This window comes from Camellia sinensis, chromosome 2 (genome assembly GCF_055761805.1).
Source record: "Camellia sinensis isolate YWXY chromosome 2, ASM5576180v1, whole genome shotgun sequence".
Classification (NCBI taxonomy): Eukaryota; Viridiplantae; Streptophyta; class Magnoliopsida; order Ericales; family Theaceae; genus Camellia; species Camellia sinensis.
The window spans coordinates 150860006-150932094 of NC_138962.1; positions in this window are offsets into that span (position 1 = coordinate 150860006).

The window sequence follows — 72089 nt, forward strand, 5'->3', positions numbered from 1 at the left end:
ACACTAGATAGCTAATCGGCCATCTCTTCCTGCTAGCTCCTTTTGCTGCAGCAGAGTACAAATAGAGGCATGGCAATACATTTGCAAGAAAATGTTGTACAACTACACCTCTTATCATGTCTGGAACTCAAAGGAGTGTAGTGCTCGGCTCTCAAGCCATCAATCACGCATTTCGATGCATATGGCCAAAGAGGCCAAGTTGCACAATTCAATGTGAATGAAATGCACAAAAACACATAAGAGACCTTAACCTCTATCATGCTTGATCAAGAGGCAAGGTGTGCACACACAATGCAATACGGCAAGCATGCAACCTCATGCAATGCAACAAGCATGCAACAACATGCAATGCACCAATCATGTATCAACAATGCAAGCAACAGGCATGCAAAACACAATGCAACCCAAGCATGTACACATAAGGAAATGCAACCTAAACATGCAAAAAATGGACTTAAACCAAAATAGACAGGCCTCAGCCACGCCCAAATCAGTGGCCAAAATGCTATGGAAATGAAGTACAAAAGCACATGCAAGCATGCATACACTTTGGTTCATAAACAACGCATGAAGATAACAACTCCCGTGCATGAGCAATGAGTGAAAAGCATGGATGTATGACAATACTATAGGCCCTGAAATCATGCATGGAATGATGCCAAACCACCCCAACAATGCAAGTATGGCATGCAAGAAAGCTCAAAGCTTGAAACTAGCAAAGGGACTTACACCATGACCATACAAAGCAAGCCCCACAGGGCCAAGGGCAACCAAAACAGTCCCAAGGCAGGTCAATACAAGACCAAAAACATGCTTGAACCTAGCCAATAAAAGCTAGAACAAAAGACCAAAAACATGAAGCATACATGGCTACAAAGGGGTATTACACTATACTTATTAAAACCAAACATGGCATTACTTGACCAATAAAAATTAGAGTTATGGAATGTCAAAATAAGCCCCAAAGCCCGCTGAGATGGCATCCCAAAATCCTAAGTATGATGGCATGCACAATGGCCCACTCTTAAGGAATAAAACACAAACCTCCCAATGCATGGAAAAGGTGACAAATGTGAGTGCAAAACCACATTATATGGACTGAAATCACATATGAAATGATGCCAAATCATGAGAATAGTCTAAGCAATGCATGCTAGTGACTTGGACACCCAAAGTTAACAAGCTAGATTGAACCATGGCTATACAAAGCAACGCATGCATGACCAAGACAATACAAAACAGAGCTAGAGCATGGTCAAACAAGGCTAAAAGCCCCTTTGAGTTAAGCTAAAACACGCAAGAATGATGGTCCAAAAACAAGATGCATGTTATGCTAGCATGCAAAATTGCTCTACAAGTGTATGGTGCATGCAAGAGGTCATCAAACCAATTTTAGATAAAGGTATAACATGGCAAAATAACACCAAATACTTACTGAAATGGAGCCAAAACAAGCTAAGCGATCATGCTACTATTACGAGCCATTTGTACTAGCATACGAAACACAAGGAGAGGCGATGACCCTCTCCTATTTGGGACCTCAAAACCACCTTTCTATCATTGAAAATCCTCTGGATTTTAGTGGTGTGAAGGCCCAAACAAGGTGGTCCCAATAGCTTAAAAGGATGGTTCAAAATAAGGCCAAATAAGGCCTAAGAGGGGGTAGACTACCCGCAACACAAAAGTGACCTTAAACAAACATCACAAGCATGAAAAAACAAAACTTTTTTCAGTAGAAAGTTAAGCTTAAATCAGCATGCAAGTAGGTCTAAAAGCTTAAGCCAAAATAAGGGATTAAAAGGTTAGTTTCTCACCCTTGAAGAACACCTTCAGGAACACAACTCCATCTCCTTCTCTGAGCTTAAACCACTCCAAAAACTCCAAACCAACTCCTGAGGACCTCAGCAACCAAAGGATGGTGTTCTAGGAGGTGTTTATGTGCAATAGTATGAAGATTTTACACTTTTGAGCACAAACAAGAACAAATGGAGAGAGAGAGAGAGGTAAAATATATATAGAGAGAGATATAGAACTTGTATATCAATTTTTCAGAACCTCTGGAAAAGGAGAGGGGCCTCCCTCCTTATAGAATTTCAATTCTCAAGCTTGTTGAACAAGCTTGAGCCATGATGGAATCCCTCCATAAACATGTATGGAGGATGAGAATTGTGCTCACCAGCTGTCACAGCTAGGACAAAAATATCTGCAAAAGTAGGGAGAAATGTCTCGGCCAAGAAATATGGCCAATCGACCAAAAAGAGTGTCAATCGGCCAACACTTATGGCCGATAGCAAGAAAACAAGGCTGATGGCAAAAGGCCTCAGCCGATGGGTTGTAGGGATGGCCAACAAGCCACCCCCTTCCCTCAGAAGTAAAAACACAAGTCCTTGGTCCACAACGAAGCACAAAACAGACAAGTTGAGAGATCTTAAGGCAAGGTGCACAGCCGAGACTTTCAGGAACTCAAAATGAACATGAGCATGGATGATCATCGAGTGTTCAAACGATGACATCCAAGTCTTGAGGATGGTCAAAAATGGGTGTCTACAGTTGCCCCTCTTTGACATAACTCAAAAGTCATAAGATGATGGGAGTGAATGTCAAAGCTCAAAGACGACCCATTTTTGACATGGCCGAAGACTTAGATAAGCAAACAAGATAACAAAGAGATGCGCCCGTAAGCAGGGGCAAGATGCAAGTGACATGCACAATGCTGAACATAACTTATGATCATGCAAAGAGAGCTGCAATGAAGCATTTATGCAAAATAAATACAACAATTTAAGGAAGCGAATAAGAAATAACAGTCCTACACATTTCGACAGAAAGGATGTAAGAAAATTAAGCAATTCTCACTGCGTCTCATGCGGAGAAGACTAAAAGCAACTACCGAGGACACCCGGAGTCTTAAACACAACATCTCTCAGTGTAGCACATGCAAGAGAGGACAGAGAGCATCTCTGAGCGTGGCACACGCATGAGAGGAAAGGACTGTGCAAGAAAGTGTAGTCATCTAAACGCGTGTCAAACGCGAGAGGAGAGAGATACGTCCAAACGCATGCCAAATGCCAGTGGAGAAGGGTTACGTAAGAAAGCGCGATGCACATAACAATGCGGGAACGTCCAAACGTGGCACGCGAGTGGAGAAAGGGTACAATCAAACTGAACCGGAACTTCTCTTGAATGAACCGTACACAATATCGTTTGGTTCCACCAACTTCAAATGAACTGTACATACAATATCGTGCTTGTAAAAGAAAGAAATTCAGCAGGTACGATATAGTAGAAACACCCGTTCAACGTTTGATCAAGAAATCAGTTCAATATGAGATAAACACATGTGTATACAATGCGAGTGGGAAGGTGCATAGCAACACGAGTGAAAAGATGCACGACAATGCAACTAGAATGAGCATAACAATGCATGTAGGGCATGCGCGACAATGCAAGCAAGGGGTGCATAACAATGAAATTGAAACACGCATGATAATGTGAGTAAACTATGCGTGACAACGCAAGTAAAGGGGGATGCATGACAGTGCAACCTAAGTGTGTGTGACAACGCGGATAAAAAGGTGCATAACGATGCAAGAATGGCATGCGTGACAACGTAAGCCATGGGGTGTATAAACACGTGTAAGTAAAACATGCGCGACGACGCAAGCAATGTGCATAACAATGCCAGGAAAGGGAGCATAAATACATGTAAGTAAAGCATGCGTGACAACGCACGCAATGTGCAACAATATGAGAAAAAGCATAAACACATGTAAGTAAAGCATGTGCGACAACACAAGCAATGTGCATAACAATGAGAGGAAAGTGAGCATAAACACATGTAAGTAAAGCATACGTGACAACACAAGCAATGTGTAACAACACGAGAGAGGGAGCATAAACACATGTAAGTAAAGCATGCGCAACAACGCATACAATGTGTATAACAATGCGAGGAAAAACATAAACACATGTAAGTAAAGCATGCGTGACAACGCATACAATGTATAACAACGCGAGAGAAAGCATAAACACATGTAAGTAAAGCATGCGCGACAATGCAGACAATGTGTATAACAACGCGAAAGAAAGCATAAACACATGTAAGTAAAGCATGCGCGACAATGCACACAATGTGTATAACAACGCGAAAGAAAGCATAAACACATGTAAGTAAAGCATATGGGACAACGCATACAATGTGTAACAATGTGAGAGAAAGCATAAACACATGTAAGTAAAGCATGCACGACAACGCATACAATGTGTATAACAACGCGAGAGAAAGCATAAACACATGTAAGTAAAGCATGCCCGACAACACATACAATGTGTATAACAATGCGAGGAAAAGCATAAACACATGTAAGTAAAGCATGCGTGACAACGCATACAATGTGTAACAACACGAGAGAAAGCACAAACACATGTAAGTAAAGCATGCGTGACAGCGCATACAATGTGTATAACAACGCGAGAGAAAGGATAAACACATGTAAGTAAAGCATGCGCGACAATGCATACAATGTGTATAACAACGCGAGAGAAAGCATAAACACATGTAAGTAAAGCATGCGCGGCAACGCATACAATGTGTATAACAATGCGAGGAAAGAGAGCATAAACATATGTATGTAAAGCATGCGCGACAACACATACAATGCGTAACAATGCGAGGAAAAGGATATATTCAACAGAAGCATGGTAAAGGCATGTTATTCGCGATGTTAAGATGCAACTTCAAAACAAGACGAGGCATGCTCAATGCAAGAGCGAAAAGACGTATAACAAGCGCGCTTATTACCAACACGACAAAACATTGTAATGCAACATATTCAAAGCAATTATTGGGAAATTCTTAAATCTTGCAATATACAAAAGGATATGAAAAAGGATACACCTCGTACGTATCGAGTGCCGCACACGAAAGACACGGTTCGAGGTCAACACGAAGGCCGGTTAAGCTTCAAAAGTGTATTTTCTTGCACTGTCTTGAGAGATAAGGGTACCAATCAACACAACTAACCCAAACAAGGGCATTGGAGGTGCATCGACCACAAGGGGAGGCCATCGGCCATCCATCGGCCACAAAACGAGATCATCGGCCAATAATTTAGCCGATCGGCTAACAATTTGGCCGATCGGCCAAAAATGGCAGATTCGGGGTAGTTTTGACATTTTGCCTCGGGTCTTTAAATATAGGACCTCAAACCTTATTTCCTCACATTACCTTGGTCGAAAATCCTTGCTCTCTCTCTCTAGGCCATTTTCTGCCCACAGATCCAAGCTTTTCTTTTGTTTTCGAGCCTCCCGCAACTTCCGATTCGCGAAAACCTCTTCGTTCCAAACACTTTGAGCAGAACAAAATGCGATTTCGGTGCCACATTCTTGATTTCCTTCACTTGGGGTTTGTTTCCCCCAAGTTTACCTCGATCTTCGTGCCTTTTTCCACACTCTGACTGTAACGCCCTCAAAATAATACATAAAACCCATCACTATAGACATGCATTGATATAAAACAAACCAACCATTTCTATTCATCAGAGTAACTCTTACAACAGTATTACATGTTAACAACAAAAGCAAATGCCCTATGGGCTTACAGCTTTTCAAGTCAACACCTGGTTACACAAAAGAAGAGTACTAACTCTATACAAAATAAGCCCTTGGCATGATATACATGTAATACAAACAAGATAAATAAAAAAAACGAGTCTTCAACTCTCATCATCATCCAAGCTATGTCCTTGGAGGTGGCATACTACCTGTACCTGAAAATAATGTCCCATATAGGGTGAGCCAATGCCCAGTACAAATAGGCTAAACACAGTTTGAGCAATAACTTAGACATTAGCAATTGATAAATGTTCAATTTCCATAAACCAATTCATAACCCATTTCCATTTCATGACCACTATGCTCATGTTTCATTTCAGTTTCCATTTCTTATCAATTTCACAATTTACATCAACGGCTTAGAACCTGGCCAACCACTTATATGAGATAGTGACTCAGATTAAACGTTTCCCATTTTACAATAGATAAACATACTAGTTGTATCAACATCTCAACAGATAAGCATACAAGTTGTATCCACATTTCAACAGATATGCATATTAGCTATATCAACACTTCCAAAGATAAGCATATGAGTTGTATCAACACTTCCATAGACAAGCATATAAGCTATATCGACACGTTAACTGACAAGCATATGAGCTGTATCAGTGGAGTCCATCCCCTATCTCCTCCCAAACAACATCCGGTTTAGAGGTCCATCCCCTATCTTTCCCTAAACCGTGGAGTACATCCCCTATCTCCTCCCACACACACAATGTATATACACATAAGTCATATACACAATCAATCAATACATAACGTTAATGTATTCTATCAACCGTCATACTCTATGACATATCCAATTGATTAGTTTTAATTTGCCCAATCATCATGCATTGTCTACAACAATCAAAACTACCCTTCACCGGTAGCCCAAGCAATTATTTCTAAATAGATAATAAAAGCTCCAACAGATAAAATATCAATGTTTTCAAAAGTGAGCGATTAATAAATCCAACTCCACTATTCTACTATATAATGAACCAATTTCATTATTTCCAACTCAATTCCATATAATCACAATTTTCCCAAATTAATCATACCAATTAATTATACTACCAATTAGGGTTTTCTACCCCATTTCTCAATATTGACCCAATGGTCTATATATGAACAACCAACAACGATATCATTATTTTGAAACCCACAATACACATTTTAGAATCAAAATAACAAAACCTTCTTTTAACATTTTGAAACCCTAAGTGCCAAAATTAACCAACTTCAACACTTTATCAAAATAACTAAAAATCTATGTTAAAGACCATAAGAGTGAGTAGGAATCCCTACCTCAAATTCGGAGCCCAAGAGAAGAGGATGAAGAAAACCAAAATGCTCCAAACTTTAAGATCCACGAATCAAAATGAAGCCCTCGACGATCAACACAACTTCTACAAAGGCCAAAGCGGAGGGAAGCACTCTAACTAGATGAAACCCTAGAGAGAAGGGAGTTTCTAGAGAGAGAGGCTCTCAAAAACGTTTTTAGGAAAGTAAGAGAGAGAGAGAGAGAGAGTAGAAAATGATTCAAAAATGCCCAGCTGCCCTCTGTTATACGATATTCCCGCTCGAGCGGAAAACAGAACGGTCGAGTGTCAAGAACAAAAAACTAGGTCCGCTCGAGCGCAAGAAATCCCGCCCGAGCGCCAAGACACAAGAATAAAGTACATCCGCTCAAGCGTGAAAACCAAACCGCTCGAGCGTAGATTTTCATCTCCCAGAACTTTTTAGAAAAAGAACTACCCGCTCGAGCTCCAACAAGCCCGCTCGAGTGTAGAAAACACACCTTCAGAAGTTTTTGCAGGGACATGAAATACTGGAAGGGTGTAGACCACGCTCGAGCGCCGACTGACCTGCTCGAGCGGACCATACAAAAACTGGACAACAACAATGGGAGCCAAAGCTCTACCAACCTGTAACAACCAAGCCCAACACAACCTATAACTCTAACAAATAGAATCAAAGGAAGACAACAAAATAGATACAACTACCAGCTCCACGGAACCAAAGTCCAGAATACAACAGATACAGAAATGGAAAATCGGGATCGTTATAACCTTTCCCCCTTAAAGAATTTCGTCCCCGAAATTAAATACAGGTTTTTCAAAAAAACAAGATTTTCTCAATTCGCAACATTATTACAATGCGAAATTTAACAACTCGACCCATTACCGGTCTTTCCATCTCTATTCAAGAGGCAATTCACCACATATCTCAATATGTATCAACAACATGCTTTTCCTGAAATTCAATAATTTCTACATACATGTTTCACAATTTCATATCATATTCAACATTCATGATATATCTCCATTTCTACAATACATTGAACATATGCAATGTTACAACAAATTTCCATTAACCGAAACATTCTCAATGTTTTACAACTTAAGACATATATAATGCTCTTAAAGTTCAACGATATTACAAAATTACCAATACATGGTTACACATCAACAAACAAGTCCGGATATTTCTCGCGGACTTCCAACTCATGTTCCCAAGTGGCTTCCTCCACTCCATGATGTTTCCACAAAACCTTTACCAAAGGAATGGTCTTGCCACGCAGGACTTGATCCCACCTATCCAAGACCCGAACCGGTCTCTCTTCATACGAGGCATCCTCATCTACCTCTAAGTCGGTCTAATCTAACACATGGGATGGATCCGGCTCATACTTCTGAAGATACTCACATGAAACACGTCATGCACTCCGGACAACTGCGGTGGCAAAGCTAAACGATAAGCAACCTCCCCAATCCTCTCAAGGATCTCAAAGGGGCTGATAAACCGAGGGGATAACTTTCCACTCTTTCCGAACCTCATCAAACCTTGCCTAGGTTATATTTTCAAGAAGACATGATCACCTACCACAAACGCCAAAGGCCACCTCCTACGGTCGGCATAACTCTTTTGGCGACTCTGGGCTGTAACAAGCCTCCTACGGATAAGCTCAACTTTCTCCGTCGTCTCCCTAACCAACTCTGGACCCGACAAAGGTGCATCACCCACCTCGACCCAACACACTGGAGACCAACACGGTCGGCCATACAAGGCCTCAAACGGTGCCATACCGATGCTAGACTGAAAACTATTATTGTAGGCAAACTCCACCAAGGGCAAGTGCCTCTCCCATGTCCCACTAAAGTCAAGGACATAACCTCGAAGCATATCCTTAAGGATTTGAATAGTACGCTCGGACTACCCATCAGTTTGAGGATGATAAGCCGTACTAAAGGTCAACTTAGTGCCCAAGGCACTCTGCAAACTCTGTCACAACCTAGCAGTAAAACGAGGATCTCTATCTGAGACGATCGTCACTGGGACTTCGTGCAATATCACTATGTCCCGATTATACAAGTCGGCGAGATGATCTACCGAATCTCTCACGCGCATAGGAACGAAGTGCACTGACTTAGTCAACCGGTCTACAACTACCCAAATAGCATCACTACCCCGCTGAGTCCTCAACAACTAAGTCCATAGTGACATGCTCCCACTTCCACTCGGCAATAGGCAAGGGTTGCAACAAACCCGCTGGCCTCTGATGCTCGACCTTCACTTGCTGACAAGTAAAGCACTTCGACACGAAAACAGCCACGTCTATCTTCATACCCCGCCACCAAAACTGGTGACCCAAATCCTGATACATCTTAGTGCCTCCCGGATGCACCGCAAGGTGTGAATGATGGAACTCTCAGAGTACTTCCTCTCGGCAAGAATCCGGCACAAACAAATGGTCTCGGTATCTCACACTCTGGTCAGGATACACCGTCAAACCCTTCTCAACCTTCCCACTAGAGATCTTCTCTCGGAGGGATTCTAGCTCAAGGTCACCTCTCTGTGCCTCTAACACTCGGGTCACAAGTGTAGGCTGAGCAACAACAGAAAACAAGGCTGCAGCCTCAACAGATTCGCCCAGAAGCAAATCAAACTCGCCAAGTGCACCCAACATCTCCCATTCCCGGATGGCTATAAAAGCTACATCACTAATGGATTTCCTACTAAGGGCATCGGCCACAACATTGGCCTTTCCCGGGTGATAGTGCAACTCAAAGTCATAGTCCTCAATGAACTCCATCCATCTCCTCTGCCTCTAATTCAAGTCTCTCTATGTAAACAGATATCTCAAACTCTTGTGGTCTGAGAACACCTCGAACCTCTCGCCATAAAGGTAGTGCCTCCAAATCTTTAAGGCGAAGATCACTGCTGCTAACTCTAGGTCGTGTGTAGGGTAATTCTTCTCATGTATTTTCAACTGATGTGAGCCATAAGCTACCACTTTCCCCTCTTGCATCAACACACAACCCAAAACCTCTCGTGAGGCATCACAATAAACCACATAACCCAACCCTCTCTCGGGAATAATCAAAATCGGAGCGGTGGTCAATCTAACTTTCAACTCCTGGAACGACTTTTCGCAAGTCTCACAACACACAAACTTGACCCCTTTCCGCGTCAATCTAGTCAACGGTGAAGTTAGCCTGGAGAAATCTTTCACAAACCGACGGTAATACCTAGCTAATTCCAGAAAACTGCGAATCGTAAGCACACTCTTAGGCTGTGCCCAATCTTGCACTGCTTCTACCTTGGATGTATCAATAGACACCTCTTTCCCGGATACCACATGGCCTAAGAATTTGACCTCTCCTAGCCAGAACTCACACTTTCCAAACTTGTCATACAGTCTATGGGCTCTAAGCAACTCAAGCACCACTCTCAAGTGTTCCTCGTGCTCTTCCTTAGAAGGCAAATAGATAAGAATGTCATCCACGAAAACGACCACAAATCGATCTAAAAATTCCCAGAAGATCCGGTTTATCAAGTCCATAAAGACTGCTGGTGCATTGGTAAGCCCGAATGGCATCACCAGAAACTCATAACGGCCATACCACGTACGGAATGCCGTCTTTGGAATATCCTCTTCCCTGACCCTCAACTGGTGGTAACCTGATCTCAAGTCTATCTTAGAGAAACATCAGGAACCGTTCAACTGGTAAAACAAATCATCTATATGGGGCATAGGGTACTTATTCTTAACTGTAGCCCGATTCAACTTTCGGTAGTCGATACACAATCTCAAGGCACCATCTTTCTTTTTAGCAAAGAGGGCCGGTGCTCCCCACGGCGAAACACTAGGGCGAACAAAGCCCTTATCTGGCAATTCCTGGAGCTGAATCTTCAACTCACTCAACTCGGCTGGGGCAAAACGATAAGGTGCCATAGAAATTGGCTCTGTGTTGGGCACTAAATCAATAGAGAACTCTATCTCTCGGTGAGGTGGCAAACTAACGAGATCCTCGAGAAAAACATCCGTATACTCGCAAACCACCCTCGACAATATAATTTGGGTCTCATCACACTCATCACTCATAAAGCTAGCAAGTAGACCACTAAGCTTATTCTGCCCTCGCGGATCATACATAGGTGGCAACACACTACCAACCCGATCCCCCAGGAAATGGAAACACACCCCGCTCAAGGTACATACAGTGACCCTCTGGCGGTAGCAATCAATAACAGCCCGGTATGATGATAGCCAGTCCATATCCAAAATAACATCAAAACCCTTCATGGGCATGACAACAAAAGCAAAAGGAAGCCTATGGTCGGCGACCTCTATATCACAACCTCTACATCCGTTTTTCAAAATCAATTCACCCCCAACAGGTGATGCAACACAAATAGGAGATGCTAACAGTGCCAACTCCAACTCCAACACAGATACGAATGTAACAGATACAAAAAGAATGAGACGCACCTGTATCAGTCAATACACCAATAACCGAGTTGCAAAACAGAAAGGTACCTCTCACTACTGATGGAGCCGGTACTAGGTTCTGCACGGTAACAGCATACACACGCCCTGTAGGCCCCTGATCCACCTACTCACCTCTAGGAGCAAAAGACTGCTGCACTGACTGGGATGATGAAGCTCCCGGATTGGCCCTCGAGGCCCGCACAGACTGAGCTGGCTGATAACTCTGCGTCTGCCTAGAACCAGACACTCCTAAGTGGCACTCAACTGTGGGCAATACCTCTTTAGGTGCCCAGGCTGACCACACTGATAGCAAGACAAAGGCTGGCCCCTGCCATGACTCTGGCCCTGAGGTCTAGCTGAAGAAGAAGCAGCTCGCTGACCCCCTCCCTTCTGCGGGAAAACCGAAGACTTGTGACCCAGCTGGCAACACGCAAAACAAGTCAAGCCTCCCTGACTACCTCTCCCAGGATCCGCACTCGGCACTGGAAAGGTCGATCTAGCCAAACCACCCTGAGTCTGCTGAGGGTTAGAACCCCTTTGTCTCCTGCAGTCACCCTGACCACCTTGGCTCCTCTTGGAGCCTCTCTGCCCTTCATCCTCCTTTTGCATCATAATCTCCATATGAGCTGCAGCATCAACCAAACGTCTGTACTCTCGGACAAAGGACCCTCCAACTCTTAGCTTGAGTCCACACCTCAACTTTCGCTCAAACTCAAAGCAACGGCGTTCTTCGGACGCCACAAGTTCATGTGCAAACCTGGATAGACTAGTAAAAGTAGCCTCAAACTCGGCCACTGACAAGCCCTGCTGTTTAAGCTGGCAAAACTGCTCCCTCAGCTTCTCCCTAGCAGCTGAAGATAAAAACTTCTCTTGGAAGGTATTCACAAAAGCCTCCCATGCACCCCCAACGCTGCCCTTCTCGTACTTCCACCATTGACCCACATCTCCCTTCAGTTGGAAGGATGCCAAGGTCACCTTTAGAGCCCCGTCCTCGATGCCAAGCATCTCGAACGTCTTCTCCATCTGTTCCAACCACTCGTTAACCTTAAGTGGCTCCTTCGGATCCCCAACAAACACGTCCAGATTGGATCGGAAGAATTCCCTCTTCAAGAAGGAAGGCCCTGCCTCAGCTGCGTGGGCCTGTTCCTGATTCCCAACTCTGAGAATACCCAAAGCTCCTACTATCTCTCGGGCCAAGGCACTCATAGCCTGCTGACCTGCTGGCTCGGCCACATTGGCCTAACCAACTCCCTCCTGCTGTGCTAGAATGTCATCCGGTAAAGGCATCTCTTGCCTACGACGCCAGCCACGCCTACCACGTCCTCGTCCTGACATCCTAATAAAGGTAACCAAGACCATTAGCACATTCACAAATGTGCCGAAGCTATAACACTCACGTCCTAATGCATGGACAACTGTAATTCACTCCACGTAAGCACATAATCACATAAGCAATTACGAATTTCATTTCTGGATAATGATAGTCCCGAGGCATTAATAGAGTTCCGGTTAGAAACAACATTGATCGAGTGCTTTTCCAACAAGACTCCAGAAACCCAAGGATCCAATCAACATCCTAGAAACTACATTCCATACCCATATAGTCACATAAACATGTTATCATATAAGCACATAACACTACATGTAAGTCTCTATCAAGCGAGACAAACCCATTGTGATCCTAATCACTTCCCACGTACCCAAAGTATTCAAACCCGGTACACTCTGACACCAAGTTGTAACGCCCTCAAAATAATACATAAAACCATCACTATAGACATGCATTGATATAAAAGAAACCAACCATTTCTATTCATCAGAGTAATTCTTACAATAGTATTACATGTTAACAACAAAAGCAAATGCCCTATGGGCTTACAACTTTCCAAGTCAACACCTGGTTACACAAAAGAAGAGTACTAACTCTATAAAAAATAAGCCCTTGGCTTGATATACATGTAAGACAAACAAAATAAAAAAAATAAAAAAAAAAAGAGTCTTCAACTCTCATTATCATCCAAGCTATGTCCTTGGAGGTGGCATACTACCTGTACCTGAAAATAATGTCCCATATAGGGTGAGCCAATGCCCAGTAGAAATATGCTAAACACAGTTTGAGCAATAACTTAGACATTAGCAATTGATAAATGTTCAATTTCCATAAACCAATTCATAACCCATTTCCATTTCATGACCACTATGCTCATGTTTCATTTCAGTTTCCATTTCTTATCAATTTCACAATTTACATCAACGGCTTAGAACCTGGCCAACCACTTATATGAGATAGTGACACAGATTAAACATTTCCTATTTTACAATAGATAAACATACTAGTTGTATCAACATCTCAACAGATAAGCATACAAGTTGTATCCACATTTCAACAGATATGCATATTAGCTATATCAACACTTCCAAAGATAAGCATATGAGTTGTATCAACACTTCCATAGACAAGCATATAAGCTATATCGACACGTTAACTGACAAGCATATGAGCTGTATCAGTGGAGTCCATCCCCTATCTCCTCCCAAACAACATCCGGTTTAGAGGTCCATCCCCTATCTTTCCCTAAACCGTGGAGTACATCCCCTATCTCCTCCCACACACACAATGTATATACACATAAGTCATATACACAATCAATCAATACATAACGTTAATGTATTCTATCAACCGTCATACTCTATGACATATCCAATTGATTAGTTTTAATTTGCCCAATCATCATGCATTGTCTACAACAATCAAAACTACCCTTCACCGGTAGCCCAAGCAATTATTTCTAAATAGATAATAAAAGCTCCAACAGATAAAATATCAATGTTTTCAAAAGTGAGCGATTAATAAATCCAACTCCACTATTCTACTATATAATGAACCAATTTCGTTAGGTCCAACTCAATTCCATATAATCACAATTTTCCCAAATTAATCATACCAATTAATTATACTACCAATTAGGGTTTTCTACCCCATTTCCCAATATTGACCCAATGGTCTATATATCAACAACCAACAACGATATCATTATTTTGAAGCCCACAATACACATTTTAGAATCAAAATAACAAAACCCACTTTTAACATTTTGAAACCCTAAGTCCCAAAATTACCCAACTTCAACACTTTATCAAAACAACTAAAAATCTATGTCAAAGACCATAAGTGTGAGTAGCAATCCCTGCCTCAAATTCGGAGCCCAAGAGAAGAGGATGAAGAAAACCAAAATGCTCCAAACTCCAAGATCCATGGATCAAAACGAAGCCCTCGACGATCAACACAACTTTTACAAAGGCCAAAGGGGAGGGAATCACTCTAACTAGATCAAACCCTAGAGAGAAGGGAGTTTCTAGAGAGAGAGGCTCTCAAAAACGTTTTTGGGAAAGTAAAAGAGAGAGAGAGAGAGTAGAAAATGATTCAAAAATGCCCAGCTACCCTCTGTTATACAACATTCCCGCTCGAGCGGAAAACACAACGCTCGAGCGTCAAGAACAAAAAACTAGGTCCGCTCGAGCGCAAGAAATCCTGCCTGAGCACCCAGACACAAGAATAAAGTGCATCCACTCGAGCGCGAAAACCAGTCCGCTCAAGTGTAGATTTTCATCTCCTAAAACTTTTCAGAAAAAGAACTAACCGCTCGAGCTCCAACAAGCCTGCTTGAGCGCGACCCGCTCTAGCGCAGTAAACTCGCTCGAGCGTAGAAAACACACCTGCAGAAGTTTTTGCAAGGAGACGAAATACTGGAAAGGCGTAGACCATGCTCGAGCGCAGAATGACCTGCTCGAGCAGACCATACAAAAACTGGGCAACAACAATGGGAGCCAAAGCTCTACCAACCTGCAACAACCAAGCCCAACACAACCTATAACTCAAACAAACAGAATCAAAGGACGACAACAAAGTAGATACAACTACCAGCTCCACGGAACCAAAGTCCAGAATACAATAGAGACAGAAAGGGAAAATCGGGATCGCTATAACCTTTCCCCCTTAAAGAATTTCGTCCCTGAAATTAAATACAGGTTTTTCAAAAAAACAAGATTTTCTCAATTCCCAACATTATTACAATGCGAAATTTAACAACTCAACCCATTACCGGTCTTTCTATCTCTATTCAAGAGGCAATCTACCACATATCTCAATATGTATCAACAACATGCTTTTCCCGAAATTTAATAATTTCTGCATACATGTTTCATAATTTTATATCATATTCAACATTAATGATATATCTCCATTTATACAATACATTGAACATATGCAATGTTATAACAAATTTTCATTAACCAAAACATTCGCAATGTTTTACAACTTAAGACATATATAATGCTCTTAAAGTTCAATGATATTACAAAATTACCAATGCATGGTTACGCATCAACAAACAAGTTTGGATATTTCTTGCGGACTTCCAACTCACGTTCCCAAGTGGCTTCCTCCACTCCATGATGTTTCCACAAAACTTTTACCAAGGGAATGGTCTTGCCACACAGGACTTGATCCCGCCTATCCAAGACCTGAACCGGTCTCTCTTCATACGAGGCATCCTCATCTACCTCTAAGTCGGTCTAATCTAATACATGGGACGGATCCGGCTCATACTTCCGAAGCATACTCACATGAAACACGTCATGCACTCCGGACAACTGCGGCGGCAAAGCTAAACGATAAGCAACCTCCCCAATCCTCTCAAGGAACTCAAAGGTGCCGATAAACCGAGGGGATGACTTCCCACTCTTCCCGAACCTTATCAAACCTCGCCTAGGTGATATTTTCAAGAAGACATGATCACCTACCTCAAACGCTAAAGGCCTCCTACTACGGTCGACATAACTCTTTTGGCAACTCTGGGCTGTAACAAGCCTCCTACGGATAAGCTCAACTTTCTCCGCCGTCTCCCTAACCAACACCGGACCCAACAAAGGTGCATCACCCACCTCGGCCCAACACACTGGAGACCTACACGGTCGGCCATACAAGGCCTCAAACGGTGCCATACCGATGCTAGACTGAAAACTGTTGTTATAGGCAAACTCCACCAAGGGCAAGTGCCTCTTCCACGTCCCACTAAAGTCAAAAACACAACCTCGAAGCATATCTTCAAGGATCTGAATAGTACGCTTGGACTGCCCGTCAGTCTGAGGATGATAAGCCGTACTATAGGTCAACTTAGTGCCCAAGGCACTCTGCAAACTCTGCCACAACCTAGCAGTAAAACGAGGATCTCTATCTGAGACGATTGTCATTGGCACCCCGTGCAATATCACTATATCCCGAATATACAAGTCGGTGAGATGATCTACCGAATCTCTCACACGCTAAGGAATGAAGTGCGCTGACTTAGTCAACCGGTCTACAACCACCCAAATAGCATCACTACCCCGTTGAGTCCTCGGAAGACTTACAACGAAGTCCATAGTGGCATGCTGCCACTTCCACTCGGCAATGGGCAAGGGTTGCAACAAACCCGCTGGCCTCTGATGCTCGGCCTACACTTGCTGACAAGCTGACAAGTAAGGCGCCTCGACACGAAAACAGCCACGTCTCTCTTCATACCCCGCCACCAAAACTAGCGACCCAAATCCCGATACATCTTAGTGCCTCCCGGATGCACCGCAAGGCGTGAATGATGGAACTCTCGGAGTACTTCCTCTTGGCAAGACTCCAGCACAAACAAACGGTCTCGGTATCTCACACTCTGGTCGGGATACACCGTCAATCCCTTCTCAACCTTCCCACTGGAGATCTTCTCTCAGAGGGATTCTACCTCAAGGTCACCTCTCTGTGCCTCTAACACTCGGGTCACAAGTGTAGGCTGCGCAACAACAGAAAACAAGGCCGCAGCCTCAACAGATTCGCCTAGAAGCAAATCAAACTCGGCAAGTGCACCCAACATCTCCCATTCCCGGATGGCTATACAAGCTATATCACTAATGGATTTCCTACTAAGGGCATCGGCCACAACATTGGCCTTTCCTGGGTGATAGTGCAACTCAAAGTCATAGTCCTCAATGAACTCCATCCATCTCCTCTGCCTCTAATTCAAGTCTCTCTATGTAAACAGATACCTCAAACTCTTGTGGTCCAAGAACACCTCGAACCTCTCGCCATAAAGGTAGTGCCTTCAAATCTTCAAGGCGAAGATCACTGCTGCTAACTCTAGGTCGTGTGTAGAGTAATTCTTCTCATGTATTTTCAATTGACGTGAGCCATAAGTTACTATTTTCCCCTCTTGCATCAACAGACAACCCAAACCCTCTCGTGAGGCATCACAATAAACCACATAACCCAACCCTCTCTCTGGAATAATCAAAATCGGAGCGGTGGTCAATCTAATTTTCAACTCCTGGAACGACTTTTCGCAAGTCTCACTCCACACAAACTTGACCCCTTTCTGCGTCAATCTAGTCAACGGCGAAGCTAGCCTTGAGAAATCTTTCACAAACCGATGGTAATACCCAGCTAATTCTAGAAAACTGCGGATCTCAAGCACACTCTTAGGCTGTGCCCAATCTTGCACTGCCTCTTCCTTGGATGTATCAACAGACACCCCTTCCCCGGATACCACATGGCCTAAGAATTTGACCTCTCCTAGCCAGAACTCACACTTCCTAAACTTGGCATACAGTCTATGGGCTCTAAGCAACTCAAGAACCACTCTTAAGTGTTCCTCGTGCTCTTCCTCAGAAGGCAAATAGATAAGAATGTCGTCCACGAAAACGACCACAAATCGATCTAAAAATTCTCGGAAGATCCGTTTCATCAAGTCCATAAACACTGCTAGTGCATTGGTAAGCCCGAATGGCATCACTAGAAACTCATAATGGCTATACCACGTACAGAATGCTGTCTTTGGAATATCCTCCTCCCTGACCCTCAACCGGTGGTAACCCGATCTCAAGTCTATCTTAGAGAAACAACGCGAACCCTTCAACTGGTCGAACAAATCATCTATACGGGGCATAGGGTACTTATTCTTAACCGTAGCCCGATTCAACTTCCGGTTGTCAATACACAATCTCAAGGCACCATCTTTCTTTTTAGCAAAGAGGGTCGGTGCTCTCCACGGCGAAACACTAGGGCGAACAAAGCCCTTATCTAGCAATTCCTGGAGCTGAATCTTTAACTCACTCAACTCCGCTAGGGCAAAACGATAAGGTGCCATAGAAATCGGCGCTGTGTTGGGCACTAAATCAATAGAGAACTCTATCTCTCGCTGAGGTGGCAAAGTAACGAGATCCTCGGGAAAAACATCCGAATACTCGCAAACCACCCTCGGCAATATAATCTGGGTCTCATCACACTCATCACTCATAAAGCTAGCAAGTAGACCACTAAGCTTATTCTGCCCTCGCGGATCATACATCGATGGCAACACACTACCAACCCGATCTCCCAAGAAATGGAAACACTCCCCGCTCAAGGTACATTCTGTGACCCACTGGCGGTAGCGATCAATAACAGCACGGTATGATGATAGCCAGTCCATATCCAAAATAACATCAAAACCCTTCATGGGCATGACAACAAAAGTAAAAGGAAGATTATGGTCGGCGACATCTATATCACAACCTCTACATCCGTGTTTCAAAATCAATTCACCCCTAACAGGTGATACAACACAAATAGGAGATGTTAACAGTGCCAACTCCAACTCCAACACAGATGCGAATGTAGCAGATACAAAAAGAATGAGATACACCCGTATCAATCAATACATTAGCAACCGAGTTACAAAATATAAAGGTACCTCTCACTACTGATGGAGGCGGTACTAGGTCCTGCGCGGTAACAGCATACATGCGCCTTGTAGGCCCCTGATCCACCTGCTCACCTCTAGGAGAAAAAGACTGCTGCACTGACTGGGATGACGAAGCTCCCGGATTGGCCCTCGAGGCCTGCACAGACTGAGCTAGCTAATAACTCTGCGTCTGCCTAGAACCAGACGCTCCTGAAGTGGCACTCAACTGTGGGCAATACCTCTTCAGGTGCCCAGGCTGACCACACTGATAGCAAGACAAAGGCTGGCCCCTACCGTGACTTTAGCCCTGAGGTCTAGCTGAAGAAGAGGCAGCTTGCTGACCCCCTCCCTTCTGTGGGAAAACCAAAGACTTGTGACCCAGCTGGCCATACGCAAAACAAGTCAAGCCTCCCTGACTACCTCTCCTAGGGCCCGCACTCGGCACTGGAAAGGTCGATCTAGCCAAACCACCCTGAGTCTGCTGAGGGTTAGAACCCCTCTGTCTCCTGCCGTCACCCTGACCATCTTGGCTCCTCTTGGAGCCTCTCCGCCCTTCATCCTCCTCCTGCATCATAATCTCCATATGAGCTGCAACATCAACCAAACGTCTGTACTGTCGGATAAAGGACCCTCCAACTCTTAGCTTGAGTCCACACCTCAACTTTCGCTCAAACTTAAAGCAATGGCGTTCCTCGGACGCCACAAGTTCCGGTGCAAACCTGGACAGACTAGTAAAAGTAGCCTCAAACTCGGCCACCGACAAGCCCTACTGTTTAAGCTAGCAAAACTGCTCCCTCAGCTTCTCCCTAGCAGCTGAAGATAAAAACTTCTCCTGGGAGGTATTCACAAAAGCCTCCCACGCACCCCCAACGCTGCCCTTCTCGTACTTCCACCATTGACCCACATCTCCCTTCAGTTGGAAGGAGGCCAAGGTCACCTTTAGAACCCCGTCCTCGATGCCAAGCATCTCAAACGTCTTTTCCATCTGTTCCAACCACTTGTCAGCCTTAAGTGGCTCATTCGGATCCCCAACAAACTCGTCCGGATTAGACCAGAAGAATTCCCTCTTCAAGAAGGAAGGCCCTGCCTCAACTGCGTGGGCCTGTTCCTGATTCCCAGCTCTGAGAATACCCAAAGCTCCTACTATCTCTTGGGCCAAGGCACTCATAGCCTGCTGACCCGCTGGCTCGGCCACATTGGCCTGACCAACTCCCTCCTTCTGTGCCGGAATGTCATCTGGTAAAGGCATCTCCTGCCTACCACGCCTACCACGTCCTCGTCCTGACATCCTAATAAAGGTAACCAAGACCATTAGCACATTCACAAATGTGCCAAAGCTATAACACTCACGTCCTAATGCATGGACAACTATAATTCACTCCACGTAAGCACATAATCACATAAGCAATTACGAATTTCATTTCCGGATGATGATAGTCCTGAGGCGTTAATAGAGTTCCAGTTGGAAATAGCATTGATCGAGTGCTTTTCCAACAAGACTCAAAAAACCCAAGGATCCAATCAACATCATAAAAACTACATTCCATGCCCACATAGTCACATAAACATGTTATCATATAAGCACATAACACTACATGTAAGTCTCTATTAAGCGAGACAAACCCATTGTGATCCTAATCACTTCCCACGTACCCAAAGTATTCGAACCCAGTACGCTCTGATACCAAGTTGTAACGCCCTCAAAATAATATATAATACCCATCACTATAGACATGCATTGATGTAAAAGAAACCAACTATTTCTATTCATCAGAGTAATTCTTACAACAGTATTACATGAGAACAACAAAAGCAAATGCCCTATGGGCTTATAACTTTCCAAGTCAACACCTGGTTACACAAAAGAAGAGTGCTAACTGTATACAAAATAAGCCCTTGGCTTGATATACATGTAATACAAACAAAATAAACAAAAAAAAAAAAGAAAAGAGTCTTCAACTCTCATCGTCATCCAAGCTATGTCCTTGGAGGTGGCATACTACCTGTACCTGAAAATAATATCCCATATAGGGTGAGCCAATGCCCAGTGGAAATATGCTAAACACAGTAATTAATAAATGCTCAATTTCCATAAACCAATTCATAACCCATTTCCATTTCATGACCACTATGTTCATGTTTCATTTCAGTTTCCATTTCTTATCAATTTCATAATTTACATCAACGGCTCAGAACCTGGCCAACCACTTATATGAGACAGTGACTCATATTATACGTTTTCCATTTTACAATAGATAAACATACTAGTTTGTAGACACCCCATTTTTGACCGACCTTAAGACTCAGACGTCACCGACTGAGCGCTTGGTGATGTTGCATATCGTGCTCGTTCAGAGGTTTCAGAGTCTCGGCTGCGAGCCTTGCCTCCAGACTTCTGGACTCTTTCATGCTTTGCCTCAGTTTGCGAACCAGGCTCGGTTTTCTCTATTTTCTCTTCCCGAAGGGAGGGAGAGGTCTTGTAGATCATCTCTTAGTGGCCGTAGGCTACGTTTCATGGTCGTAGGCCATTTTGCCCGTTTGGAGCCCGGTTTCCAGTTTTTCGGAAACGTTGGCCGTGTGCCTCGGTTCGGGACCGCTTAACCACCTCCGCTTGCCCCGGTTTTGGGCATACATCTTATTTGCTCCCTTTTGAGGGACACTGTGGCTCGAGAAACCAACTTCGTGGTCGAACAGCATCTCCGGTGCCTAACAGTCAGTTTTCGGGGCCTCGGGCTGCGCGTTTCGGCCCCCGAACCTTCATTTTGCATCGGTTTGGGTTCATTTTTGGCAGGGACCTCTGTTTCATTGTAAGAAAGGTCATAGAAGGATGGGAGGCCAGTAATTGTTCTATCAACTAGTTTTATTCCTCCATCGCCCTCCGTCGCCCAATTTTTCTCACTTCAAAGCCAATGTTGACCACCCTTGGGCCATTTTCTTGCACCCTAAACCCCATATTTGTGATTTACACATCTGGGTGGCCACCAATATTTGGTGGCCGGCCAGTAATTGCTTTTGAACCTTTTGAACCCCTTTGAAAAGTGGGATGTTCTCTCTCCTGGTTCACTATCTCCAGTTTTTGACCACAGGGTTGTGTTGTGCACACATGGGAGGCCATCCTTTTGGGGTGGCCGGCCATTAATCTTTCTTGACCCTTTTGACCATTGGCCGGCTGGCCATGGGGAGGGCCGGCCGGCCACCTGAAACCTCAATAACCAGCCGGCCTTGCTCCTTGCTGCAGGTACATTTCAAATATGCATCTCTTTTCCCCCCAGATTTTGCATCCAAGGGGCCAACTTTTTGGGGGGAAACTTGAATTGTTTCCCCCCCCCCAATTTTTCCCTCTTTTCTCCCCCTCTTTTGCCTATAAAACCAGCCTCCCAGCTCTATAATAAGGGTTACAAAATTTTCCTTTTGAGCTCCCATATTGTATCTCTCTCCCTCTACACTTCCAAGCTTAAAACCTCTCAAGTCCTACACTCATTTCTTCATCAACCCATACCCCCACCCTTCCATCCTCCATTCCAGCAGCTTGAGGTTGTTCTCCAGAGCCTAGGAGTGCTGCATTTTGGTCCAAAAGGCTGCTAAAGTTTGGTCTTCAAGGGTGAGCACCATTTTCTCTCTTTTAAGCTTGTTTTTGTATCCTTTCTAAGCCATACATGCTTGCATATTTGGGCTCCGACCCTAACTGAAAATAGTCTTTTTTTGATGTATTTTTCATGTTTGTTTTAGGGTCCTTCCATGTTTAAGGTTCCTATCTACCACTTGCTTCATTACCCCTCTTTTATGCCATCTCCTTGCATAGTATTTTAGGCCTATGTATAAACTGTTTTGAGCTCTGTCATAAACTGTAAAGTGGCTTATTTTGAGCCCTTCTTCAACATTATTGAAGGGCTCATCACTGTTTGAGGCTTCCATTTGCCACTTGCCTTTGTATCTCTCATTTGGCTCCATTTTTGCATGATTTGTTAGCCACTTATGCTTCTGTTTTTGGGCTCTGGTCCGAACTATAAATGACCTTATTTTGACCCCCTCTTTATTTTTTATTAAGGGTATTTTACTATTTGAGTCATCCTTTTTGTACTTTGTGTTATAGCTCTCTTTTTGGCCTTGTTTTGCATAGTATTTTGGGCATGCTTGTGCACTGTTTTGGGTTTGATCATAAACTGTAAAATGCCATGTTTTGGGTCCCTCTATAACATTGTTGAAGGGCCCTCTCTTGTTTAGGGTCAGCATCTGTGACTTGCTTCTTTATCTCACATTTAGGGCCATTTTCGCATGCTAGCTTAGTCCCATTTGTGTTCATTGTTTGGCCTTCCTTAAAACTGTAAACATGCTTGTTTTGGGGCTTCCTTGAATATTTATTAACACTTCATGATCAAATAGTGCATGTTTTGTATAGCTATAGGCCATTGCGCATGCTTAGTTTTGCATTTCGGGTTCATTCCGTGCATCGGGTGCCATGTTTCCATGATTCGGGGCTATTTTGGGTCATATTTTAGTGCTGAAATTTTCATGCTAATATTCCATATTCCATGTTTTACCATGTCTTACCATGTCTTGTTAGAGTGGCATCTGGTGCCTTAGGTTCGGTCCTCGATTTGCGTGCTTGTGTGCACGCATTCCGAGTTGTCTCATTTTCATCTCACGGCCTCTTATGTGAGTGTGGCTGAGGTCCACTCATGTTGGTGTAAGCCCATATTGCATTGTGTATGCCATTTCATTTCATAGCATTGTGTATGCTAGGTTGTATGTTAGCGCATTGTGTATGCCATGTTATTTCGTGCATCGTGTATGCCATTTCATAGCATGTTGCATGTTAGGTTGTATCTTAGTTACATTTCATGCATATCATGCATATTGCATTGTGCTTGGGATAGGAGTTAGCCCGAGCACGGGAAACGAGGGACGTTTCGTACTTCGAGTGACGGAACGTGTCTCAATTCCCAGTCAATGACACTCCGGATTATCCATGATGGAGTTGGGTTTTAGTTGGGTTTTCATGTGCACCCATCCTATATTGAGTAGTGCAATTCGACTCCTCGGCCATCATGCATCGAGATGCGTAATTGGTGGCATGAGGATCGAGGCATGCATACATTTGTAAAAATACATTGCTATGCCCCTTTCCTGCTCTCTGTTGCAGCAAATCAAGAATTAGCAACCTTCCGGAGCTTGGCGCGCTTTCCAAGAATAATTGTAAAACAAAGGCTAATTGGGGCATTCCAGTGGATTTCTGCGCAAGATAGCCCAAACATACATCATTCATCAGAGTCGAGGCAGTCCCTAGCTTGCATGCCAGTTTATTTTTTTTTTCTTAGTTAATTTGTAAATTAATTAGGGATTTGTACATATTTGGACTGTATTATTTGGACTGTACTATTTATTCAGACCCTCTGCGCGAGGGCAATGTTGTAATAAGTGTGCGTGTGTGTGATGTATGTCTTCCAACCCCACGTCTTTCTCCCTTTTATTTATCCGCTTATGATGGTTAGATTAGGGCATGTTTCGATTAGCATACAGTATGATAGCATGTTTGCATTCATTCATCTGTATTGCATGCACCGGGCTCGGCGCATCATACTAACTGCATTGTACTTTCAATTCCAAGTTGAATACTTGTTAGCTGTTGCATCTCATATGCCATGTTTTAGAATAGCCGAGCCTGCTATAGTTGCATTTTTGCATGTGTTGCATTAGGCATTTCTGTATAATTAGGATCATGCATAGATTTCTAATGAGCTTCTGTTTTGGCTTGGAGTACTCGGTAAGTTTTTATGCTTTAGCATCCTTGCATGTGTGTGAGTGACTGCCATGAATAGCATGCTTACCATGAGGCTAAATGCTTATGTGATATAACTGCCTGAATGCCTGTGGGTGAAGGTTGGGTTATTTGGATTGGAACAATTCATCAAATGTGTGTTTTAAGCCCACTAGATAGTGGCAAAATCATCTTTTCTAAGCCCACCCGAGGGTGGCAAATCCACGTCTTCGCCTACTTGCGGGTAGCACCATCAAACCATCTTTCAAAAAACAAACATGAAATGTTTCGTTCCAATTCAGGCGATCCAGTCTATACTTGTATGCTGTGCGCATCACATAGTAATCTAGGCTAATAACCGGAATAAAAACACGTAATGTTTTCAAAAATAGATATCATGGTTAGTAGAGGCCGATCTTTGATCGGGCGAGCGAGGGTGCTCACGAAGTGACCTTCCCCAATCGTACCCAAGTTCCCGAGCCGAGGCAACTTTGGTGATAACGGACACGTGGCCTTAGGCATCGAGTCAGGGTTTTCTAAATTTTCCAAAATAAAATATTTAGGTGGCGACTCTGTATCTGGCAAAGCAGTCCATGTTTGGCACTTATTTTCTAAAAATCTGTTTTCTCAAAAACGATTTGCCGGATTTGGACTCTTTGGTTCAGACTTAGAACCGTGACAAAATTGAGAGTCCTGAACTGTAGTGAGCCCAATATCGAACAGAACGGCGGGGACTCGTTCCTCCCCGGGGCGTTCGGGGGACGTCTACAGTTTCTGGCGACTCCGCTGGGGATTTAGAGAACATGACTCGAACTCATGATATCTTGTTTTGACTACACTTGTGTGTCTCTTTGCATTGCATTTGCATTGGTGCGCCTAGGACACCATGTTTGCCATCTGCTATTCCTGAACGGTTTGCCGGAGGCTTGTCTTGTCAAGGCATGACCATAAGGCTGACCGGTTGTGGGCTCTGCCAATATGGGAACACAAACCCCGGTTTTACCGGGGTACCCTTTTTGACCGTTCGACCTAGTGCATATTCGGATCCATGGTGACCATTCCAAACTAGGACGGGTTGCTTACCCGTTTATAGGTTGTTTGAAACCGCTGCATGCGTAGTGAAACCCTAGCTCCTGACAAAATAGAACAGGGAAAACCCTACCCCAACATAGGGGTGTTTTGGCTCTCAATTATCTGTTATGTGCTGTCAGAGTGTGTCTCTACAGGGAAATGCATGTATCAGTTTATGAGTTTAGGGCATCAGGCCTGCGGGCATCAGTCAGTATTTGAGAATCAGTTATCTGCGGGTATCAGAGATTCAGTTTTGGGGACAGTGATTCAGGGATAATAATCAGTGATTGAGGACAGTGTGTATTCAGCTTATCGACCGTGTGTTGTTATGCCCGGCTGTGTGTCATGCATTTACTTTAAGCTGTTATGCTGTCCGTTTATCTATTTATTTATTTCCTTATTGCTTTATTTATCTTTTTACTAGGGCAGTTTTAGCACAATTGCTTCTGATCTAGTAGATATTCCCCCAAGCACTTTGGACAAGAAGTCGTCGGCTCAATCGATCCGAGGATCTGGTTGACGGACAACCAGTGTTTCATTCTCTACCCCTAGTTATCAGACAGAGACCAAGGAAACGCAGTGTATCCGAGCAGAGGTTACCAGAACAGTGGACTACCTCGTCAGTGGATAGTCAGATTGAGATCCCAATTGTTGCTATAGAAATAGGCCTGCCAATAGTTCAGACAAATCAGGGCAGTATGGCAACACCGACAGGAGTCGAGGAAATGATGCGTCAGATGCAAGAAACCATGAGAGCCATGCAGCAGGACGCTATTCGCTGGGATGAGTTTGCCAAACAACAGGCCGAGATCATGGCCCAGCAGGCAGAATTGATTACCAGGCTGCAGCAACAAACCGGAGCATCTGCTTCACACCCGGTTCCTCCCCCACCAGGAGCCCCCCTACCCGAGCAGGCACCTACTGTCCAGAATGCCCTGCCAAACACCCAGAACACCTTACCCAATGTCCAGAACATCCAAGAGGACACGGACCTTCCAATGGGGCTAGCTCCGCCCCCGCTTCTGCCTCGGCTGTCCAAAACCCATACACCCAACCACCCGGACTCTCCCTTCAAGTTCGAAATAGACCATACAGCTCTGAAACTGAGCAAGCTCGAGAAGCTTTTCAAGAAATCACAAGGAGTAAAGGCTATTCCGGATATCGAGGACGGATATACCGATGTGGTCGTAACGTTGCCAGATAGATTCAAGATGCCGCAGATTGATCGTTTCGACGGATCCGGGGATCCCATGGTCCACCTCCGGTTATTCTCAGATATACTGCGGCCAATGGGCCTAACCCGACCACAAAAGCTTTCGCTGTTTGGTCAAACCCTGTCGGGTGTGGCCGCTATCTGGTACGCGAAGTTAGAAGATGAGGTAAAAAGAAGTTGGGATGAAATGGCCGAGGCCTTTGTCGCGCAGTACTCGTATAATACCCAGATCGAGATTACAACTCGTGATCTCGAAACGACAAGGCAGGAGCCCAAAGAAACTTTCTCAAATTTTGTAACTCGGTGGAGGGCGAAGGCGTCGATGATGACTTTGAGGCCCACTGATAAGGACCAAATCCGGATGATTGTGCGCAATCTCCAACCAAAATTGATGCAGAAAATGATTGTACTCCCCTTTTCCCACTTTTTCGGATCTACATGAGATGGGGCTACAAATCGAGGATGCGATGAAGCAAGGTCTGATTGACCAGGATAGGGAACAACCCCAGAGAACATTTAACTGCAACAATAATGCAGGCCTGAGTAGCGCTGCAACCGCAAGAGCTTCGGAGGTCAGCATGGTCACCACCATTCCCCCTCCCCTTCCAAGACCCATGGCTGCCACACCCTTCTCCGGTGCATCCGGAAGCAATACCCAAACCTCTAAATACCAGCCCATAGGCCAAAGAACCTTCACCCCACTATACATGCCTTTGTCTAAGGCTCTGGGGGTCTTGATCAGAACGGGGCATCTAAAACCCCTAGAGCCGAGGCCATTGCCGAATCCACTCCCCCCCTCTCACAACCCAGCCAAGTACTGTGCATATCACCAGCAGCACGGTCATGATACTGACCAATGTTTTAGGCTGCGTCACGAGATTCAAGACCTCATTGACAAAAATGTGATTTTGCTGCCAGAAAAACCTAACGTCACAACCAACCCCCTCCTTACACACAACCAAGCTCCACCTCCCAAAAGAGTCAATCTTATCCAGACTGGGGTCGTGTCTTATGATCCTAGCATCTATATTACTCCCACCCATCTACCCAAGCCGGAAGTGCTCCTTCCCGACTGCACTGACTTCTTGTGCGTGATGGACATCTCCACAACCCAACCCGAGCCAATGGTGGTGACCATTGAAGATGGAGCAGGGCAGACTTCAGGAAAGAATGGGATTGTTGAGCCTGGGATTGAACAGTCTAAGAGTTTTGCTGGGGAAGCCTACGATCCAAGTGAATACATCTTGTCAACAGGCCAGATTGGGCTGGGTATAGAATTGCTAGAAAAGGAAGAACTGTGTGTGATCCGGGGGGATGAATTTGGCCAAGGGGCAGATGATTTGACGGTTGTGGAAGAGGACTTTGCCAACCTACCGTTTTTCGATGACCAAGAATCAGGGGGCGCGGCAGTCAATTGGTTCGATTATGAGGAATCGGCAGAGGCCACTGGATGGCTGGATGATTAACCAGATGTGGTGGAAGAGTCCCAACTAGAAGAGAGCTCGGCAGGGGCGAGAGTATCAACTGTGGCCGGAAGGGCCGGAAGTCAGATTACATTGCCGGAGAGCGCCGGTACAAAGAATTTCGCTCAGGACAGAAGCATTGTGGATGCAGGGAAAGTTGAACAACAAACTGCACTAACGCAAGTAGAACAACAGGGTTCTGAGAGTACCGGGAAAGCCAAAATCCATGAGGGGATCGGAAGTGCTGCAGGCACAAGAACAGAGGATGCTGTGAGCATGAAGGCTGAAAGTGTTGTGAGTACAAACATGCCCGACCTAGATAGGTGTCTTCTGAATGCCAGTGGAATGTGGTGGGAAGACGATGACTTATGTCTTGCCCACACAGACGAAGACTGGGGAGGCAATCAGCCAGACGACACCTGGTACCTCGATGAGGTTGATCACATGACAAGAAGTGGGTGGTACTTCAAGCCCCCACACCTAGACCAACCCGAGGCATCTGGGAAGGATAAAGAAGCTGAGAAACAGAAGGAGGAGCAGATCGAAGAGGAAGCTGTACTAAAACAGCTGAAGAAGATATAAGCAGACATCTCCATCTGGGGACTGCTTATGGCGTCGCGAGTACATAGACAGGCTGTCTTATCTGCTGTGGACAAGTCCAAACTCTCTATAGATACTACACCAGAACAGCTGGTTGGGCTGGTTTTTCCGGGAGGAGGTTCCCCGGCATTAACCTTTTCAGACAAAGAACTACCGCCTGAGGGCACAAATCACAACAAACCCCTCTACATTTCCGTGGAATGTAGAGACAAGTGGATATCGGTGGTACTTGTTGATACCGGGTTCGCCATCAATGTCTGCCCAACCAGAACAACGTATGCAATCGGGTTGAAGCCCGCGGACTTCGTGCCAACTACTCAAGTGATCAGAGCATACGATAATACTAGCAGGGAAGTGATGGGGGCTGTCAAAATTCAAACCCAGGTTGGTCCCGGACAACACAACATTGAATTCCATGTCTTGGACGTTCCCGCAACCTTCAACCTACTTTTAGGGCGACCGTGGTTACACCAGGTCAAGGCAGTCTCTTCCACTTTACACCAGATGTTGAAGTACCCCCACGGGAAGGGGGTGGCTATTGTCTTCGGGAATTCATCAATCCATCCGCCGCCGGAAGTGTCCACACCAGTCTTGGAAATCGAGCATGGCACTGAGGATGTGTTCTTATCAGGGTTCACTTTGGCTGAGGCTTGAGTGGTGCAGAGAATTATGGCTGTGAATGAGGGGGTGTACATCAGTGCTCAATCCGTCTACCTTATGAACAAGTTACAACACATCCCCGGAATGGGATTGGGAAGGAGCCGCCGGAAGGGCGTCGCAGCATTGGCCGAAGTGCCATACAACCCTCACACCTTTGGCTTGGGTTATCTGCCCACCAAAGAGGACTGGGTGAGGAAGGGTAAAGAGATAGCTGGAAGAACCAGGGCAAAGAAGGCTGGGAAGCCTTTTGAATTAATGCATCGGCCCATTCGGGGTACCCTAAACGGACGCTTCGTCCGGGAGGGGGAAGACTTTCCATTTTGCGGCTTCCCAGAGCCATGGCTGAACGCAGAGAGGAAGCGCGTGCCTGGTTTCGAGATCTTCTTCGACTTGCAACTACCCGGGGATGACGTTGCCGAAGAGTAGACAGACCCATCAGCTGGGGTTGGGCAGTGTAAGGCAGTGGATTCCGAGAGCACCGAACTTGAGACGGGGGTAGCACTGGCATGTCTACTTTCAGATCCTTCGATCGACCAAAAGTGCTTGGGGGATAACTCCTCAGTTTCCATGATTGGGGATGAAACGGCTGCGGGCCTTCCAGCGATTATTTTGGATGCAACCATCGCTCCCTCTCTCACTTGGCAGTACGAGGAGGGATTTTTGTCCAGCAGCACCAGGTCAGGTAGTGAGCCGGAATCTGATTCCACTGAGTCTTGTGAGTTGGAATCAGGTTCCATCTCGACTGAGTCTGAGTCTAGTAATCCTGGGGATGATAACCCGGATGCCACAGTTATGTCCAGGTCGTCTTTTTCTTTCTCATTTGAGTATGTTGTAATCGAGAATTCGGACAATTTGGATGTGCTTAATGAGAATCAAGTAACTGTGGTTTCTGAGTAGTTTTCTGTGCCCTTAATTTATTGCATAAACTCAGACTTTCAAAATTTTGATGAAAACGACGAGGACGAAATTCCTCTGGTTTTGCAACGTTTAATTGAGCAAGAGCAGGAGAGATTTGTCAAACCCTTAACGGATGAAATCATTACCGTGAATATTGGTACTGAGGAGGACCCGCGGCTGGTCTAGATCGGGTCCACGTTGTCTTCGGAGGAACGTGAGCGCTTAGTCGCTTTACTAAAAGATTTCAAAGATGTTTTCGCGTGGTCCTACGAAGACATGCCTGTGTAGACGCGCCCGCGTGGGGCCCTCGCTACAATTCGGACTCGATTTGTGTCACGGTTATGCGCACAGCAAACAAGTATAGACCGAATCGCCCAAATTGGAATAAAAAATTTCAGGTTTTGCTTTGAAAGTGATTTGCTACTCGCGAGTAAGCTAAAATGCAGGTTTTGCCACCCTCGAGTGGGCTTTTATAAAAGACGGTTTTGCCACTATTTAGTGGGCTTAAAACTCACAGTTTTAATGCATTATTCCAAGTTAGGTAATTCAACCTCCATCCACAGGCATTTAACCAGTTATATCACATAAGCAGCTAGCCTCATGGTAATCATGCTGTTATGGCAACATTCACACGCATGCGATATGCTAAAACATAAAAGCTTACCTAGTACTCCGAGCCAAAACAGAAACTAGTTAGTAATCATATGCATGATCCTAGTTCATGTTAAAAATGGCTAATATAACACATGCAAAGATGCAATCTAAACAGGCTCGGCTATCCTAAAGATGGCATGTGAAATGCTGCAACTAACAAGTACTCAACTTGAAATTGAAATACCAGTGCAGTTAGCATGATGTGCCGAGCCCGATGCATGTAAGACAAATGTATGGATGCACGCATGCTATCATATTGTTATGCTAATTTAAATATGCCCTAGTCTACCATCATAAGCAGGAAAATAAAAGGGAAGAAAGACGTGGGGTTGGAAGACATGCACACACGCACCCACACTTATTACAAATTTGCCCTTGCTCGGAGGGACCGAAAGAATAATACAGTCCGAATAACAAATCAACTATCCTAGCTAATTAATTATTACAGACCCTTAATTAATTAACAAAATAAATGCAGACAGAAGGTGGTCGCAGCCGTCGCCTTGGGATGCGCGAATGATGCATGCTCGAACCTGTCTCGCCCGGAAAGTCCGCACCATACCATTGCTGCCTCTGTTTTTACTGCCTTGCTTCTCTGAAAAATGCCAAAGTTCCGGGGCAGGTCCCTTGCACACTGCAGAATATCATCGGCTGAAGGAAATGCCCACCGGCAATACATAATTTCAGCCGGCAGTTAATGAAGCCCTCGGCCTATGAAGGATTGCCGGCCGGCACTGAATGATGCCGATCGGCATAAACTTCCTGCAAAAGACAGTTTTGACAGCAACAGAGGGCAAGCAGTGTATGGCATGGAATTTTTAGGCAAATGTATGCATGGACACACTCCCTATCATGTAATGGACTCAAGGGAGCATGGCCCTCGACCCTTGGGCCACCAATCACGCATTTCGATGCATGATGGCCAAAGAGTCAAGTATGCATTTCAATGTCAAATGCAATGCACACAAAACATACAAGGGACCCAGCCTCAATCATGATTGGTCAAGAGGCGAGGCAATGCACAACAATGCACATGCGACCTAAGCATGCAAGCAAACATACAAACATGCAATACAACTACATGGCACACACAATGCTAACAACATAACATGCACAACGCATTGAAACATGGCATACACAATGCAAGAATGGGCTTACACCAACATGAGAGAGCCTCAGCCACACTCACATAGGAGGCCATCAGATGAAAACAAGACAACTCGAAATGCGTGCACGCGTGCACGCAAACCGAGGACCGACCCTCAGGCACCAAAATGCCACTCTAATGAGACATGGCAAAGACATGGAATATGATATGCAAACATGCAAAAATCAGTAGCAAAATGAGGGGCAAAACAGCCCCGAAACGAGGCGAAAAGACACCCGATGCATGGAATTTCTCCCGAAATGCAAAACTAGGTACATGAAATGGCTTACAGCTATACAAAGCATGCATAATTGGTACATGGAATGAAAATACAGAAGTAAGGCAGCCCAAAAATAAGCATTTTTACAGTTCAAAGCATGGCCAAACAGTAAGCACAAGTGGGAATAGATTATCATACAAAAATGGCTCCGCAAGGGAGGCAATGAAGCAAGTGGTAGATGCAAAGCCCAAACGGAAAAAGACTCTTCTACAACACTGAAGAGGGACCAAAAATATGACTACTTACAGTTGATGGCCAAGCCTAAATCAGTACAAAAGCATGCTCAAAATGCCATGCAAGATAGGGCCCAAAAGAGGTCAAAACACAAAGTATACAAAAAATTCATCAAACAGCCAAAGACCCTTAATAAAACATGAATATGAGGTCAAAATAAGACTGTTTTCAGTTCTGTAAAATGACCAAAAACAGAAGCATAATAGGCTAATAGATCATGCAAAAATGGGAACCAAAGAGGGGTATAATGACAAGTGGCACATGGAGGTCCCAAACAGTGACGAGCCCTTCTTCAATGTTGAAGAAGGGCTCAAAATAAGCCTATCTACAATTTACATCATGCTCCAAAACAGATCACACGTAGGCCAAAAATATTATGCAAAATTATGGCATAAAGAGGGCTAATGAAGGAAGTGCTAGCTACTATGCTCAAACAGCAAGAGGTCCTCAATGAAACATGAAGAGGACCTCAAAATATGATGATTTACAGTTTGGATAGGAGCCCCAAAATGCAAGCAACTATGGCTTAGATATGAAGCAAGAAAAGACTAGAAAAGGGAAGAGGAGGACTCACCCTTGAAGACCAGCAAACCAGCACCTCTTGGACCAAGTTTAGGTGCTCCTAAGCTCTAAAGAAAAGCCTCAAGTTTCTGCAATGGAGTAAGGATGCCTTGTTCTATGAGTTGATGAAGAAATGGGCCAAGAACAAGGGTGTTTGATGGTTGAATGGGAGAGATAGAGTGAGAGATGAAGGGATATATGTATGTATATATCAGATATATCTATATATCTCTGGTTTTTTATTCCAAACATCCAACCAAAACAATGGAGGAGGAGAGGCCCCTTATATAGGCAAGACTAAGCTTCTAAGACAAGCTACAAAGGGTCAAAGGGGTCTAAGGGGAGGTCAAGGCTTATTGGAGAAGCTAGGACAGCTGGTAAGCTTCTTGGGGAAGCCGAGACAAGGGGTCAAGGCTTCCTCAAGAAGCCTTGAGCAAAGGGTGCAAGAAAAGGGGTCAAAGGGTGTGCAAAGGGTGCAAAACAGCCACACACGTGCATGGGGAGCAGGGTCTGTGCATTCCAGCTGCCACAGCTGGCATCCATTCAATCTGTAGAATACTCCGGAAGGTCATCGGCTAGCAAACTTGGTCGGTCAGCCATCATTTCTGGCCGGTCGGCAATCTATTTGGCCGGTCGGCCATCTATTTGGTCGGTCGGCCATTTGTTTTGGCCGGTCGGCAGGAAAAATCTGCTGTGCAGGTCCAACTTCAAACGGGCATAACTTCTTCATATGAACTTCTTTTTAGGTCATTCTTGTGTCAAAATTGAAGCCCCGGAAGTAAGATTTCCAATGGCACCAGCCTTGCATCAAAATTCTAACTGTACAAAAAGTTATTCTTGTTTTAGTGAAGGCTGCTCAGTTTTGGTCCAACCGAGATGATGCCCAACTTCAACCAATCATATCTCCGCCCTCCGGTCTCGGATTTAAGAGATTATTGAATGCAAAATGAAGCCCCGGAAGTCTTCTTTCCAACGGTGGGGGCCTCATAGCTTAAGTCAAAGTGTATAGACAAAGAAGCTTGATTTACCGAGGACTGCTCGTCCCTCTCTTAGCAATTCTTGCCTATCTTCTTCTCTAACTTAGCTTCTCCCCTCTTCTCCTCTTTTATTCAACTTCAAACCCCTAAGCAAGGTGTTTTGAAAGATTTTTCAAAGATTTCATCTCTCTTTCATTCATTTCCACTTTGTCCTTGCTCGGTTTATTGAAAAGCGCATTTTTTTGACAAAATGTGAGCCTCGGAACATCGTAGAAACTTTATTTCAAAAATGTTTTGAAAGAGAGGGTTTTAAGGTCTAAAAAACCATTCAAAATAGCTTTGGTCCAAAATGGGGTGTGAAGTTGGGACTTGACCCTCTCATTGCCGAAGAAATTGAACCTTTGCCCTGCACACCTTTCATCATCGAGCAAACCATCGGTAGCGCCCAAGTCTTAAGGGCGGTCAAAAATGGGGTGTCTACAGCCTGGGATCGATCCTGAGATTGTGCAGCACCGGATCCCCCTTGACCCTGAGGCCCGACCTATCAAGCAGAAACTCAGAAGGATCCGCCCGGACTGGGCTCTCAAGATTAAGGAAGAGGTCACCAAGCAAATCGATGCAGGCTTCCTGCTAGTATCTGAATACCCGACTTGGTTGGCCAACATCGTTCCAGTGCCGAAGAAAGATGGCAGGTGTAGACACCCCATTTTTGACCGTCCTCAAGACTTGGACGTCACCATTGGAACACTTGGTGATTACCCTTGTTTGTGTTCGTTTGGAGTTCCCGGAAGTCTCGGCTACGCGCCTTGCCTCAGGATCTCCGAACTTGACTGTTTAGTGTCTGGTTTTGCACCAAACACTTGTGTTTTGCCTTGGAGGGGCAGGAAATGCCTTGTGAGGCATCCCCACACACCACCGACCATGGCCAGAGGCCACCGGCTGGTTTTTGCTGCCATCGGCAATGTATATTGCCGGTCGGCACTCTTTGTTGCCGGTCGGCAATCATTTTTGTCAATATGACATTCTTGGTCGGCCGACTACTGTTCATCTGCTTTTGCAGATATTTTGTCACAGCTGTCTTGCATTTGGCTCTCCTCTATACACATGTATGGAGGGATCCCTCTCTTTAGAAGCTTGTCTTGTAAGCTTTACAAGACAAAAAGGCTCTATAAGAGAGAGTCTTCTCTCTTGGCCTTAGGGGTTAGAGACTTTAGACAGTTTTAGACAGCCATTTTAGGGTTTGAGTTCTAGGGTTATGGTTTCATACATATCCTATCTCTATATCTCCCTCTTGTGTGTGTTAGTGTGTGTTAAATTGTGTTTGTGTCTTACTATTGCATACAAACACATAGTGCTTCACCTTCTCTTAGCTACTGAGGTTCTAAGAGGCTGGTTTTGAAGTTTTGGAGCTGTTTTAAACCTAAAAGGAGCTGTTGGAGCACCATTGTTGAAGGGGTCTTCAAGGGTAAGAAACTTGCCTTTATATTTCCCATTTTTGCATTGCTTTTCTACCTATCTTAGAGCTATTTTTGTGCTTGGTGTATAACACAAAAGAGTTCTGTTTTTAGGCCCTCTAAATAGTTTGTTTAGAGTGTTTTGTGGTTTGGAGGTGTTTGACCCCTCTTAGGCCTTGAAAGGCCCCATTTTGTGCTATTTTGTGTAAGTTTCGGGACTTTGGTGTTTGGGCCTCTTCACCACTGAAATCTTGAGGGATTTCAGTGGTGGAGATGGTGCCTTGAAGTCTCCAAAAGGAGAGGGCCACCCCCTCTCCTTGTTGTCCTTGAAAGGGACCCTTTTTGGCCTCTTGAGAGAGCATCATGTTAGAGTGTATATTGATCATGTCTTGGCTGTTTTCCATGCTTATTATGCCATGATATAACCTTGTTGTGTGTTGGTTTTGGTACACCATGCATACTTAGCGTACCTACCATGTAATGCCTTGTTATTGCCTTAATATGCCTTAGGTTGTTAGCCTTTGCTCTAGCATGTTTTAGGTTTAGCCTTGTGAAGGTTTTGTGCTTATTTTGCCATGTCTTAGGTCTGTCCATAGTTGTTTGGGTTGATCTTGGCATGCGTAGTATAGCTCCTTTGTATTTGAGCTTGTATGCTTCAAGTATGTGAATGTGTAGTATGTGTTGTTTGCATCATTTCGGTGGTTTGGAACCACCCTACATGTTATTTCAGTCCCTTTGATGTGCTCATATGTTTGCCTCGGATGCCTTCTTTGAAGCTTTTGAAGCTTGCCTTGTATGCTCCATGTTTTAGCATTTATGCATGCCTTTAAATTGAAACCATCTAGATGCTATCTAGTTGGTCTTTTGGGCTTAGTTTCATGTGTTAAAACTTTGATTTTGGTTGCCTAAGTCCTGCCATGTGTGGTTGTATTAAGTGTAGTCCATTGTCTCTTTGGTGAGCCTTGAATGCTTGGACCATTGTTGCATGTTTAGCTTGACTTGTTGCTTGGTTTGGCACCATCTTTACATGATTTTCAATGCTTACCTTGCATGCCATATGTCCATGATTACCCTCTTTCAAATGTGTTTGAGAGTTGTCCCATTTGTGCCTAAGTGTTGGCCCCTTTAACATGTGCATGTGTGTATGTGTTTAGTCCCTTATCTTGGTCACTTTGGCCACTGTTTTGGGCCTTATTAGAGTTGCCCAAATCTTGTTTAAGTCCATTATTTGTTTGCTCGCATGCTAACCTTGCATATTCGTTTGCATGCTTGCATGTGCATCTTACATTTCTATGTTGCATCCTTAGTTTGTATGCCTAGGTTACATTGCACTTAGCATGCATGTCTTGCTCCTTGATTTAGTGATAGGAATTGGACTTTGGTTTGTTGGTTTGCATTACATTTGACATCAAAATGTGCACTCTTGGTCCCTTGGGCCATCACGCATGGAAATGCGCGATTGATGGTCCGAGAACCAAAGAGCATGTCCCTTTGAGTCACTAACATGATAAGGGACAGGATTGGTGCATATATGCCTTGAATTGTATTGCCATGCTCTGTCTTGCCCTCTGTTGCTGTCAATTGCAGATTCTGCAGGAGCTTTCTGCCGACCGGCAGTGATAAGTGCCGACCGGCAATCATCCTTCTGCCGATAGCTTCACCGATGGCCGGTGATCACATGCCACTGTCGGTGGGCATTCTACCCAGCCAATGGCATTCCCCAGTATCCAGAGAAGCAATCCTGAGGTTTTGGCAGCCTCCAGAGGAGTAAAGAAAGGAAAACAGAGGCAACCTATGCATGACGGTGCACTTCCGAGCAAGAACCGAGCATGCATTGCATTGAGCTCTCTTCCCGAGGCGGTTTACTGTTTTTTCTAGCTTAGTTAGTTTGTTAGCTAATTAGGCAATTTGTAATATTTAATTAGCTTGTAGGTTAATTATCTGTATTATTCTTTTGGTCCCTCCGAGCGAGGGCGAATCTGTAATAAGTGTGGGTGACTGTGTGAATGTCTTCCAACCCCCACTTCTTTCTTCCCTTTTATTTACCTGCTTATGATGGTAGACTAGGGCATCTTTAAAATTAGCATACCTTATGCAATGCATGCGTGCATTCATACATTTGTCCCACATGCATCGGGCTCGGCGCATCACGCTAACTGCATTTGTATTTCAATTTCCAAATTGAATACGTGATAATTGGTTGCATTTCACATGCCATGTTTAGGTTAGCCGAGCCTATCTAATTGCATCGTGTATGTGCTGCATTAGTCAATTTAACATGAACTAGGATCACGCATGTTTGCTAACTAGTTTATTGTTTTGGCACGGAGTACGATGTAAGTATTTATGCTTTAGCATATCGCATGCGTGTGAATGCTATCACGACAGCATGCTTACCATGTGGCTAGATGCTTATGTGATAAACTGTTTGAATGCCTATGGGTGAAGGTTGGATTGTTTGAGTCGGAAAAGCTCGTTGAAATCCGTATTTTAGCCTACTTACGAGTAGCAAATTCCAAAACATTTTCCAAAACAAACGGATATGCAATGTTTCTTTCCAAATTAGGCAATCTAGTCTATACTTGTTTGTTGTACACATAACATAGTAATTCTAGGCTAACAAATGGAATAAGAATACATAATGTTTTCAAAAATGGATATCACAGTTAGTAGGGGCCGATCTTCGGATCAGGCGAGAGGGGGTGCTCATAGCTGACCTTCCCCAATCGTACCCTAGCTCCCGAGCCGAGACAACTCCGGTTATGACGGACATGTGGCCTTCGGCACCGAGTCAGGGTTTCCTAAATTTCCCCATAAAAAATATTTAGGTGGCGACTCTGTATCTGGCAAAGCAGTCCATGTTTGACACTTCTTTTCAAAAAATCTGTTTCTCAAAACGATTTGCAAGATTTGGACTCTTTGGTTCAAGATTAAGAACCGTGACACAAAATCGAGTCTGAGCTGTAGTGACCCCTTTAATGAACAGAACGGGACTCACCCTCCCGGGGCATTCGGGGACGTCTACAGCAGGATCCGGATATGCGTGGATTTCAGGGATTTGAACAGAGCTAGTCCGAAGGACGACTTCCCCTTGCCGCATATTGATAAGTTGGTGGATTTCACAGCAGGGCATGCTTTGCTTTCATTCATGGATGGCTTCTCAGGGTACAATCAGATAGTAATGGCACCAGAAGACAGAGAAAAGACTGCATTCACCACCCTGTGGGGAACATACTGCTACAGAGTAATGCCGTTTGGGTTGAAGAATGCCGCAGCTACTTATCAACGGGCCGTGACCACAATATTGCACGACATGATCCACAAAGAGGTTGAGGTGTACGTGGACGACATGATTGTCAAGTCCAAGGAAAGAGAGGGCCACTACACCGCCTTGCAAAAGTTCTTTCAAAGGATCAGGAAATTCCAGTTGCGGCTAAATCCTCAGAAATGTACGTTTGGTGTTACAGCGGGAAAAATGCTGGGATTTCTGATTACACAAAGGGGCATCGAGGTCGACCCTTCAAACATCAAGGCCATCTTAGAAATGCCACCACCAAGGACTTAAAAGGAGGTGCGAGGCTTTCTGGGTAAAGTGCAATTCATAAGACGGTTTATCTCAAAATTAACCTTGACTTGTGAACCACTTTTTGGTCTCCTGAAGAAAGGCAATAAATTCCAATGGGACGGCTAATGCCAAGCTGCTTTTGAACAGATCAAGAAATATTTACAGAACCCGCCCGTTTTGTCACCACCAGAGCCGGGGAAACCGTTGTTATTGTACCTTTCAGTGACTGAGACTACAATGGGTTGCATGCTCACACAAGAATCGGAGGATAAGGTGGAGAGGGCCATCTACTATCTGAGCAAGAAGATGTTGGATTATGAGACCCGCTACACTCCGCTTGAGAAGGCTTGCTTAGCTTTGGTATGGGCTACCAGGAAGCTGTGGCACTACTTGTTAGCTCACTCCGTAATGTTGGTTTCACGACTGGATCCCATCAAATACCTTTTCGAGAAACCGGCACTTACGGGTAGGCTAGCTCGTTGGCTGCTGTTGCTCTCCGAATTCGATCTGAAATATGTGACACGCAAGTCAGTCAAAGGAAGAGCAGTAGCAGAGTTCTTAGCCGATCATCCAGTCGAAGGGGGTGAAGCAGTTGAGTACTTATTCCCAGATGAAGCCATTTTGCACATCGACGATGAATATTGGACGATGTACTTTGACGGAGCATCAAATCAGTACGGGTATGGGATAGGAGTGTTGCTGATAGCACCCGACAATTCCCGTATCCCTCTAGCCTTCAAACTCCGGTTCAAAGTCTCGAACAGCGAAATAGAATATGAGGCATGCATTGCCGGTGTAGAAGCAGCCTTGGAACTAGGAGCAAGACGGTTGGACGTCATCGGGGATTCAAACCTTGTTGTGTCTCAAGCAAAAGGAGACTGGAAAGTCAAAAAAGAGAAGATGATGATGTACCACCAGACCTTGGATTTGTTAATCCCTCGGTTTGAAAAGGTAAACTTTGCTCATCTTCCAAGAGAGTACAACATGTTCGCAGACTCTTTAGCAACTCTATCTTCCATGATAGACATCCCGTTCGGAGTCCGGATGCGTCCAGTCATCATTGACTAGAAATTTGCACCTGCCTATGAGTCGATTGCTGCTATAGATGAGGTTCAGGACGAAAACCCCTGGTATTACGACATTTGGAATTTCTTGGAAAAGGAAGCATACCCGCCAGGGGTAAATGCCAAGGATAAAAGGGCAATCAGAAGAATGGCCGTTCAGTTCATCATCTGTGGGGGTAAGCTGTATAAGAGAGGTCATCTGGGAATGCATAAGCTGTGTATTGATACCGAAGAATCGAAGTGCCTGATGGAGGCCATCCATGGAGGAGAATGCGGTGCGCATATGAACAGAGTAATGCTAGCACGGAAGATCCTTAGACAGGGTTATTACTGGTCCACCATGGAGGAGGACTGTATCGGTTTTGTTCGACGATGCCACAAATGTCAAATCTATGCAAACCGCATGAATATCCCGCCGTCAAAGCTGTACAGCATGACTTCACCATGGCCATTTTTAGTCTGGGGAATTGATGTGATTGGGGCTATCACTCCGAAGGGATCAAATAGGCATGAGTTCATCCTGGTTGCGATAGATTATTTCACAAAGTGGGTTGAGGCCCAGTCTTATGCAGTGTTGAAGGCATCACACGTTGTGAAGTTTATCACAATGGTTCCCACTTCAAGAAGGAGGTGATTGATTTGTTGGAGAAATACAACATGGCTTTCCATAAGTCATCTACATACCGGCCGCAAACCAACGGAGCGGTTGAGGCCGCCAACAAGAATATCAAACACATACTGCAAAAGATGGTGGAAACCTACCGGGATTGGCCAAATAAGCTGCCATTTGCTCTGTGGGGCTACAGGACTTCAATCAGAACTTCTACTGGAGCGACTCCGTATTCATTGGTTTATGGGATGGAGGTCGTTCTGCCTATCGAGATTGAGATTCCGTCGTTACGAGTATTGGCTGAGTGTCAAATAGCCGAAGCAGATTGGCAGCAGAGCAGATTTGAGGAACTCATGCTTTTTGACGAGAGAAGACTGAAAGCACTGTACCATGTTCAAGGCTACCAGCGCAGAATTGCCCGGGCTTTCAACAAAAAAGTTAAGTCCAGGAATCTAAAGGAAGGAGATTTGGTGCTCAAGGACAACCGAGCTCCCATCCACGACCCAAGGGGCAAGTTCAAACCCAATTGGACTGGTCAATACATCATCAAAGCTATCTGGTCAGGTGGAGCTATGGTTCTGATGGATTTAGATGGCCTAGAGTTCTTCCAACCGATCAACATGGACAAATTGAAGAAATATTACCCCTGAGAGGCTCGCTAGGCCGAAAACCCGAAAGGGCAACCTAGGCAAAAGTTAGAGCACAAAAAATTGAAAAATATAAAAACTGAGCTCGCAAGGTTGAAAACCCGCAAAGGGCGACCTCGGCAAAAGTCAGAGTGTAAAAGGGGAGTGAAAATACTCGAGTGAACCTAAGCCTGAACTACGTAAGGCTTGATTCCCATCTTTGGGATACGTAGGCAACTTCACCCTGAAGTTCAACCATAAACTTTTTCCCGATCAACTTTGTCCATTTTGACCATCTCAGTCATCTTTATCCATCAGCATTTATCGCAATCTCCGGTGCAGTGCTATTCAGACTAGGGGCAACTTTCCGTTGCCACACGGTATCACGGTACTCTTCAGACTAGGGGCAACTTTTCAGTTGCAGGGATCCGGGGTTGTGCATCTCGGTGACAGATCTGAGGCATGTCCAGTTCTGATCCATATCGAAAATGGTTTTGAAAAGTTTTAATAAAAGTTGACTTTGTTCAAATTAATCTCTTTACAACTAAGACCATTTTTGGACCAAAGCGAAAATTTTCAGTACCACAATCTTCAATTTTATTGATTTCAAAACAGAGTTCTCCTGCTCTTGCATACAATCGAAGTTGCTTTTATTACATTCATAAAGAAAACTTGAAATTACTAATAAAGAAATAAATCCGAGGCATAGTCAAGTCAAGTATCCCTGCGCCCCCTCTCAGAGCTGGTCGAAGCCTCTGACGCCAAGCTAGGCCCAACCTGTGCCTCCTCATTGAGCCAGTCCAAACACTCGTCAGACAAAGTGCAACTGAAAGTGGGAGCAGGAGCCAGGAGCTCTCTAGTCCTCCATGCTATGGCATATCGGGCAAGCTGTGCACCTCGGACCGGGAAAGCAGCCGGGTACTCAATCCCCTATGGCGGGCAAATCTGATCATGACCGAACTGGCGCAAGAACCGGAACGGAAAGTAGAACACACAGTGGGTCAGACCAATCAACTAGATCTCGATCAGCCGGGACATGCTATAGCTCATTGCCGGGAGATTGAGCCAAGGACAACGCCAAGCAATGCGATCTGCAGACAAATTGCACATCCAGTCAAACCACCACCTTTCATCAGGGGCATCGACTAGGCGCTGTCGAAAGAAATAGCCTCGAGCTGAGTAGGCTGGGAAAGAGTCCACAACCTGTAATTTATCCATCAACCATACCTGGAGAGGGATGAAAAATGAGAGAATAAAGAATAGAGAGATGCACGGTGAGAGAAAAGTGAGAAAACGGTTTTTGTGAGAAAAAATCGAGCCTGAGGGCCGAGTGATGTGAGCAAATACATATGTAAGATCGGGTGGGAAACATTACCTGCAACAGCAGTGGACTCCCAGCAAATCTAGTCGTCTCCCGGGGATAGATAGCATCCAAGCCCATCAGTGTCTTGGCCAAGGTCATGGCGATGCAGCTCTTCCCTTCTTTCAAGCCTTGAGCAACCTCAATCCTTGCCAATAATGGTTGCTGCAGTCACCAGCATCAGAAAAGCGATGAATCAAACCGAGGATATCCAGCTCCCCATTACAGATCAGAGACCGAGCATCATGCGCGGTGTGTCCACACATCCGCCCTAAAGCTTGGGCATGGCCAAAGCGGAACTCGGGCAAGATCTCTTCATGGCATTCAAATTCCATCAAGACTTGAAAATCTTCAAAAGTTGGACATACCTCTTGCCTGCCAAAGCTAAAGACATGTGTCACTGGGTTCCAAAACCTCGCCGCGGCATGGAGGAAAGGGAGATGTAACGGGGTGCGGCTCAACGTGAATAGTGCATTCAACCCAAAACCCCGGAAGTTCAACTTCTCTGAGCCATCTAGAGAAGCAATCCAAGATGTGAGATTTTCAACGAGAAATGCCTCCATTTTTGTGCAAAACTAAGATGAATTGAATGAACCATGGAGCTAAGGCTTTTAAAGAGGAAAAGACACTATTCGGGGGACACGTGTCAAAAATTTGATGGTCGCTAAGCAGAGTGGCCGGCCGGACATCTTTTCTGGCAGGCCGGCCATTTCTCTTTTTCAAAGCCTGGAAATCTGGCCGGCCGGCTCCCAAAAGTAGCCGGCCATGCTCCAATGTGTCTTTGGCCCTGTTTTACCCTCCAAGGGAAGGTTTCAAGCATTTCCATGCAACGGGTGTGTCCAAGGCCCCTATTTCCCTCCGTTTTGGATGCGTTCCGTTGCCCAAATCGTCCGAAGTACACTTTGCTTTGTTTTGTTTATCGAGTTGTTGTTTTGTTTATCGAGTTGTCGTTTTGCTTATCGACTTGTTTGTCGAGCTGTTGTGTTTTGTGTTTTGAGTCGTTACTCTTTGTTTGAGCAGTTTTCGTTTGAGTCTTGTTTATCGAGTTGTCAACGCTATTATGTTTTGCTTATCGAGTTGTAAACTTGCTAAGGTTTTGTTACATCTTTGAAAGTTAAGTTGTTGCGTCGGTTCACTACTTGACTAGGCAAATGCACAATGCACATTTCCATTCATTCTCATTATGGTACAAAATGATGCGATGTGATGCTAAGAGTTTAAAATACAACACTTTTTTCAAAAGCTGTTTCATTCCATCATGCTTCGTTTGTTACAACATTTTACAAACTAGGGTACAAGTTTTTACAGAAAACAAAACTGCCTAATGATGAACAAATGTGCTACAACTACTAGCAAAAAGGTAAATACAACAGGGAACAGCCACATCTGTGCTCTCAAGGGCAGGAATAAGAGGCCCTCTTTGTCCTTTTCTGCGGAATAGACTCTCCGCCACCATTGCCATCATCATCATCTAAATCGGAGTCGTCATCCTCGGGATCCCCCTCAGCCTCGCCTCCACTCCCGGAACCAAGATCAGAGCCGTCCTCTCTATTAGCAGATGTCTCCGACTGACGATCTGTAACCTCCTCCTCTTCATCCTCATCGGCCTCCTCCTGGATGATGTGCGCTCTACGTCTGCGAGACGACCCCTCCTCGGGCTCCTCGAAAAGGCCTGGATGGCCTAGCTCCTCCAAAAGGCCCGGATTGTCCACCTCCCCGAGAAGGCCCAGGTGGCCCGGCCTGCGGCTGAGCATATACCGGGGGCATCTGAAAATGAAGAATGCAGTTTGAATACATCAGCCAAAACATGTACATCAGATGTAGATACAAAAAAACTACATGAAATGGGTACATATCAATACGGTGTGTAAGTGGGGTGTGTGTCAGATGTGCTCTACACAAGTAGCCTATCAATGCAGTAAGATGTTCAAAATCAGCATGTCATCAGAAATATGGTAAATGCCAGAAAACTAAAGGGTACCTGGAAGCCCATGATGAACAACTGTGCCTTCGTCCGCAGGACCATCCCCTCTACCATCTCGAGCACCTGACCCATGTACTCCATAGGGGGCTGCATATGCAAAGGCAAGGGTATCAGTGAAGGAATGAACATCCAAGTATCTAAGTAATGAATCAAAACCGTAAAACATACCGGGGGTGAGTCGGGGTCTCTAACATATCGGTGGCCGGGCATCGGAGGCTCTATCGGGATCGGGATCGGAGAGGTAGTCCCATATTGCCACCCCATCAACTCAGTCGGCATGTCCGGCCATCCAGGATGAGGATAAGTCAGAGGAATCGGGGGAACCAATCCACCCCTACCCCTAGATGTACCAGCCTTGCTGGTGGAAGGGGCCTCTGCAGCCCGAGCCCAGGCCTGGCTCGAAGATGGCATGCCAGTAGGCCTCATCATCGGAGTACGAACTCCCGTCAATGGAGGCATCAGGTATATGTGACGGTAAGTATCGTAATCCCCCTCATCAAGATGTAGTAAAGCATCAGTACCCAGCATAGCACTAACAACATCCCGGGAAGGGAGCCTATCAGCAATCCATATGTCCTCTGGGGGTGCTGAAGGAGGGTCCTGAGAGGTGTAGCCCCACACCTGGCGCAAGAAGTGATCTCCCAAAAACCAGGCCCTACCAACTGGCCCTTCAAACAGGATCCTGTACCGGGAGGCATCCCACCCTCCAGCAAACTGGAACCGGAGACCTTCACCTAAAGGCGCCCAAGGCTGCCATGTAATCTGCGGATAACAGACGCATAAATCAAGCAGAAATCGAAAATGTACAAGACAAATCAAAGATGAAAACAGAGAGAACTGAGAGTTCTGAAATACTTCCGTCGACCGCACCGTGTCGAAATACTACCGCAGATAAAGGAGAGACTCCCGAGGTCTTGGCCGGTGCTGGCCTTCAAATACAAGTGAAAACAGGGTCATGGGAGGTCCCTCTACCACTAACTCCGGGGCCAATGTCTAGAAATGTACATACACCCATAACTGCGGAAAACAAAATAGAATACGAAGCGCTGAGGGCAAAATGCATGATACAGAGTATAAAGTGCGCCGTGTGTGCAATGTGCAAATAATAAGGAGCAGAAATGTAAATCAAGAGGGTAGAAAGTACCTCCCAGGCTCTCCAATAGCCGCCAAGTAAGTCCCCCCGTCCGCGGGAGGTCGCGCTCATGTAGCAATAAAAGGTAGCCAAGTCGGCGCCACTCCAATCATACCGTCTGACCTGTGATAGGTCCACCAAAGCACTCAAGAGATAAAGCCCAATGGTGTTCCCCCTATCGGCAAACAAAGTGGTCCCGAAGAGGAACATCAAAAAGCCGCAGGCATACTGTGCTGCCTCCTCAGGAGTCCCGGGCTCCATCTCCACCCGCCGGAAATGGGAAGAGAACCAGGTGTATCGGACTCTCCCCGAAGATCTATCAACAGGCGGGCGAGCCCCTAGCAAGTATATCCAAGCAGCCTCCCACTGACCCATGTCCTCGTCGTAAGGGATGGGCCAACCTCCGACGTCCAGGCCAGTCAGCACAGCAAAGTCAAATGGGGTCATGATTAAGTCCCCCGTGGCAGAAAAATGGAAGGAGTTGGTGGTGTCCCACCATCTCTCCACCAAAGCGGCCATCAGCGTCCTCTTGGCAGGACAACGGGATAGCCCAGTATGGAAGGGCCCAAACCCCGCCAAATCAACCAAATCCCGAACAGCCTCCGGGAGCTTGTCATACCAATCTCTTGCCGTGGTGGAGCCATATCCCCGTACGGTGCGAGAAGTCACCTGCATTCAGAATGAATACATGTTTCAGCATAAAATGAATAGGCTGTGTGCAAAGTAAAGTAAGTGGGTTGTGTGTTCAGAAAATCAGTGTTTTGGGCTGTGTGTTCAGAAAATCGGTGTTTTGGACTGCGTGTTCAACCCTCAATCAGTGTGTGCTGTGTGTTCAGAAAATCGGTGTTTTGGGCTACGTGTTCAAATCTCAATTAGTGTTTGGGTTGCGTGTTCAACTCTCAATTAGTGTGTGCTGCGTGTTCACCTTCAATTTGGGCTGTGTGTTCATAAAATCAGTGTTTGGGCTGCGTGTTCAACTCTCAATCAGTGTGTTCCGTGTGTTCACCTTCAATTTGGGATGTGTGTTTAGAAAATCAGTGTTTTGGACTGCGTGTTCAACTCTCAATCAGTGTGTGCTGCGTGTTCACCTTCAATTTGGGCTGTGTGTTCAGAAAATTAGTGTTTGGGCTGCGTGTTCAACTCTCAATCAGTGTGTGCTGTGTTTTCACTTTCAATTTGGGCTGTGTGTTCAGAAAATTAGTGTTTGGGTTGCGTGTTCAACTCTCAATCAGTGTTTGCTGCGTGTTCACCTTCAATTTGGGCTGTGTGTTCAGAAAATCAGTGCTTGGGCTGCGTGTTCAACTCTCAATCAGTGTGTGCTGCGTGTTCACCTTTAATTTGGGCTGTGTGTTCAGAAAATCAGTGTGTTGGGCTGCGTGTTCAACCCTCAACCAATGTGTGCCGTGTGTTCACAATCAATTTATGGGCTGAGTGTTCAGGAATTCAAGTGATTGGACCGTGTGTTCAGAGTGCAAACAGAATGCAAGAAAAATTCATAATATGTTACAGAAAAGGTAAAAACGAAGTAAATACCTCTTGTGCCTCATGGGAGAGATGATACTCTGGCTCCCGTAGAAGGAGATCCCCGGGTGCTCGCTCGTCGAAATCGGTGAAGTGATGGAAAACAGCCCGCGGGAGAATGTGTGCCTGAGGGGCGTACCTCTCGGGGATAAAGGGGCGAACCCTCGGAGGCAGAGACATGATGTCAGGCTCACCTCCGGCGCCTGGAGAACCTCCGCCATGGGGAAGTTGACCCGCCATTTCAAGAAATCTACAAAAGGAGCAAAAATGAGCAAAAATGAGCCAAAATTGGAAAAAGTCAACAAAAGTCAACTCTCGAGAAATGAAAAAGTCAACAAAAGTCAACTCCCGAGAAAATCTTCCAAATATTGAGACAAACTCACCTCAAGTGGCGAAAATGAGAAAAGAAGCCCCGAAACCAAAATTTAATCGGTTCAAAGTGCTTAAAACTGAAAGATTTCGCGAAAACAACTTGCGTAGGACATTGGAAAACGCGTATAGAGCACAGATCTGAGGGAGAAAATGGTTTGGGAAGCTAGAGAAGACGATTTCGGAGCTGTACTTGTGAGCACAAAGTGTTTGGATGAGTGGATTTAAAGAAAAGAGGCTGAAAAGACAAAACTGCCCCCGGATTTGGCAAAGTGGCCGGCCGGCCACTTTTTCTGGCAGGACGGCCATTCACTTTTTCAAAAGTGGCCGGTGGCCTCCCTCTCCCAATAAATTTGGCCGGTGGTGTTCCCCACATGCCCCCCAAAGTCCCTGCAAATTTTGGGAAGGATTGGAGTCCTCGGGACCTAAAAAAGTACAAGAGAAGTGCACTTTCTGTCGCGAAATCGCTCCGCCGGAACCTCAGCTTCAACTTCCGATGCGTGTTTCATCATTTACTCACCAAAAGTGAGGTATATCCTTTTGAACATGTTGTAACCTCTCCAAGAGGTGAACCGGAGGCCACGATCGAGTCGCCCTTACCGAAACGTGCATTTCCTTGCTCGTTGTTTTGTGACAAACATACATCCTAGTTTACGCTTGTTCTGCATTATCATGCACATAACTTGCATTGTTATGCACGTCTCTTTGACATCACCGAGCCTCCGTGGTTAAATTCGCGTTGTCACGTGCGTTCCTTCCCGCATTGCGATGCACTTTTCCATCAACACCGCGTTTGTCTGCATTCGATATCACATTGAATATATGTTGTTAGTGCTTGTTGAGTTTCTTCATTTTGCAGGCACGATATTGTATGTACGGTTCATTTGAGGCTAGTGCGACCAGACAAATCGCGCAGGTATCGTATCTTCTCTGTGTGAGACGCGACGAGAATTGAATAATTCTCTGCATTCCTAACTACATGAAATGTAGTTGTTGCTTTGCATTCTTGCTTAAAACTGTTGCATCTATTTGCGAATACTTGCCTCATTACAGCTTATTGCATTTGCATGATCATGAGCTACATTCAGCTTTGTTCATATCATCTTGCATTTTGCCCCCTGCCTGCGGGTATGCCTGCGGGCACATCTTTGTTATCTTGCCTGTTTGTCTAAGTCTTCGGCCTTGTCCAAAATAGGTCGTCTCTGGGCTTTGACATTCACTCCCGTCACTTATGACTTTCGAGTTCTGTCAAAGAGGGGCAACTGTAGACACCCCATTTTTGACCGACCTTAAGACTCAGACGTCACCGACTGAGTGCTTGGTGATGTTGCATATCGTGCTCGTTCAGAGGTTTCAGAGTCTTGGCTGCGAGCCTTGCTTCCGGACTTCCAGACTCTTTCATGCTTTGCCTCGGTTTGCGAACCAGGCTCGATTTTCTCTATTTTCTCTTCCTGAAGGGAGGGAGAGGTCTCGTAGATCATCTCTCAGTGGCTGTAGGCTACGTTTCATGGTCGTAGGCCATTTTGCCCGTTTGGAGCCCGGTTTTCAGTTTTTCGGAGCCGTTGGCCGTGTGCCTCGGTTCGGGACCGCTTAACCACCTCCGTTTGCCCCAGTTTTGGGCATACATCTTATTTGCTTCCTTTTGAGGGACACTGTGGCTTGAGAAACCAACTTCGTGGTCGAACACCATCTCCGGTGCCTAACAGTCAGTTTTCGGGGCCTTGGGCTGTGCATTTCGGCCCCCGAACCTTCATTTTGCATCGGTTTGGGTTCATTTTTGGCAGGGACCTCTGTTTCATTGTTAGGAAGGTTGTAGAAGTATGTGAGGCTAGTAATTGTTCTGTCAACCAGTTTTATTCCTCCATCGCCCTCCGTCGCCCGATTTTTCTCACTTCAAAGCCAATATTGACCACCCTTGGGCCATTTTCTTGCACCCTAAACCCCATATTTGTGATTTACACTTCTGGGAGGCCACCAATATTTGGTAGCCGGCCAGTAATTGCTTTTGAACCTTTTGAACCCCTTTGAAAAGTGGGATGTTCTCTCTCCTGGTTTACTATCTCCAGTTTTTGACCACAGGGTTGTGTTGTGCACACATGGGAGGCCACCTTTTTGGGGTGGCCAGCCATTAATCTTTCTTGACCCTTTTGACCCTTGGCCGGCCGGTCATGGGGAGAGCCGACCGGCCACCTGAAACCTCAATAACCAGCCGGCCTTTCTCCTTGCTGCTAGTACATTTCAAATATGCATCTCTTTTCCCCCCAGATTTTGCATCTGGGGGGCCAACTTTTTGGGAGGAAACTTGAATTGTTTTCCCCCCCCATTTTTCCCCCCTTTTCTCCCCCTCTTTTGCCTATAAAACCAGCCTCCCAGCTCTGTAATAAGGGTTAGAAAATTTTCCCTTTGAGCTCCCATACTGTATCTCTCTCCGTCTACACTTCCAAGCTTAAAACCTCTGAAGTCCTACACTCATTTCTTCATCAACCCATACCCCCACCCTTCCATCCTCCATTCCAGCAGCTTGAGGTTGTTCTCTAGAGCCTAGGAGTGCTGTATTTTGGTCCAAAAGGCTGCTAAAGTTTGGTCTTCAAGGGTGAGCACCATTTTCTCTCTTTTAAGCTTGTTTTTGTATCCTTTCTAAGCCATACATGCTTGCATATTTGGGATCCGACCCTAACTGAAAATAGTCTTTTTTTGATGTATTTTTCTTGTTTTTTTTAGGTTCCTTCCATGTTTAAGGTCCCTATCTACCACTTGCTTCATTACCCTCTTTTATGCCATCTCCTTGAATAGTATTTTAGGCCTATGTATAAACTGTTTTGAGCTCTGTCATAGACTGTAAAGTGGCTTATTTTGAGCCCTTCTTAAATATTGTTGAAGGGATCATCACTGTTTGAGGCTTCCATTTTCCACTTGCCTTTGTATCTCTCTTTTGGCTCCATTTTTGCATGATTTGTTAGCCTCTTATGCTTCTGTTTGTGGGCTCTGGTCCGAACTATAAATGACATTATTTTGACACCCTATTTATGTTTCATTAAGGGTCTTTTACTATTTGAGGCATCCTTTTTGTACTTTGTGTTATAGCTCTCTTTTTGGCCTTGTTTTGCATAGTATTTTGAGCATGCTTGTGCACTGTTTTGGGTTTGATCATAAACTGTAAAATGCCATTTTTTGGGTCCCTCTACAACATTGTTGAAGGGCCCTCTCTTGTTTAGGGTCAGAAGCTGTGACTTGCTTCTTTATCTCACATTTAGGGCCATTTTCGCATGCTAGCTTAGTCCCATTTGTGTTCATTGTTTGGCCTTCCTTAAAACTGTAAACATGCTTGTTTTGGGGCTGCCTTGAATATTTCTTCACACTTCATGATCAAATAGTGCATGTTTTGTACAGCTATAGGCCATTGCGCATGCCTAGTTTTGCATTTAGGGTTCATTCCGTGCATCGGGTGCCATGTTTCCATGATTCGAGGCTATTTTGGGTCATATTTTAGTGCTGAAATTTGCATGCTAATATGCCATATTCCATGTTTTGCCATGTCTTGTTAGAGTGGCATCTGGTGCCTTAGGTTCGGTCCTAGGTTTGCGTGCATGTGTGCACGCATTCCGAGTTGTCTCATTTTCATCTCACCGGCCTCTTATGTGAGTGTGGCTAAGGTCCACTCATGTTTGTGTAAGCCCATATTGCGTTGTGTATGCCATTTCATTTCATAGCATTGTGTATGCTAGGTTGTATGTTAGCGCATTGTGTATGCTATGTTATCTCATGCATCGTGTATACCATTTCATAGCATGTTGCATGTTAGGTTGTATCTTAGTTACATTTCATACATATCATGCATATTGCATTGTGCTTGGGATAGGAGTTCGCCCGAGCATGGGAAACGAGGGACGTTTCGTACTTCGAGTGACGGAACGTGTCTCAATTCCCAGTCACTGACACTCCGGATTATCCATGATGGAGTTAGGTTTTAGTTGAGTCTTCATGTGCACCCATCCTATATTGAGTAGTGCAATTCGACTCCTCGGCCATCATGCATGGGGATGCGTAATTGGTGGCACGAGGATCGAGGCATGCATACATTTGTGAAAATACATTGCTATGCCCCTTTCCTGCTCTTTGTTACAGCAAATCAAGAATTAGCAACCTTCCGGAGCTTGGTGCGCTTTCCAAGAATAATTGTAAAACAGAGGCTAATTGGGGCATTCCAGTGGATTTCTGCGCAAGACAGCCCAAACATACATCATTTATCAGAGTCAAGGCTGTCCCTGGCTTGCATGCCAGTTTATTTATTTTTTTCTTAGTTAATTTGTAAATTAATTAGGGATTTGTACATATTTGGACTGTATTATTTGGACTGTACTATTTATTCGGACCCTCTGCGTGAGGGCAATGTTGTAATAAGTGTGCGTGTGTGTGATGTATGTCTTCTAACCCCACGTCTTTCTCCCTTTTATTTACCAGCTTATGATGGTTAGATTAAGGCATGTTTCGATTAGCATACAGTATGATAGCATGTTTGCATTCATTCATCTGTATTGCATGCACCGGGCTCGGTGCATCATACTAACTGCATTGTACTTTCAATTCCAAGTTGAATACTTGTTAGCTGTTGCATCTCATATGCCATGTTTTAGAATAGCTGAGCCTGCTATAGTTGCATTTTTGCATGTGTTGCATTAGGCATTTCTGTATAATTAGGATCATGCATGGATTTCTAATGAGCTTCTGTTTTGGCTTGGAGTACTCGGTAAGTTTTTATGCTTTAGCATCCTTGCATGTGTGTGAGTGACTGCCATGAATAGCATGCTTACCATGAGGCTAAATGCTTATGTGATATAACTGCCTGAATGCTTGTGGGTGAAAGTTGGGTTATTTGGATTGGAACAATTCATCAAGTGTGTGTTTTAAGCCCACTAGATAGTGGCAAAATCATCTTTTCTAAGCCCACCCGAGGGTGGCAAATCCACGTCTTAGCCTACTTGCGGGTAGCACCATCAAACCATCTTTCAAAAAACAAACATGAAATGTTTCGTTCCAATTCAGGCGATCCAGTCTATACTTGTATGCTGTGCGCATCACATAGTAATCTAGGCTAATAACCAGAATAAGAACACATAATGTTTTCAAAAATAGATATCATGGTTAGTAGAGGCCGATCTTTGATCGGGCGAGCGGGGGTGCTCACGAAGTGACCTTCCCCAATCGTACCCAAGTTCCCGAGCCGTGGCAACTTTGGTGATAACGGACACGTGGCCTTAGGCAACGAGTCAGGGTTTCCTTGTATCTGGCAAAGCAGTCCATGTTTGGCACTTCTTTTCTAAAAATCTGTTTTCTCAAAAACGATTTGCCGGATTTGGACTCTTTGGTTCAGACTTAGAACCGTGACAAAATTGAGAGTCCTGAACTGTAGTGAGCCCAATATCGAACAGAACGGCGGGGACTCGTTCCTCCCCGGAGCGTTCGGGGGACGTCTACATAGTTATATCAACATCTCAACAGATAAGCATACAAGTTGTATCCACATTTCAACAGATATGCATATTAGCTATATCCACACTTCCAAAGATAAGCATATGAGCTGTATCAACACTTCCATAGATAAGCATATAAGCTATATCATGACGTTAACTGACAAGCATATGAGCTGTATCAGTGGAGTCCATCCCCTATCTCCTCCCAAACAACATCTGGTTTAGAGGTCCATCCCCTATCTTCCCCTAAACCGTGAAGTACATCCCCTATCTCCTCCCACACACACAACGTATATACACCTAGGTCATATACACAATCAATCAATACATAACGTTAATGTATTCTATCAACCGTCATACTCTATGACATATCCAATTGATTAGTTTTAATTTGCCTAATCATCATGCATTGTCTACAACAATCAAAACTACCCTTCACTGGTACCCCAAGCAATTATTTCTAAACAGATAATACAAGCTCCAACAGATAAAATATCAATGTTTTCAAAAGTGAGCGATTAATAAATCCAACTCCACTATTCTACTATATAATGAACTAATTTCATTATCTCCAATTCAATTCCATATAATCACAATTTTCCCAAATTAATCATACCAATTAATTATACTACCAATTAGGGTTTTCTACCCCATTTCCCAATATTGACCCAATGGTCTATATATCAACAACCAACAACGATATCATTATTTTGAAACCCACAATACACATTTTAGAATCAAAATAACAAAACCCTCTTTTAACATTTTGAAACCCTAAGTCCCACAATTACCCAACTTCAACACTTTATCAAAACAACTAAAAATCTATGTCAAAGACCATAAGAGTGAGTAGGAATCCCTACCTCAAATTTGGAGCCCAAGAGAAGAGGATGAAGAAAACCAAAATGCTCTAAACTCCAAGATCCACGGATCAAAACGAAGCCCTCGACGATCAACACAACTTTTACAAAGGCCAAAGGGAAGTGAAGCACTCTAACTAGATCAAACCCTAGAGAGAAGGGAGTTTCTAGAGAGAGAGGCTCTCAAAAACGTTTTTGGGAAAGTAAGAGAGAGAGATAGAGAGAGTCGAAAATGATTCAAAAATGCCCAGCTGCCCTCTGTTATACGACATTCTCGTTCGAGCAGAAAACACAACGCTCGAGCGTCAAGAACAAAAAACTAGGTCCGCTCGAGCGAAAGAAATCCCGCCCGAGCGCCAAGGCACAAGAATAAAGTACATCCGCTCGAGTGCGAAAACCAGTCCGCTCGAGCGTAGATTTTCATCTCCCAAAACTTTTTAGAAAAAGAACTACCCGCTCGAGCTCCAACAAGCCTGCTCGAGCGCAGTGAACCCGCTCGAGCGGAGAAAACACACCTGCAGAAGTTTTTGCAGGGAGACGAAATACTGGAATGGTGTAGACCACGCTCGAGCGCAGAATGACCTGCTCGAGCGGACCATACAAAAAACTGGGCAACAACAATGGGAGCCAAAGCTCTACCAACCTGCAACAACCAAGCCCAACACAACCTATAACTCAAACAAATAGAATCAAAGGACGACAACAAAGTAGATACAACTACCAGCTCCACGGAACCAAAGTCCAGAATACAACAGATACAGAAAGGGAAAATCGGGATCGCTATAACCTTTTTGTCTCATTTTTCACCCCTCGGGGTTGACTTCTGGTCGACTTTTTGTGTTTTTGCCCACTTTCCACATCCTTTGCCATTTTTGCAGTCTGCTTGAGATGGCGGACGAGATTCCATGGGGTGGGACTCCCCCAGAGATGGATACGGACCCTGAGGTTGAGCTCCTGCCACTCAGTGTTCGACCGTTCGACCCAGCGACATACCGGCCCGCGACACACGTACTGCCTCCCGATAGTATCCGCCAGTTTAGGAGCTATACACGAGGTGTGCCACTAGAGCTCTTGTTACGCGAGCCAAAGTCACACCTGTCTTTCAGCGCCGCTGAGGTATACTCTTCCTCTTTTTTATTTTCTGCAATGTAGATTGTACGCTTCAGATAGCCAGTACTGTTCTGTAATCGAATAACCTAAACACATTGATACATCACATGCTTAGTTCCCCCTGAGCACAATCATACACGATATCTGTGTTGACTTGAACACATGCACACACACTGCATTTTTTATCCATTTTAAATGTATTCAAAATACTGTATATCAAATACTGCTTCGCATCTTTTTGTCTTTGAACACAGGGAGATTCCCATGCCTTCCGGGGGTATGGGAACACCATCGCCCGAGGTTGGTACATGGAGTTGCCCGTCGCGGTTCGCCACATCGTTGATCTGGTCGGTTTCAGCATTTTCTGCATGGACTCTTGCGCTTCACTGCGAGTAAGCCCCTTCTAGGTGCACTCGTGGAGAGGTGGTGGGACACCATCGATTCCTTGGGGAGATGACAATGACTCCCTTCGACTTCTCCATGCTCACCGGCATTGGAGTAGGGGGTGATCCGATTCCCTTCGACACCGATATGGGCAAGTGGGACACTGCCTAGATCTACTTGCTCGGCACTCGGCCACCTCTCTCCTGGCCAGGGTTCGTGAGGTATTCTTGGTTCGAGGACCAGTTTCAGATATAGGCGCCTATGACCCGCGAGGAGGTGGAGTAGTACGCTCGAGGATTCATCATGTTCTTACTGGGGAGCACCCTATTCGCCGACCGGGTGAACAAAGTTGCCTTATACCTGCTAAGTGCATTGATGGACGTGACTAGGATCCGTCGCTATGATTGCGGTGGCGTAGGCTTGTCCACGCTTTACAGGTACATGAGCTCTTCATCCTGCCGCAGCAGACATCTGCTAGGAGGCTACTGGCGAGCCTGGGAGGTACATTTTTCCCTTCCATCTTACAGTTCTGCTTTACACTATTTGTACACCACACCCACTGCATACACGCAATCTGCTTTACACTGGCTGCACACTGCACACACTGCACAATACACTTCACACCATGCACAATACACTGCATATCATTCTCTAATTTTTGCTTTATCTGCATATTGCCTTATTGATAAGCATACTCATATTTGTCCAGTCACATTCTGTAGTTGTGGGCGTATGCCTACTTTCCGAGGCTTGCCCTAGAGCCAGAGGTGGAGATGCCCCTCATTGTCCCCTACTCTCATCAATTCGATGTGAGGTGCGAGCAGAGGCCGCGGGAGTCTTTCCTGGTCTTCCGCAGATACTTCGACACCATCACCGCAGCTGAGGTATGTCAAACATTACAATTCATCTAAGCTTCGCTATGCATTATACTTTCAACAGTAGATAACAAGCTGCATACCATTTGCAGATCACTTGGCAGCCATGGGCCGTGTTGCCGGAGGCAGTGAGAGAGCAGTACGCGGGTGCTCGGGAGACTGCCTGGTCTAGGGTTTTGATAGAGGGTCCGGTCTGCCGGGTTTGGTACTTGGGTGAGCGCTTCCTGCATCAGACCCTCGGCCTACCAGAGCAGATAGTTTCGAGGGCTCCTCCCACACACATGAGTCATACAGAGAGGTATACCCTAGAGGAGATGATCGACTTCACCATCGACTGGGACTCTGACTTCTTCCGAGATGAGGGCGACTACATCATCTTCATCCAGACTTATATCATGCGGCCTCTGGCCAATACTCGCCGAGATGAGATGGAGAGGCCTGCGACACCAGCAGGAGGAGTAGGAGTGCCAAGGACAACTCAGGCCCGCGACCGGAGTGGTTCCCAGAGGGGACACAGAGTGGAGTGGCCAGAGCTACCCACCACCATGACATGCCGAGGACAGGGTGAGGAGACCTATCAGATACCCATCGCTCCTCCTCCGACTGATCATAAGCTCGTCGGAGTTTGCGACTCAACACTGGTATGTACTATACTTTACATTCTGTACAGTCATTTCATTTCATTTGATATCCTACAGAATACTAATCACCTCAACACTTTTGCAGGCTTCGATTGAGTACACTAGATAGGCTCTGGAGCTGTCAGCCTCCATGATGGGGATACTATAGAGGAGCATCGACCTGTTGACCATTTACGGTATTCTGGTAAGTTCTTTAAACCTCAGTCTTGAAAATTCGCATAATCTGTCCCATACTAATCTGATACATCATATTGTCAATACGGCATTTGATACACTGCACTCACATACCACTCACGGCACTGATACACTGTAGTCACACACTGCTCACGGCATCCATGCACTACTTACGGCATTCATACACTGTACTCATACATTGCTCACGGCATTCATACACTGCTCACAGTATTGCCCACGGCATTCATACACTGTATTCGGTGTTCATACTCGACTTTGCATAGCATAACTGATGCGTTTGCCAATTGTCCTTTTCAGGCCCCATTCCAGATACCGGCTGTAGGGGTGCTCCAGCTGGACCTTTTGTACTTGCCCGAGGAGCTGGGAGAGCAGGGCGAGGGATCTCAGTACACCACTGCAATAAATCCGGGCGTACTCACTCTGGGAGTAGATCACGGGCGCCTATTCCAGATGACGACAAGTCTGATACAGAGGCGGAGTCGTCTGAGGATGAGGCTGGAGATGACTTGGGCTTAGACTCTGGCGGTGAAGCTAGTGGCGATGATCCTGAACCTTCGTCCAGGAAGAGGACCAGGACAGACTCCTGCACTTGAGACTACTGGCGCTGATCCAGACACTTTGATGCTTTTCTTTTTTTGCTTTATTTTCTTTTTTACTAGTAGTTTTGCATATTGTACTACCTTAGGCAGGTTTTATTTTCTTCAAAGCTATGTACTTTTGTAAGAGAAAATATGATGAAATGAAATAGCTATTTTTGTTGAAAAAGTGTTGCATTTGTACATTCTAAGCATCGCATCGCATTACATAACAATGTAAATGAGATTGAACTTTGTTCTGAAAACTAAACAGTCGAATTGCATTAATCAGGTAGTGAACCAACTGACAACAAAACAACTCGATAAGCAAAACAAAGAATTTGACAAGCTAACCAAATATAAATACATCTCGATAAGTAAAACAAAGACTTAAAGAATACAAAATACAACTCGATAAACAAAAGTACAACAACTCGATAAACAAATTGAAGTAACACGGGCGCGACTTCGCAAAATCATCACCGAAAGGCATTAGAAGTGGAACCAGTCACAAGTTCCCAACATCTTCAACACATTAGACAGATCAAAGAACAAGATGAGAGGCCATCGGCCGAAGTGAGAGGCCATCGGCCACAAGAAATGACCATCGGCCAACATTACTAGCCGATCGGCCAAAAAAGATGGTCAGTCGGCACTATTTTTGGCCGATCAGCCAAAAATGGAAAGCACCTCCAGAATGCTGACACCTGTTTTCCACTCAACACCTTATCTTCTACAAAAGCCCCAGCTTCATAGTTTTCTCCATTTCAGCTCAATTTTTGCACCAAATGGAAGCATTTCTTGTCCAAAATCTCACAAATTGGATTGCCAACTTGGATGGCTCGGAAAAGCTGAATTTCTGAGGCTTTGGCATAAATGCACTATTCACACTGAGTCGCACCCCGCTGTGTTTTCTGTTCTTTCATGCCGCGACAAGGTTTTGGAATCCGGTAACACATGTCTTTAGCTTTGGCGGACAAGAGATGTGTCCCACTTTCGAGGACTTCCAAGCTTTGATGGAATCTGAGCGCGATGAAGAAATCTTGCCTCAATTTCACTTCGGCTACGTCTAAGCCTTAGGAAAGATGTGCGGCCTTACTTTGTATGACGCTCGGTCATTGATTCACGACAGAGAGCTGGACATTCTGAGCTTGATTCGTCGATTTTCTGATGCCGATGACCGCGACGATCATTATTGACAGGGTTATCGGTGACATGTGCTTTGCTTATGTACGTTATCTCATTTCTTGCTTGCCCCAGGCTCCGATGGGTTTAGCACTTGTTTGATTGAGGTCGCCGAGGGCATAAAAGAGGGTAAGAGCTGCATCACCATGACACTAGCTGAGACATTGATGGGTTTGGATGTTTTTCATCGCCGAGAGACGACTAGATTTGCGGGGAGTCCACTACTGTTGTAGGTAATATTTCCCACCCCATCTCACATATATTCCTCACATCACTCGGCCCTCAGGCTCGATTTTTCTCTCAAAACGCTTTTCTCACTTTTTGTCTCAACATACATCTCTCTATTCTTTAATCTCTCATTTTTCATCCTTCCTCAGATATGGTTAATGGAAAAGTTGAAGGTTATGGACTCATGCCCAGCTTATTCAGCTCGCAGCTATTTCTTCCGACGACGTCTAGTCGATGCCCCTGATGAGGGATGGTGGTGCGACTGGATATGCAGTTTGTCTGCTTTCAACATTGCTTGGCGCTGCCCTTGGCTTAATTTACCGGCGATGAGCTATAGTATGACTCGCCAGCCCAAGATTCAGTTGATCGGCTTGACACACTGTGTCTTTTATTTCCCATTCCGATTCCGGTGCCAGTTCAGACATGATCAAACTTCCCGAAAGAGGGAATAGAGTATCCGGCTGCATTTCCAGTCCGAGGCACGCAGTTAGCTCGGTATGCCATAACATGGAGGACGAGCGAACTTCAGGCCCCTGCTCCCAGTTTCAATTGTACCCTCTCTGATTAGTGCATAGTTTGGCTTGATGAGGAGGCACAGATTGGGCCCACTTTGGCATCAGAGGCTTCCACAAGCTCTAGGAAGGGACGCAGGAACACCTGATTATGCCCCGAATTTATTTGCTTTAATCAGTACTTTCAAATTTTCTTTATGAATGAAATAAAAAACAATTTCAATTTGTATTCATGAGTAGTAGAACTCTGTACTGAAATCAATGTAATTGAAGGTTGTAGGTACTGAAAATTTTCTGTTTGGTCCACAAATGGTCTAAGTTGTAAAAAGATTAATTTAAGAAAATTCAACTTTTGTTAAAACTTTTCAAAACCATTTTCGATATGAATCAGAACTGGACACGCCTGAGATCTATCACTAAGATGTACAACCCTGGATCCTGTAACTGGAAAGTTGCCCCTAGTCTAAATAGCACTGCACTGGAGATCACAATCGAGCTCTTGAATGCAGAAAAGACAGAGATGACCAAGCATGATCACATGGACAAACTTGATCGGGGAAGTGTTTACGGCTAGACTTCATAATGAAGTTGCCTACGTATCCCAAAGATGGGAATCAAGCCTTACGTAGTTCGGCTCGGGTTCACTCGTATGTTAACACTCTCCTTTTGCGCTCTAACTTTTGCCAAGGCCGCCCTTTCTGGGTTTTCAACCTTGCGAGCTCAATTTTTATAATTTCAAATATTTTGTGCTCTAACTTTTGCCTAGGTTGCCCTTTCGGGTTTCCGGCCTAGCGAGCCACTCAGGGACAGTATTTCTTTAACTTGTCCATGTTGATTGGTTGGGAGAACTCTAGGCCATCTAGGTCCATCAGAACGACAGCTCCACCAGACCAGATAGGCTTGATGATGTAAGGACGAGTCCAATTGGGTCTGAACTTGCCCCTTGGGTCTGAACTTGCCCCTTGGGTCATGGATGAGAGCTCAGTTGTCTTTGAGCACAAGATCCCCTTCTTTCAAATTCCTGGACTTAACCTTCTTGTTGAATGCCCTGGCAATTCTTCGTTGATAACCCTGAACATGGTACAGTGTTTTCAGCCTTTTCTCGTCAAAGAGCATGAGTTTTTTGAACCTGCTTCGCTGCCAATCTGCCTCAGCTATCTGACACTCAACCAATACTCTCAATGACGGAACCTCAACTTCAATAGGCCGAACAGTCTCCATCCCATAAACCAAGGAATACGGAGTTGCCCCTGTAGAAGTTCGAATTGAAGTCTAGTAGCCCCACAGAACAAATGGCAGCTTATCTAGCCAGTCCCGGTAGGTTTCCACCATCTTCTGCAGAATGTACTTGATGTTGTTGTTGGCGGCTTCAACTGCTCCGTTGATCTGCGGCCGATATGTAGATGACTTATGAAAAGCCACATTGTACTTGTCCAACAAGTCGATCACTTCTTTCTTAAAGTGGGAACCATTATCTGAAATAATCTCGTTCGGGACCCCGTAGTGACAGATAATGTTGTTCCTAATGAACTTTGCAACATGTGATGCCTTCAACACCGTGTAAGATTGGGCCTCAACCCACTTTGTGAAATAGTCTATCGCGGCCAGAATTAACTCATGCCCATTAGACCCCTTCGGAGTGATAACCCCGATCACATCAATCCTCCAGACTGAAAATGGCCATGGTGAAGTTATGTTGTACAGCTTCGACGGCGGAATGTTCATGCAGTTTGCATGGATCTGACATTTGTGGCATCGCCGGACAAAGCCAATACAATCCTCCTCCATGGTGGACCAGTAGTAACCCTGTCTAAGGATCTTTCGGGCTAGCATCACCCCGTTCATGTGCGCTTCGCACTCTCCTCCATGGATGGCCTCCATCAGGCGCTTGGATTCTTCAGCATCAACACACAGCTTATGCATCTCGAGATGACCTCTCTTATACAGTTTACCGCCGCAGATGATGAACAAAGAAGCCATTCTCCGAATTGCCCTTTTATCTTTGGCATTTGCCCCTAGTGGGTACGCCTCTTTTTCTAAGAAGTTCCAGACTTCATAATAGCAGGGGTTCTCATCTTGTACCTCATCTATGGCGACAATCAGCTCGTAGGCTAGCACAAATTTCTGTTCGATGATGATCGGACGCATCCAGACTCCAAAAAGGATGTCTATCATAGAAGATATAGTTGCTAATGAATCTACGAACCTGTTGTTCTCTCTTAACAGATGAGCGAAATTCAGTTTCTCAAATTGAGAAATTAGCACATCCAAGGTCTGGTGGTAGATTCTCATCTTTTCGTCTTTGACTTTTCAATCTCCTTTACCTTGAGAAACAACAAGGTTCGAGTCCCTAATAACGTCCAACTATTTTGCCTCTAGTTCTAGGGCTGCTTCTAAACCAACAATACATGCCTCATACTCTACTTCATTGTTCGATACTTTGAACCAAAGTTTGAATGCTAGAGGGATACGAAAATTGTCGGGCGCTATCAGCAACATCCCTATTCCATACCCATACTGGTTTGACGCTCCGTCAAAGTACATCGTACAAGTTTCGTCTTCGACATGCAACATAGCCTCATCTGGGAATAGGTACTTAGCTGCTTCATCCCCTTCCATAGGGTGATCGGTTAGGAACTCCGCTACCGCTCTTGCTTTCACTGACTTGCGCGTCATATACTTCAGATCGAATTCGGAAAGCAGAAGCAACCAACGGGCTAGCCTACTTGTAAGTACCGGTTTCTCGAAGAGATATTTGATGGGATCTAATCTCGAAACCAGTATTATAGAGTGAGCTAACAGGTAGTGCCGCAGCTTTCTGGTAGCCCATACCAAGGCCAAACTAGCCTTCTCCAGCGGAGTATAGCGGGTCTCGTAATCCCGTATTTTCTTGCTCATGTAGTAGATAGCTCTCTCCACTTTGTCCTCAGACTCTTATGCAAGTATGCAGCCCATTGTAGTTTCAGTCACTGAAAGGTACAGAATCAACGGTTTCACCGGCTCAGGCAGTGACAACACAGGTGGGTTCTGTAAATATTGCTTGACCTGTTCAAAAGCAGCTTGGCATCGATCGTCCCAATGGAATTTCTTTCCTTTCTTTACGAGACCAAAGAGTGGCTCACAAGTCAAGGTTAATTTTATAATAAACCATCTTATGAATTGCACTTTACCTAGAAAGCCTCGCACCTCCTTTTCAGTCCGTGGTGGTGGCATTTCCAAGATGGCATTGATTTTGGAAGGATCAACCTCGATACCTCTCTGTATAATCAAGAATCCCAGCATTTTCCTTGTTGTAACACCAAATGTACACTTCTGAGGATTCAGCCGCAACTGAAACTCTCTGATCCGTTGAAAGAATATCTGCAAGGCGGTGTAGTGGCGTCTTCTCCTGATCTTCGGGTGCCATTAGAATCTGATTGTAGCCGAAAAAGCCATCCATGAACGAGAGCAATGCATGCCCTACAGTGAAGTCCACTAATTTGTTGATATGCGGTAGAAGAAAGTCATCCTTCGGACTGACTTTGTTCAAATCCTTGAAGTCCACACATACCTGAATTCTGTCGTCCTTCTTCGGCATCGGAACTATATTGGCCAACCAAGTTGGGTATTCAGATACCAGCAGGAACCCTGCGTCAATTTGCTTGGTGACCTCTTCTTTGATTTTGGGAGCCCAGTCCGGGTGGATCCTTCTGAGTTTCTACTTAACAGGTCAGGCCTCTGGGTGAAGAGAGATCTGGTGCTAGACAATCTCAGGATTGATTCCAGGCATGTCTTCGTAGGACCACGCAAAAACATCTTTAAAATCTTTTAATAAAGCGACTAAGCACTCGCGCTCCTCCGAAGACAATGTGAACCTGATTTGGACCAGCTACGGGTCCTTCTCAGTACTAACATTAATTTGGATGATTTCATCAACCAGCGATTTTACAAACCTCTCATGCTTTTGATCTAGCAAATATTTCAAAACTAGAGGAATTTCTTCCTCGTCGTTTTCATCACAATTTTGAAAGTCTTGATTAATACAATAAATCAAAGGCACAAAAAAGTACTCAAAGACCGCAGCCATTCCATTCTCATTAATCACTTCCAAGTTACCTGATCCCTCTGTTACAACAGATTCAAAGGAAAAAGAAAAAGATGACCTAGACAGGACTGTGGCATCCGAGTTGTCACCCCTAAGAATACCGAACTCAAACTGAGATGAGCTGGAACCTGATTCCGACACCACAGATTCTGGCTCACTACCTGACCCGGTGCTGCTTGATGAGAATCCCTCCTTGTACTGCCAGATGAGGGAGGGTGCGATGGACGCATCTAGAATGTTCGGAGATGGGCTCGTAACTGCTTCATTCCCAATCATGGACACCGAGAAGTTATCCCCCAAGCACTCATGTACAATCGGAGGATTTGAAAGTAGACAAGCCAATGCTACCCCCATTTCAATCTCTGTATTCTCGAAATTCTCTTTGAACTGCTTAGCCTCAGTTGGTGGGTATGTCTGCTCTTTGGCAACATCATTCCCGGACAACTGCAAGTCAAAGAAATTCTCGAACCCCGGCAGGTGCCTTTTCTCTGCATTTAGCCATGGCTTTGGGAAGCCACAGAATGGAAAGTCTTCTCCTTCCCAGACGAAGCGTCTGTTCAGGGTGCCCTAGATAGGTCAGTGTACCAACTAATAAGGCTTCCCGGTTTGTTTGGCTCTGGCTCTTCCGGCCATCTCTTTGCCTTTCCTCACCTAGTCCTCTTTTGTGGGCAAATAACCCAAGCCAAAGGTATGCGGGTTGTGCGACACTTCGACTGATACTGTAATGCCCTTCTGGCCACTTTTTCCAAGTCCTATCCAAGGGATGTACTGGAGCTTGTTCATGAGGTACACTAACAGTGCGCTGACATATAACCCCTCATCAACAGTTAAGATGTTCTGTACAACCCGAGCCTCGACTAGGGTAAATCCCGATAGGAACACATCCTCTGTGCCATGCTCGATTTCCAAAACTGGTGTAGACACCTCTGGCGGTGGATGAAGTGAAGAATTCCCAAAAACAATAGCCACCCCCTTCACACGGGGGTATTTCAACATTTGATGCAGAGTGGAAGAGACCGCCTTTACCTGGTGCAGCCACGACTGCCCTAGGAGTAAATTAAGGGTTGCGGGAACGTCCAAGACATGAAAGTCAATATCCTGCTGTCTTAGACCAACTTGAGTCCGAATCTTCAGGGTCCCCATCACCTTTCTGCTAATATTGTCATAGGCCCTTATCACCTCGGCAGTTGGCACAAAATTCGCGGTTTTAACGCGTTTGTATATGCTGTCCTCTATGGGCACACATTGATAGTGGATCCTGTGTTGACAAGAACCACTAGTATCCATTTTTCTCTACACTCGATAGAGATATAGAGAGGTTTGTTATGGTTAGCACCCTTAGGCGGCAGCTCCTTGTCAGTAATGGTCAACGTCGGGGAAGCTCCTCCCGGAAAGACTAGCCCTACCAGCTGCTCAGGCGTGGCGTCTATTGAAAGTTTGGCCCTTTCCATTGTAGAAAGGACAGCTTGTCAATGAACTCTTGAGGCCATAAGCAGTTCCTAGATGGAGATGTCTGCCTATATCTTCTTTAACTATTTCAGTACAGCCTCCTCTTCGAGCAACTTTTCTTTCTGCTTCTTTGTCTCTTTGTCCTTTTTGGACGCCTCTGGTTGGTCCAAGTACGGGGGCTTCAAATACCGCCCACTCCTAGTCATGTGGTCAAGGTCGCCAACATACCAGGTATCATCCGGTTGGCTTTGCCCCCAGTCTTCATCGGTGTGTGGAAGACATAGGTCGTCATCTTCCCACCACATGCCATCGGTAGCCGATAGACACCTGTCCGACTCCGTTACAACTATTCCTGTGCCCACAGCACCTTGCGTTCCTATGCTCACAGTACGTTCCGTTCTTGCATACACAACACATTCTGTCCCTGCAACGCCTTTGGCTTTCCTAGCCCAAACTGCCCATATTCTAAGTAAAATTCTTAACACCGGTGCTCTCCGGTGGTGCACTCTGTTCTTTGGCCCTTCCGGCCACAGCTGATGTCCCCGTCCCTGACGAACCTTGTTCTGGCTGAGGCTGCTCAACAACATCTAGCTCGTCGTTGGGCCATCCTATAGTTTCTGCTGACCCTTCTAGATCAAACCAGTTGACAGTCACGTCTCCCGGATCCTGTTCATTGAAGAATTACAGACTCGCGATATCCTTCTCCAGTTCGGCAAGGTCATCCAGCCCTGATTAGGTCTATCCTCCCGTACTACACAAGTCTCTGCCCCCACTGGCAATTCCACTCTCAGCCTAGCCTGACCTGCTGATGTAATGTAACCGCTCAGGTTGTACATGAAGCTTGTAGACCCCTCAGGCTCTGTATTCGTATTCTCATCTGCCCCTACAGTTAGCCGAATTCTATCTTCGATAGTCACCGCCACCGTTTCGGGTTGGGTTTGAGAGATGTCCAACACGCACAAGCCAGTGCTGTCAGGAATGAACACCTCCAGCTTGGGTAGGTGAGAAGGGGTGATATATATGCTAGGGTCGTACGACACAACCCCAGTTTGGATCAAGTTGATACATTTGGGAGGTGGACCTTGGTTATGTGGTGGGAGAAGTTTGGTTGTGACATTCGGTTTCTCCGGAGGCACGATTACGTTGTTGTCGATGAGGTCCTGAATCTCGTGACGCAATCTGAAACACTGGTCAGTGTCGTGACCATGCTGTTGGTGAAGCACATAGTATTTAGCTGGGTTGTGGGAGGGAGGAAGTTTTTCTGGCAATGGCCGCGGCTCTAGGGCCTTCAAGTGCCCTTTCTTGATCAAAACCCCCAAAGCCTTGGACAAAGACATATATAGTAGGGTGAAGGTTCTCTAGCCTCGGGGTGGAAACTTGGTTGTTTATGAGCTACTTCCGGACACATCGGTGAATGGTGTAGCTGTAAGGATTCTTGGGGTGGTGGTGGTGACCATTCCTACATCTGAAGATCTGGTAATTGCAGCACTGCTTGTGCCTACATTTATACTGCAGTTGAATGCCCTCTTGGGCTGCTCTCTCTCATGATCAATGAGGCCCTATTTCATGGCGTCCTCGATTTGCACCCCTATCTCATGTAGATCTGCAAAGGTGGAGAGGGGGAGGACGATCATCTTCTACATGAGCTTGGGCTGGAGGTTGCGCACAACCATCCGTATTTGGTCTTTGTCAACCAGCCTAATGGTCATCATCGAGGCCTTAGGCCTCCAGCGGGTAACAAAACCGGAGAAACTCTCCTTCGGCTCTTGCCTAGTTGTCTCAAGATCACGAGCTGTGATCTCGATCTATGTATTGTAGGAGTATTGAGCTACAAAGGCCTTAGCCATTTCCTTCCAATTTCTCTTGACAGAGTCCTCTAGTTTTGCGTACCAAATAGCCGCTACACCCGACATGGTCCGGCCAAACAGAGAAAGCTTCTACAATCTGGAGAGGCCCATCGGCCTTCGTATATCTAAAAACAACCGCAAATGCATCATAGGATCCCCAGACCCATCGAAACGATCTATGTATGGCATTTTAAACTGGTCTGGCAGAGTCACGGCCGAGTCGGTACACCCATCCTCAATATTCAGAATGGACTTCACACCTTGAGACTTCTTGAATAGCTTTTCAAGCTTGCTCACTTTTAGTGCCGTCGGATCCACCTCGAACTCAAATGGTGTATCACCCAGATTAGTTTGTGCTTTGGATAGCTGGGGTAGGATTGGGGGCGGAACCGGCCTAGTTGGAACGTCCGTATTGTCCTGGACGTGTCCTGTCTCCCCAAGTATTGGAATTCTTGGTGGGGGAGGATGTGGGTGTGAAGCAGATGCTCCGGTTTGCTGTGGTGGTTATTGTTGCTAAAGTCTAGCAATCATCTCTGCTTGCTGAGCCATAACCTCGGCCTGGCTTGCGGCAAATTCTACTTGACGGGCAGTGTTCTGCTGCATGGTTTTCGTACTCTCCTGGAGCTGACGTATCATCTTCTCTATACCTACCATAGGGTGTTGGTCTATCTGAACAACCGGTATATCTGTCCCTACAGTAGAAACTAAGACCTCAGCCTGACTGTTCACTGGTGGGGTGGACCACTAATCTAGCGACCTTTGTACTGATACACTGCGCCTTTTTGACCTCTGTCTGGTAACTGGGGGTAAAGAAAGGAACACTGATTGTCCGTCTATCAGATCCCTAGATCGATTAAGTCTACGATCTCTAACCTAGAGTGCTTGGGGAATATCTGCCTGGTCGGATGCAATGGTGCTAAACTACCTTACAAAAAGATAAATAAAGCATAATAAAGAAACAATGAATAGAAAAACGGACAGCATAACAACTTAAATAAAGACAACACACAGTTGACATATACAAGCTGAAAGGACTGTTCTCAACCACTGATCACCGTTCCGCAAATCACTGCCCCAAATTTGAATTTGATACCCGCAAGTAAAACTGATTCCCCAAATACTGATGTCCTGAGGCCTGATACCCAGACTTGCAAACTGATACATGCATTCTTGTAGAGGCCAACTCTAAAAGCACATAATCAAGCAAGTGAGAGCCAAAACACCCCTATGGAGGGGTAGGATTTCCCTGTCCTATTTTGTCCGGAGCTAAAGTTTCACTACGAACACAACGGTTTCAAACAACCTATAATCGGATAAGCAACCTATCCTAGCTTGGAATGGTCACTACAGTTTCCAATATGCACTAGGTCGAATGGTCAAGGAGGGTGCCCCAGTAAAAATCGGGATTTATGTTCCCATCATGGCAGAGCCTGTAATCGGTTAGCCTTATGGCACGCTTCTCAAAGTGAGCCTCCAACAAACTGTTCAGGAATAGCATACGGCAAACACGGTGTCCTAGGCGCACCAATGCAAATGCAATGCAAAGAAACACATAAGTGTAGTCAAAACAAGATATCATGAGTTTGAGTCAAGTTCTCTAAATCCCCAGCAGAGTCGCCCGAAACTGTAGACATGCCCGAACGTCCCGGCTCTACGCACAAAGGAGCAAAATCCGTTTTGTTCATTAGCTACTACAGTTCGGACTCAATGTCACGGTTTTGAATCAAATCTCGCAAAGTGCGATACAAGATCGATAAACCACCAAAGAGTCCAAATCCGGCAAATCGTTTTGGAAAACTTATTTTTATAAAGAAGTGCCAAACATGGACTGCTTTGCCAGATACAGAGTCGCCACCTAAATGTTTTGTTTTGAGAAATTTAGGAAATCCTGACTCGTGCCTAAGGCCACTTGTCCGTCATCACCAAAAATTACCTCGGCTCAGTAACTTGGGTACGAGAGGGGAAGGTCATGCAATGAGCACCCCCGCTCGCCCGATCAAGGATCGGTCTTTACTAACATGATATTTTGTCTTTGAAAACACATGTGTTCTTATTCTAGTTATTAGCTAGAATTACTATGTGATTTGCACAGCATACAAGTATAGACTAGATTTCCTAAATTGGAACAAAACATCTCATGTTTGTTTGAAAATGGTTTGAAGGTGCTACTCGCGAGTAGGCTAAGACGTGGATTTGCCACCCTCAAGTGGGCTTAGAAAACATGATTTTGCCACTCTCAAGTGGGCTTAAAACTCGCATTTCGATGAATTGTTCAAATTCAAGTAATCCAACCTTCACTCACAGGCATTCAGGCAATTATATCATCTAAGCAAATAGCCTCATGGCAATCATGCTATCATGAAAACACTTACACACATGCAAGATGCTAAAGCGTAAAAGCTTACCTAGTACTCCGAGCCAAAACAGAAACTAGTTAGTAATCAATGCATGATCCTAGCTTATGTTAAGATGACTAATGCAACACATGCAAAATGCAACTAGAAATAGGCTCGGCTATTCTAAGATGTCATGTGAAATGCAACTTGATAACATGTATTCAAATCGGAATTGAAACACAATGCAGTTAGTATGATGCGTCGAGCCCGGTGCATGCAAGACAGATGAATGAATGCAAACATACAAGTATAAGGATACTAATCAAAACATGACCTAGAACTAACCATCATAAGCTGTTAAGTCAAAGGGAGAAAGATGTGGGGTTGGAAGACATTCACACACTCACGCACACTTATTACAAAATTCGCCCTCCCGACGGAGGGTCCGAATAAATAATACAAACCAACTAATTAACTAACTATCCTAGCTAATTAATTATTACAAAACCCTTAACTAATTAAACAAATTAATTAATTTACAAAACTAGCTAAGTAGGAAACTAAAGTAGGCTGCCACAGCCCTACCTCGGAACGATGAATGATGCATGCTCGATCGCCTCGCTCGGAAATCTGTTGCCATGCCTCATGTTGCCTCTGTTTGCACTATTTTAGACTTTTGAAAACTGTGCCAACTTCTGAAACACTTCTGATCCCCTCATAGATATGTTGAAAGGCCATCGGCCAAATGGTATGGCCATCAGCCATGGGATAAGGGTCATCGACCACCTTTGAGTCCATCGGCCAAATATTGTTAGCCGATTGGCACACTAGATAGCCGATCGGCCATCTCTTCCTGCTAACTACTCCTTTTACCGCAGCAAAGTACAAATAGAGGCATGGCAATACATTTGCAAGAAAATGTTGTGCAACTACACCCCTTATCATGTTTGGAACTCAAAGGAGTGTAGTGCTCGGCTCTCGAGCTATCAATCATGCAGTTCGATGCAAGATGGCCAAAGAGGCCGAGTCGCACAATTCAATGTGAATGAAATGCATAAAAACACATAACGAGCCTTAACCTCTATCATGCTTGATCAAGGGGCAAGGCATGCACACACAATGCAATGCGGTAAGCATGCAAACTCATGCAATGCAACAACCATGCAACAACATGCAATGAGCCAAGCATGTATCAACAATGCAAGCAACAAGCATGCAAAACACAATGCAACCCAAGCATACACACATGAGGCAATGCAACCTAAACATGCAAAAGATGGACTTAAAGCAAAGTGGACAAACCTCAGCCATGCCCAAATCAGTGGCCAAAATGCTATGAAAATGAAGTACAAAAGCACATGCAAGAATATATACGCTTTGGTTCATAAACAAGGCATGAAGATAACAACTCCCGCGCATGAGCAATGAGTGAAAAGCATGGATGTATGACAATACTATAGGCCCTAAAATCATGCATGGAATGATGCCAAACCACCCCAACAATGCAAGTATGGCATGCAAGAAAGCTCAAAGCTTGAAACTAGTAAAGGGACTTACACCATGACCATACAAAGCAAGCCCCATGGGGCTAAAGGCAACCAAAACAGTCCCAAGGCAAATCAATACAAGACCAAAAGCATGCTTGAACCTAGCCAACACAAGCTAGAACAAAAGACCAAAAGCATGAAGCATGCAAGGCTACAAAGGGGTATTACATTACACCTATTAAAACTAAACATAGCATGACTTAACCAATAAAAATCAGAGTTATGGCATGTCAAAATAAGCCCAAAAACCCACTGAGATGGCATTCCAAAATCCTAAGTATGATGGCATGCACAATGGCCCACTCTTAAGGCATAAAACACAAACCTCCCAATGCATGGAAAATGTGACAAATATGGGTGCAAGACCACATTATATGGACTGAAATCACATATGAAATGATGCCAAATCATGAGAATAGTCTAAGCAATGCATGCTAGTGACTTGGACACCCAAAGCTAACAAGCTAG